This window comes from Nelumbo lutea, chromosome 4 (genome assembly GCF_056320005.1).
Source record: "Nelumbo lutea isolate HS-2025 chromosome 4, American lotus-T2T, whole genome shotgun sequence".
Classification (NCBI taxonomy): domain Eukaryota; kingdom Viridiplantae; phylum Streptophyta; class Magnoliopsida; order Proteales; family Nelumbonaceae; genus Nelumbo; species Nelumbo lutea.
The window spans coordinates 78,400,030-78,472,118 of record NC_142687.1 but is presented as its reverse complement, the minus strand read 5'-3'; the positions used below and the strand labels follow the sequence as shown (position 1 = coordinate 78,472,118).

General features: G+C 42.5%; 1 protein-coding gene, 1 non-coding gene and 1 pseudogene across 3 annotated transcripts; 1 reads left to right on the top strand and 2 right to left on the bottom strand.

Annotated features, from left to right (window-relative positions):
* The first annotated feature begins 41,989 nt into the window (after window positions 1–41,989).
* LOC148861206 (uncharacterized) lies at window positions 41,990–47,446 on the top strand. 2 transcript variants are annotated; one of them, XM_088941233.1, is made up of 2 exons: window positions 41,990–42,114; window positions 45,758–47,446. In XM_088941233.1, the coding sequence occupies exon 2, from the start codon at window positions 45,855–45,857 to the stop codon at window positions 47,043–47,045; it is 1,191 nt and encodes a 396-aa protein (XP_088797359.1). In that variant the 5' UTR covers window positions 41,990–42,114; window positions 45,758–45,854; the 3' UTR covers window positions 47,046–47,446. The 2 variants fall into 2 exon arrangements, with proteins under 2 accessions (XP_088797359.1, XP_088797358.1); XM_088941232.1 differs by having other exon boundaries at window positions 44,989–47,446.
* On the bottom strand, window positions 46,233–46,339 carry LOC148861207 (small nucleolar RNA R71). Its single transcript, XR_016095315.1, has one exon. It is a non-coding gene; the product is annotated as a small nucleolar RNA R71 (small nucleolar RNA).
* Window positions 47,447–54,595: 7,149 nt separating the features above from the next.
* On the bottom strand, window positions 54,596–63,780 carry LOC148861205 (gibberellin 20 oxidase 1-like; annotated as a pseudogene).
* Between the last annotated feature and the right edge of the window lie 8,309 nt (window positions 63,781–72,089).

Sequence of the window (72,089 nt, the reverse complement as noted above, 5' to 3'; positions counted from 1 at the left end):
GGGCTGTGATCGTCACGAGGGGCTCGACTTCTACCCACTTGGTAAAATAGTTCACTGCCACTACTAAGAACTTTCTTCCACCTGTTGCTGGCGGGAATGGCCTGAGTAGATCGATGCCCCACTGCGCAAAGGGCCATGGGCTGGTGAGATACTTGAGGTCGACAGCAGGTTGGTGGTGAATATTGGCATGTCTCTAACATTTGTCACATTTTTTTATGAGTTCAATGGCGCCTGCCTTCATTGTTGGCCAATAATACCCTTGCCAAAGCGCTTTTTGGGCAAGGGCTCTGCCCCCCAAGTGTCCGCCGCACAGACCCTCATGGATGTCGCAGAGTACGAGCTTGGCTTCGGTGGGTCGCAAGCAACATAGATAGGGGACCGTGTAGGATCTCCTGTACAGCTGCTCGTCTATTACGATGTATTTGGCTGCCTGGCGCTGCACCCTTCTGGCTGCATTGCGATCTGTAGGGAGGTTCCCGTATAGCAAGAAGCTCGCGAGCGGGTCAATCTAGCTCGGCTCTGCTTGAACAATGGAAGCGACCTCCTCTGCCCCGTTGAGAATGCTAGGCCAAGGCAAGTCCTCTATGTACACAGTTCTCATGGTGATGTCGCTGGTGCTGGCTAGCCTGGACAGGGCGTCGACCTCGGCGTTCTCTGATCTAGGGATTTGTCTGATGAAGTGTGATTGGAAGTTGAGCAGGACCTCTCTAACTTTGGCCAAGTAGGTGATCATGGTTGGCTCGCAAGCTTCGTACTCGCCGGTGACTTGGTTGACCACAAGCCGGGAGTCGCCAACGATGTGCTTGGCTTTGACTTCTCTGGCTAGAGCTAGTCCAACTATCAACGCCTCGTATTTTGCTTCATTGTTGGATGCCTCGAACTTGAAGCATAGCGCGTACTCCAGTTTTATGCCGCTTGGGTCGTGCAGAACTATTCTAGCACCACTGCCGTGTTGGTTCGAGGAGCCATTTATGTGAAGGATCCAGGGCTCCTCATCCCAGCTCGTGGTTGGCCAAGCTAGGAGAGGTGCCACACTAGCTACTACTTCACGGGGCTCGGACTCGACCGATTCGGGAGCTCCGGGCTCACCTGAGGTGGGAGCCTTGCGCTCAACCGGACTGGGAACGTCAGAGCTGAATGTGCATTCGGCTATGAAATCTGCTAAGGCTTGGGCCTTAACGGCAGTTCGCGGCTTGTACTGGAGGTCATACTCGCTGAGCTCAATGGCCCACTTCGTCAATCAGCTAGAGACTTTGGGTTTAAGCAAGACTTGCCTCAGAGGTTTGTCAGTAAGGACGATAACAGTATGAGCTTAGAAGTATGGGCGGAGCTTCCGAGCTACAATTATCAATGCGTATGCTAGCTTCTCCATCTCCGGGTATCTCGTTTCTGTTCCCTACAATACTTTACTAACATAATAGATGGGTCATTGGACCCGATCTACTTCCTTTATTAGTACTGAACTGACCACTTTGTCACTCGCTGAGAGGTACAGTTCTAAAACGTCGCCCTCCTTGGGCCGGGTTAAGATTGGCACGCTAGCAAGGTAATTCTTGAGCTTGTCAAACGCGAGCTAACAGTCTCGGGTTCACTCGAACCCTTTGCTCTTGATTGCCTTAAAGAATGGCAGACAGTGGTCCGCTGATTTGGACATGAAGCGGCTCAGGGTGGCTATGCAGCCATTCAACCTCTGAACCTCCTTCAACTTACGGAGTGGTCTCATGTCTAAGATGGCCTTAACCTTATCCGGGTTGGCTTCAATGTCACACCGGTTAATGATGTATCCTAGGATTTTACCTGAGGTCACGCTGAATACACACTTGTTCGGATTTAATCTCATGTTAAACTTACGCAAAATTTCAAAATTAGAATGCAAGTCTTGTATTAATTCATATGAGAATTGAGTTTTGACGACCATGTCGTCTACATAGCATTCTACTTTTCTACCGATTAACGGCACAAACAATTTATTTACAAGTCTCTGAATGGTTGCCCCTGCGTTTTTCAACCCGAAGGGCATAACATTGTAAGAGTAGAGGCCGAACTCTATGATGAAGGCAATGTTTTCTTCGTTTGCCGGGTCCATCTTGATCTGGTTATAGCCCGAATAGGCATCCAAGAAACTGAGCAACTCATGCCCTAAGGTCACGTCCACCAGACGGTTGATTCGGGGGAGTGGGAAGCAGTCTTTTGGGCAAGCCTGGTTCAGGTCGGTGTAGTCGACGCACATGCACCACTTGCCATTGGCCTTCTTTACCAGGACGGCGATGGCTACCAAACTCGGGTATTGGACCTCTTATGAAGTCCGTTGCGAGGAGCTTTTCAACTTCCTCGTCGACCGCTTTCCACCACTCCGGGGCTAGGTTGCGTTTCTTCTATCTAACGGGCCTAACTACAGGATCAGTGTTCAGCTTGTGAGTTATGAGTCTGGGGTCTATACCGGGCATTTCTGCCATGGACCATGCAAAAATATCTAAATTTTGAAGTAAGAAACTTAACAGTTTGGATCATAGGGGCTCTTGGATGGAAGCACCGATCTGGAGTGTCCGAGCTGGGTTTGCTATCGAGGTCGGAACCATGACTATTTCTTCAGTGGGCACGGCTCGCTCTTGCCCTTGCTCTGTGGGTCATTCCAGTTCGAGGTCATCGGTCACCTTGGTTTTCCCCTTTAGGGTGGCAACGTAGCACTTGCGGGACTTGAGCTGGTCGCCCGACGCTACTCCCACACCGAAATCCATTGGGAACTTCATAGCCAGGTGGTAAGTGGAGACTACCGCCCGTAGGACATGGGTGATCAGTCGACCTATTATGGCATTGTAGGGAGAGGGGGTCGCTACCACCAGGAAGTTGTGTTCAAATCTGACCACACAAGGCCATGTGTCGATCTCTACAGGTACTGTTATCTTCCCAAGGGGTGGACTTCCTCTCCGCTGAGGCCCACTAAAGGGGTGTTCGTAGGCCTCAGATTGCTTCTCTGCAACTGAAGTTGGTCGAATGCACCTTTAAAGAGGATATCGGCCGAGTTGCCTGAGTCCACGAGTACGCTCCTGACCTCGAAGTCATTGATCCTTAGCTTTATCACGAGTACGTCATCATGGGGGTAGTGGACCCCTCGTGCATCGTCTTCTATGACAAAAATTGGATCTCCCATCTTCGGTCGCTTTGGGGGGTTCTGCTCTTCCCGGGTGGCCTCTCAAACTAACGTCCGAGCTGCTGCTGAGGTGCAACCTGCAACAATCGAACCTCCCACTATCATGTGGATGGTTCCTCGAACTGGCCTCTCCTCCGGAGGCTGCCTCTATGGTTGTTCGGCCGACCTGCTACTGGACTCCGGAGCATCTCTACTGTGCTCCCCTTGCCGACCTACTCTATTACTATTATTATTATTATTATTTTGTACAAAGTTTCTCAAATATCCACAATGGATGAGCTCCTCTATCTCGTTGTGGAGGTTTTTATAGCTTTTGGTACTGTGACCGTGGTCTTTGTGAAAACTATAATACAAACTCTTATTTCTTTCATTGGGATTTCCCCTCAGACGGGGTGGCCACTTCATATACGGGGCACCCTTGATTGCCATCACGATTTCGGCCCGCTTCGCGTTCAGTGGGGTGTAATCAGCTCGGTCTGGAGTAGGAGCTCAGAACAATTGACCCGGCTTTGCACTTTGAACTATTTCCCTTTTTCTTTGGGTGTCTACTTGACTGGAAGACTCTTCTCTTTTTCTTTTTTCTGGTGCGCCCTCCCCCTTCTGGTTGATCTCCTCTTCGGTGGCTATGAACTTATCTACAAGTTTTAGAAACTCGGTTATGGTCGCGGGTTGGTTGACGACCATGTGCCACTTGAACTCTTTGTGCTTCACACCCTTCTTGGCCGCTGCAAGGCGTACGGCAGGATCCAGGCGCGGTATCTGCATACAAGCATCATTGAACCGCATGATATAGCTCTAGATGGACTCTCCATCTCTTTGTGCTACGTTGAAGATGCTTTCTTCAGTTTGGGGGCAGCGTTTGCTGGTAATGAAGTAGGACGTGAAAGCTTGCGTGAACTGAGCCCAACTTTTTATTGACCTAGTCACCAAGTTTTGGTACCACGTGCGGTTTGCTCCCCTAAAAGTAGTGGAGAAGGCCACGCACATGCACGACTCACTGGCTCGTGCTAGGTGCATCTGTGACTGAAAGGCATCTACATGATCATTCAGGTCGAACGACCCGTCATACTTATCAAGAGGGGGGAGCTTGAAATCCTTGGGCATCGGGACTGCCAGGAGTTCGGAAGATAGGGGGAATGGAACTAAGAGAAGGGGAGCTTTGGCTTCGACCGAGCTTACCTCTTCTTTGCCTATGAGCTCGGGCAAATCACAAGTGGCAGATCGGCAAGCTCGGTGTCGGCGATCGGCAAGCTTGGCATTTGTGCTGCTCACTTCTGCGCTATCAAAGACAATTTGCGATGGGGGTAGCCTGGTCCATTGGTGATGGCTACGGACAGAAGGATCTTGCTTGGAATCAGTTGCCAAGATCTCGAACCGGTTTTCAAGGATCGGGGTTCCAAACTTTAACTGTCGAGGCGACGTGGACCTGCCAAGCCGGGGTCCTCCCAACCTATCCGACCGTGGCGAGATCAGGGTATCCAGTCTCTCCCGTCTGCCATGGGGGGAGGCCTGGTTTTTTGGGAGGTTTTGGGGGGCCTCTACTTGGCAAGAGCGCTTGTTCTGGTGTCGAGATTTGGCTTGCTGCAAAGCTAGTTGCTGAGGCTGCTGAAGCTAAGGTTGGGGCAGCTGGGGGAATTGCTACTAATATTGATATTGGGAGACCTGATGCAGTACGTGCTGTTGATAGAGTTGAAGTTGTTGGAACTGTTGCATTTGAGACTGCATGGCCCTCATGCACTGCACCGAGTCCTCCAACTGGTTTGGGCTAGCCGCTGGGTGCATGATTGAAGGTTTGGTGAATGTTGTTCCAACTGTAGCAGTAAGTGGGGCGATGACAGGTGCCATTGTGAGAGGCACGCTTAAGCTGGGGATTCCGTCCGTTGAGAGGGGGATGGTGAACTATCCGATATAGACAGTAGGAAGCTGGGGGTGTTCCCTGGAGTTATCTATCTCCATGCTTCGTCCGATGTTGCTTGAGGAGGCCATGAGCGTTGGATTGTTTCAAGGAAGAAGGAAGGACTGAAAAAGTTTAGAGAGAAAGGCTTTTTGAAGTGATTCCCACAGACGGCGCCAAATGATGTAGCGCAATCCGGGCACTCCTAGTTGACTGCTGACTGGCTCCTTGCTGGCAACAAACGGGACCTGAGAAGATGAAAGGAAGGATTCCTGGGGGTTTACCCAATGGGAATACTCCGATGCTTAAGTTAGTACTGTGTATGGGAAATGAAAGGAAGAACAAAGGCTAAGAGTGGAGGTCACACAGTTTTCCTATATTCAAGAGATTTTTTGGTCCTCTTTTCCAGAAGAAGTTTCTCCTCTACCCTGAGGGCTTTTATAGGGCCGCTCCTTGGAAGATCGGACATAACCGCCATTGGGCCCCTTGCTATAGCTTTTACCTGCCAGGGCTGCGTAGGTGGCCGTTGTGAAGTACTCCTTACCCGGGCAAGTGACACGTCTCCAAAGTGACAGGCACGCCTCCACCTATTGAGAGACGTGGGTGCAGACTGCCGAAAGGATAGGGACTATGTCGTCAGTAGGGGATATGGTGCAGTCTGATTGGTACGACCTGTCAGATAGAAGCTTCCTGCGGAATGCTCGTTCGACCCATTCGCGAGCTACTTTGTAGCGAGCTAGGAATACTTTAGGAGTACCCTTAGTAGAATCAGTCTTCGGGATGACTTGTCTGCTTGGGAGTTTAGGCGAGCTGGTTTTCTTATCTTGCGAGCTGAAGTTGCCTCAGAATATCCCTTTGGGGGTAGCTCGGGGAACCCAGAGCTTGCATCGTGGTGAGCTGCTTTAGGGGCCCGTTACTTCGCTGTACCAGGCTACAATGCTGAGTTGTCACTTACGTCAGGTTAGTGTCAACGTGTCGCTGTTTCATAGATCGGGTCAAATCACCCTTCATCAAATTACATTTTGAAAAGTGACCCCTCCTAGGTATCAGAAACCCTATAGAATCAGGGTGCATTTGTTGTAAAGGAAAGCATAAAAAATAAGTAAAATACAAATTTGAAAGCAATTCAAGAACATAATACTTAAGCTTATCGCAAGTCACAATCACAAAACAAACACACATATTCTTCAAAAAACATTTTAAGAGCCTTAGGAAAACATGTTGAAAACTTGACAGAGGTCCTGTGCTTGATATAGCACAACTGCTCTTTGGTCAAACGAGATGCATCATTCCAACCAAGAGCAATCGATGCTTAAAATTTTGGCCAAACACTCGATAAATCTAATGATGGTGCAAAGTGTTGTGCTTTCAAGTGTGCGCCAGTATTCATCAAGATAATAATGCATGATTAATATGATTCCTCAAATTAGTAATTTCACTTACGCTCCTTCGGGGATGATGGGGAATCTACAAAATTTGGACATGCTACCACATTCCTTGAGAAAGGTGGTGAACTTGTTATCAAGCTTCTATTATCATCATCTCCTATCTCAAAGTGACCCCTCCTAGGTATCTGAATCTTTATAGAGTCGGGGTATTAGAAAATGGCTTTTTTTTTGGAAAATGATCCCTAGTAGGTAAAAAACTTATGAAATTAGGGTAAATTGGTGAAAACTACCATTTTTTGGGAAAACGACCCCTACTAGGTAGAAACCTTATGAAATTAGGGTAAATTAGTGAAAACTACCATTCTTTTGGGAAAATGACCCCTCCTAGGTCAAAACCATAAGGAATTAAGGCTTATTGGTGAAAACAACAATTTTTTGGGAAAATGATTCACCCTCTTGGGTAATAACCTTATAGAATCAGGGTAAATTGATGAAAACTACCATTTTTTTTCAAAAAAGACCACTTATAGGTAAAAACCTTAAAGACTTAGGATTCATTTGTGAAAATGACTATGTTTTGGGAAAATGACCCCTCCTGGGTAAAAACCTTACAGAATCAGGATACATTTGTGAAAACTACTATTCTTTGGGAAAACAACCCCTCTTGGGTGAAAACATTATGAAATTAGGGTTCATTGGTGAAAACTACTAATTTTTGGGTAAACGACCCCTCCTAGGTAAAAACCTTATGGAATTAGGGTACACTTGCCATAAAGAAAAGTCATAAAGAACTTTAATGCAGTAATGGACTTTGATGCCACAAGGGACTTTAATGCCATGAGGGTCTTTACTATCATGACAGTCTTTTAACAAATATGGTTATCATGAAGGGATGAGAGATCCATCGTATGGATGCCCAAAACTTGTGGAATAAGGTGGGCGAATTTCAAACAAAAATTTCTCTCCGTTCAATTGGGAATCGCATTCCCTATTTTAGAAAATCATATTTTCAAGGATCAATCTTGAACCATAAACAGGACCAGATTTAAATAAAAGTAGTAGGAGAGGATTACATCTGATATGGAGAAATAATATCTCCCAATGAAGGTGTTCACGCCCAAGGAAGGATCCAAAAACTGCTCCCACTGAAGATGGCGTAGTGTAGGATGGAGTAGAATCAGTAGTGTTCTCTCCAAGAACCTAATCCTTCGCAAGAAATAGCAGGATGGCACATGAGCATAGCTTCCTATCAGTCCCTTCACAAGGAACTGATGTCAAGATCGAATCTTGATTTCTCCCACTGAACTGGAAGTCAAACTGGCAGGTGAGGTGGCAGTAGGAATGGGGCGGCAAGAAAGAATTTCGCAGGGATGCTTAATTTTTCCTTCTGTGATTTCAACTCTGAAGAGGATGTGAATATGTGTCTTCTAAAGACTGTCACCCTCTCCTTTTGTAACCTTAAAAGGATCAGCTCCTAATCCCACTAGGAGTTGCTGATCCAAATCATATTTGGATCAGATATCTCTTTAGGTGATAAGGGTAAACCCTTATCTTATCTGTAAATCAGATCAGCCTTCTTCTAATCTCATTAGGAGGTTTCCAAATCTGAATCACATTCAGATCTGGAATCTCTGAATGGATAGGGTTAAGACCCTATCCGATTTGCTAATCCATTCCTAGAATTTGCCCCTTATATAACTACTTAAATTAGCCCAGTTCGAAATGGGCTTTAGGCACATTAAGGTTATGTGCTCACTTAGCCTTCCTAATTGTTGCCTAGTTAGGCTTCCTTGTATGGAGTGGGACCCAAACACTGATCAACACATCAGCCACATGGGTTCGGTCTGACCTTTGTTACAAGGTCTGGCTCATAATGATCAAACACTGCCCGACAAGAGAGGACCTCTCCCTCGACTGCAAGGAACAGTGTTGCACTCTCTGCTTCTATGGATTCCGGGAATTAAAACATTTTGCAAACATTTTGGAAACCATAATATGTATGTAGTTTTATATCTCATATAAAATAAATTTTGCAAAACAAATCTCAACGATTGAAATCGACTGCTGGTAGTCTTGGTTTCCATCAGAGATAGTGCATCTCCGATAATTACCTTTGTCCAACAAAAGGGTTGATCCTGTCACTATGATCACCCACTCAAATGAATTCTCAGACTGTCCCAACATACCCAGGTTTTGACCCCCACTAAGGATCTCATTGATTGGTACATCAAAGACAACCCAATCCGACACCTAGTGCAGTATCATAATCGAGTCTAGGGGTCGGGTGTAACTTTCTAGTTTTGCCCATCAATCTCCAAGGTCCAGGGCAATACTAGAAATCTGGTCTAGTTCAAATATGAATAAAAGTGCATATTTGATTCATGTTCCCTTGGTATGTTTTTGTATAATACCCTTAAACTGGACACTTAATGAGACTCGTGTTAGTTTAGAATGTTCACAGCCAATGGGTTGGTCTGGGGAGACCTATTCTGATAAGGCTGACATTGTGGTTCCACTAAGTCGGTTGGGGTGGCCTGTCTCAGCTGCTAGGGTGAGACCCTAGGCAAATATAGTGCAGGATTAATTGAATCTTTGAACTAGACCAGATTTCCAGTATTGCCCTGGACCTTGGAGATTGATGGGCAAAACTGGAAAGTTACACCCGACCCCTAGACTCGATTATGATACTGCACTAGGTGTCGGATTAGGCTGTCTTTGATATACCAATCAGTGAGATCCTTAGCAGGGGTCAAAACCTGGGTATGTTGGGACAGTCTGAGAATTCATCTGAGTGGGTGATCATAGTGACAAGATCGGCCCCTTTGTCGGACAAAGGTAATGATCGGGGATGCACTCTCACTGATGGAAACCAAGGCTGTCGGCAGTCGATTTCAATTATTGAGATTTGTTTTGCAAAATATATTTTATATGAGATATAAAAGTATTTATATTATGGTTTCTAAATGATTTGTAAAAGGTTTTAATTCCCAGGATCCATGTAAGCAGAGAGTGCAACACTGTTCCTTGCAACCGAGGGAGAGGTCCTCCCTTGTCGGGTAGTGTATGATCATTATGGGCTGAGAGGTTAAGTGTAAGACCATTGAGGATAATACCTGATGGGCTAATCTTGCATCTGCCTACAGTCCCTAGGTGTTACAAGGTGGCTGGGCCTAAGGACCACTTAGGGTAAGTGCTGGACCCAAGGACCACTTAGGGTAAGTGTTGGGCCCATAGAGCCCATAAGATGGGTTTCTGGGGGTGCATTGTCCTTGACAGTGTATTCAGCTAGGTCTTGTGACATAAGTGAGGCTAAACTCACGTGGCTGATGTGTAGATCAATGTTTAGGTCCCACACCATACAAGGAAGCCCAACTGGGCAGCAGTTTGGAAGGCTAAGTGAATACATAACCTTAAATGGGCCTTAAGCCCATTTTGAATTAGGCTAATTTGATTAGTCACTTAAAGGGGCAAATTCTGAGATGGATCAGCTGATAGGATTGGGCCCATACCCTATCCACTTAGAGAGTCCAAGATCTAAATAAGATTTAGATCTAGAAGCCTCCTAATTAGATTAGGAGATGGCTGATCTGATCTGCAGATAAGATAAGGGTTATCCCTTATCACTTAAAGGGACTTTTTATTCAAATATGATTTGGATTAGCAACTCCTAATGGGATTAGGAGCTGATCCCTTTAAGATTATAAAAGGAGGAGGGGGCGACAGCCTTTAGATATGCAACCAACACACTCTTGTCTTCAGAGCTGAGATCATAAGAAGAGAGAATTGTGCACCCTGCGAATACTCTCTTGCCACCTCCTTCCTGCAGCCGCCACCTCCAACAGCTCAATCTCCAGTTCTTGGGAGAAATCAAGATTCGATCTTGATACCAATCTTTTGATTGGTTGGAGCTGTATTCACAAGCCATCCAGTTGATTCTTGCGAAGGGTCAAATTCTTTTGGAAGAACACTGTTGATTCTGCTCCACCCTGCACTGCGCCATCTTTAGTGGGAGTAGATTTTGGATCCTTCCTTGGGTGTGAACACCTCCTTAGGGAGATACTATTTGTCCGTATCAAGTATAATCCCTCCCTACTCCTTTTGGTTCAGATCTGGTTAAATTTATGGTTCAAGAATGATCCTTGAAAATATGATTTTCTAAATAGGGAATTCGATTCCCAATTGAAGGGAGAGAAAAATTTTTGAAATTTGCCCCCTTATTCCGCAATCTTTGGGTGTCCATGTGATAGATATTCCATCCCTTTAGTGGTATCAAAGCCATGTTCAAATCTTGAACCAATTTACTTCAGATCTGAACCTGTGCAAATGGGCAGAAGGTGTTCTACCCGATTTGCGCAGATATGGGTTTCGGGAATTTCGTTCCCAAAATTAATGGGCAAATAATTTAAAATTAATTTTATATAATTCTGATTATTGTTTAGAATAGTTCTTGATGATTTTCATGATTTATGGGCTATTCATACAAGAGGAGATCGAGTTCTTGGTTTGCACAGGAAAAACTGCAAGATTTGCAGTTTCTTGATTTATTTATTACATTTGGTCTGTAAATAATTTTTTATTTTTATTTTTTTTAGACTGAATGTGTAGGTATTCGATCCGATGTAATCATTAATAGAAATAGGATTGCTATTTTTTTAATTTTGGATCGAAGATGGCGGCATAGAAAAGGAGTTTTCGCAGAGAAGAAGATTTCGCAGATGGGAGAACTACAATTTGTGATTTGCAGTTTATGAAACTACAAACTGTGATCTAACCTCTGTTTTGTAGGATGGATTGTGCGAACAGCCCTGATTAACTGATTCATGATTTTCTTTTATCAATTCTTTAATTTCATATTATTTTCTTGAATTAAAGATTGAATTAAAGATCAAACCCTAGACCCATTCGAACCAAGATTGGTTCAAAATGTTTGGACCAAATCTAGGGTTTAATCAAGGCTGAAAGTCAGCCCTAATTTTCCCATTAATGGGCCTAAGGATTGATATTTAATTAAATGGTTAATTTGGCCCAACTTGTAAAGGCCCAGTTTTAAATAGTTAAAACTGCTAAAAGCCCACTTCAAAGGATAAAACTATATGGGCCGAACTGGGTAACCCCACTTCAGCCCAAATACCAAGATAATATTAATGGTTAATACAATGGATCTTTAACGGGCTTCCAATGGGCCTTATAGATAATTAATTGATTGGATCAATTTATCCCTGCATGAGATGTATGGTTGTGTGATGTGCTGCATACATGGGCCATAAGTGCTTGGCTCATGCTCAATCGATAGTGGCTCTTGTGCACACCATGGCTGAATGCACATCATTGCCATGGTGTCCCTTTTTGGTCATTGAATGGCCTCTCTCACTGGTGGTCCCCACACCTTATCAAGAGGTTACATGCGGAACCCTAGCCGATTAAGGCCCACTGAAATCTAACTTTATGAAAGTCAGTGGCAGCCACTTTGGTTTGACCTAAATCAAACTAGGGCGTAATAACTATTCCCTCCAGCTATTATGAGTGCAAGTGATAGGGAGATTCATACGATGAACTCTCTAAAGGCCTTCCATCATTAGCATGGATGAGTCCTTCAGTAATGAGGAAACACACTAGAAAATGGGCAATCCATTTGCTGTTGGGCTTGTCTGAGTGTTTCATAAGATGATAGGGGCATCATAGACCGATGTGGGAGGGGCTTCACCAGAAAATGGGAACTCTCTCACGATATCTTGGCATTCACGAACATGTGGGGTAAGCACTCACTGGACAGAAAGGTTTACCTAAAAACGGCTCTGAACCTTGTCTGACAGAGGCCAAAGGGAAAACTCATATGATGAGTGGATATGACCCTTCACAGAAATGTGGTGGGGTTATGCAGCTGAAACAGTTGACTCCATGCACCCTATGTGATTTCCCACATTTCCAAAGACAACCCATAGTCTCTGTCACTGAGAAAGGAGGGAAATCTCAGAGATGAATAAATGGAAATGGATCATAAATTAAAATCCATATCTATGAAATGAACATGAATCAAATTAGGTTGTGGACTGATGTTTTCTCTTTTATCAAAAAATGGCAAACGGATCTTTCGCAAAGCTTCTTGACGGCAACAAGCTTAAGGGCCCAAACTATGCCGACTGGTACAGGAACCTTATGTTGGTCTTAACCTCTAAAAAGTTAGATAAGGTAGCCAAGAATCCTATCCCGGATCGTCCGAGAGATAGGGCTTCTGAGGCCCATAGAAGAGAATACCAAGAATGGGAGGAGAAAAACTCTCTTGCCTGCTACTATATCATTGCCTCCTTGGACAATCCAATTCAGAGGCAGTTCGATCAGATCAAACTTGCCAAGGACATATTGGATAGTCTCAAGACAATGTATGAAGAGCATAATCGTTCTACTTGGCAGAAGGTCTTGAAACAGTTCATGACTGCACAGATGTCCAAGAGCCAACAAGTTCACGACCATTGTCTCTGGATGATGGGTTATATCAACGAATTGGAGGCTCTTGGATCCGGGCTAGATCTGGTAACACAGATCGATGCTATTCTCAACTCTCTGCCTCCATCCTTTAATCCATTCATCATGAACTGCAACATGAACAAGCTGAACGTCAGCTTGCAAGAACTCAGCAATAAGTTGCAGAGGGCCAAAAATTTGATTAAAAAGGATGAGCCCATTGCCATGCTTGTTGAAACTGGCAAATCGGGCAAGAAAAGAAAGGCAAAGAGAAAGCCCCAGAAGAAGGCTACCAAACCTAAGAAGCAGAAGAAAGACAAAGCATCGGATGCCTATCTCTTTGGCAAGAAGATCGGCCACTGGAAAAGGAACTATCCTGCCTACCTGGAATCCAAGAAAGGTATTTTCAAAACTTGTGTTATAGAAACCAATTTATTGGTAGCTTCTGCATCGTGGTGTATTGATTCCGGGGCTTCAACTCATGCGTGTAACTCACTGCAGGGGTTCAAGGTAAGCAGAAGGCTGAGTGAAGGAGAAGTCACACTCTACTTGGGGACTACTACAACTATTGTAGCCGCGGCCATAGGAACCGTGGAGTTAATTTGTAGAGAATGAACAATTGTACTAAAAGATTGTCTTTATGTACAAAATTTAAGGAGAAATTTGATTTCTGTTTCATAACCGTGTGCAAATGTTTATTTTGTCTTCTTTAGTAATACGATTATTATTAAAAGAAATAACAGATTCATCGCAAACGGGGAACTGGAGAACGGTATCTATGTTCTACATCCTTCTCTAAAAACTAACATAACTGAAACTACGTAACAATCCTAGTCATAACCATAATGGACTGGTGGCTTGGATACCTGTGTGGATCTTTTAGGTTGGTCACTACCAGGAAATTGTGGGACATCTCTCACTGATTCTAAGCTCTCTTCATCAAGAACTACTTTCTGACGATGGGTGTCCAGGATGTAATCGGTTTCCAAAAATTGTGCATTTCGGCTGCAGAACACCTTCTGCTCACTTGGGTAATAGAATTGGTAACCCATAGAGCCTTTTGGGTAGCCTACAAATAGGCAACGGTTGGTCTTGGATTCCAACTTGTCTGCACTTGTTCTTTTGACATGTGCTGGACAACCCCAAATCTTCAAGTGTCTAACACATGGTTTTTTTCCGGTCCAAAGTTCATATGGAGTGTTCAGAACCAATTTGGTTGGGAACCGATTCAGCACGTAAATCGCAATCTCTGATGTGTAACCCCAAAAGGATGTGGGTAACTCTGAGTGTATGAGAAGTGACCGGACCATATCCAATAAGGTCCTATTCCTGCTCTATGAAACACTGTTAAGTTGTGGTGTAGCAGGAGGAGTCCATTGTGATGCTATCCTATTGTCCTTTAAGTAGTCATTGAATTCGTCAAAGAGATACTCGCCACCTCGATCTGATCGAAGGGCTTTAATTTCTCTCCCTAACTGTTTCTCGACCTCTTGTCTGAACTCTTTGAACTTTTCAAAGGATTCAGATTTGTGTCTCATTAGGTACACGTAACCATATCATGAGAAATCATCGGTAAAGGTGATAAAATACACGTGTTGATTCCATGTCCTAACACTCAGGGGACCACATGCATCACTATGTATAAGGTCAAGTGCACTTGTACATCTTTCAGGCTTACCGTTAAATGGCCATTTCATCATCTTACCTTATAGGCAAGGCTCACAAGTGGGAAGATCTTCTATAGTTAGAAAATCCAAAGGACCATCCTTTACCAACCTTGTAGTTCGGTCAACACCAATATGGCCAAGTTGGTAATGGCACAGGCACGTGGGATTAACTGTATCATAGACTCTTTTCTTGGGGATTTCAGCCATTCTCTAGTTCCCCGTATGCGATGAATCTGTTGTTTCTTTTAATAGTAATCGTATTACTAAAGAAGACAAAATAACCATCTACACACAGTTTTGAAACAGAAATCAAATTTCTTCTTAAATTTTGTACATAAAGACAATCTTTCAGTACAGTAGTTCATTCTCTAAAAATTAACTCCATTGTTCCTATGGCCGCGGCTGCAACATTTGCAGAAGTCCATAAGTAGAGCATATCTTCTCCTTCACTCAGCCTTCTGCTTACCTTGAACCCGTGCAGTGAGTTACACGCATGAGTTGAAGCCCTAGACCAGGACGCAGAAGCTACCAATAAATTGGTTTCTATAACACAAGTTTCAAAATTACCTTTCTTGGATTCTAGGTAGGCAGGACAGTTCCTTTTCCAATGGCCGGTCTTCTTGCAGATGTAATAGGCATCTGATGCTTTTTCTTTCTTCTACTTCTTACCCTTAGTGGCATTCTTCTGAGGCTTCTTTGCCTTCCTCTTTCTCTTGCCTGTTTTGCAAGCTTCAACAAGCATAGCTACAGGCTCATCCTTTTTAATCAGTTCTTCTACTCGTTGCAACATATTACTAAGCTCTTGTAAGCTGACATTCAGCTTGTTCATATTATAGTTCATGATGAATGGATTAAAGGAAGGAGGCAAAGAATTAAAGATAGCGTCTATCTAGGTCACAACGTCCAGCCCGGATCCAAGAACTTCAAGCTCATTAATGTAACCCATCATCCAAAGACAATGGTCATGAACTTGTTGCCCTTTGGAAATTTGTGCGGTCATGAACTGTTTCAAGACCTTTTGTCTAGTTGAACGATTATGCTCTTCATACATCATCTTGAGACTGTTCAATATATCCTTGGCAAGTTTGAACTGATCGAATTGCCTCTGTATTGGATTATCCAAGGTGGCAATGATGTAACAACAGGCAAGGGAGTTTTTCTCCTCCCAATCTTGATAGTCTCTCCTCTGGGCCTTAGAAGCCCTATCACTCAGACACTCCGGGGTAGGATTTCTAGCTACTTTGTCTAACTTTTCAGAAGTTAGGACCAGTATAAGGTTCCTATACCAGTTGGCATAGTTTGGGCCCTTCAGTTTGTTGTCATCAAGAAGCTTTGCAAATTGTTCGTTTGCCATTTTCTAATAAAAGAACAAACATTAGTCCACAACCTAATTTGATTCATGTTCATTACATAGATATGGATTTTAATCTATGTTCCATTCCCATTTATTTATCTCTAAGATTTCCCTCCCATCTCAGTGATGGAGACTATGATATGTCTCTAGACATGTGGGAAATCACATAGGGTGCATGGAGCCAACTGTTTCAGCTACATAACCCCACCACCTTTCTGTAAAGGATCATATCCACTCATCATATGAGTTTTCCCTTTGGCCTCTCTCAGACAAGGTTTAGAGTTGTTTTTAAGTAAACATTTTTGTCTAGTGAGTGCTTACTCATCATATTCGTGAATGCCAAGGTACCGTGAGAGAGTTCCCATTTTTTGGTGAAGCCCCTCCCACATCGGTCTATAATGCCCCTATGATCTTATGAAACACTCAGACAAGCCCAACAGCAAATGGATAGCCCATTTTCTGGTGCGTTTCCTCATTACTGAAGGACCCATCCTCATGCTAATGATGGAAGGCCTTTAGAGAGTTCATCATATGAATCTCCCTGTTACATGCACTCATATTAGCTGGAGGGAATAATAAATTATGCCCTAGTTTGGTCTAGGTCAAACCAAAGTGGCTCCCACTAACCTCTCCATGAGGTGTGGGGGCCACCACTGAGGGAGGTCATCCAATGACCGAAAGGGACACCATGGAAATGATGTGCATTCAGCCATGGTGTGCGCAAGAGCCACTATCGATTCAGCATGGGCCAAGCACTTATGGCCCATGTACGTAGCACATCACACATCCATACATCACATGTAAGGATAAGAAGAAGGGAAGGGGGAGGTGAGTTGATACAATAGTCTAGGGAAGGGGGAGGTGAGTTGATACAATAGTCTAGGGAAGGGGAAGAAGAAGAAAGAGCTTCATGTGGAAGCTAATCTAACGCCTGGTTAGCTTCTTTGAAAATATGCTGGTATCGATGACCACCCTCGAATAAACCTCTCCTCTTCAAGCAGCAAGAGATGATGCCTTTCAAATTCCAAGGAACATCTGCCTTTTTTTAAGGCACGAGATAACCAATAATGAATCACCCTTGATTATAAGAGGATGCTCCCTATGGATATTCAAAGATAGAGTTCCATCGGGATTTTTTTTCCAGACTTGAATAAGAGATAAAACCAACCACTTCATTCTTGGAAAATAATGATCAATATATTTCAAATCTCAAAGACATAAACATTATATATGCAATGATCGTCGATCAAAGATCCACTTCACGAAACACCCATCGAAAGGGGGTTTTCCCCAATTTGAATCAATTAAGAAGGATTACTCATGAAACACCCATTGCGCTTTTAACAGGAAGATTCTCTCTTTCTTTACCATTTTTCCCCTAGCTTTAGAGAACAATCAGGCTTGATTTCTTCTTTCCATTTTTTTCTCTTTTTTTTCCAACCCATTCAGATCTATCTAGTGTCATTTACCAACTTTTCAATGATCGGGGAGGACTTTTGACTAGGACAAAATGTGGCATAGGACAAGGGATAAAAGGTTCAAGAAACTTAAACTATAATGGATATCGGATGATTGAATCCATATTTAGAGATTTATTCAAAATTATGTTCTTATACTCTTGTTTTTCCTCAATCAAACACTCTCGCAATCATAAATTACACAAAGTGCTCTTCATGTCTTTCAATACTATGGATTATGCTCTCGGGTGATCAAGGAGGACTTTATTAAAGGAAAAAATGGAAATAAGTGAAACTAAAATAAAAAACTAAGAACAGAAGTCACTGTTGGATCCTATCAATCAAGTCTGCCCCAGTTGTTCTCACTTGTTCTTTTCTTCTTCTTCTCACAACAGTTGGTTGCTCCAGTCTATCTTTGCAACCTCCCTTCTTTTTACCTCTTTTCTTTTCTTTTTCTTTCTTTTTCTTTAATTTGCACATTTGCCCCAATTTTTATATTCATTTCTTTCTTTCTGTTTTTTTCTCAATTGATTGAGGTTCATATGCAGAATTGAACATCCGACATCTGCCTCTTGGGAGGGTTTATTTGAAGGAATGATTTCTACAAAGTCTCAAAGGGATAACTAGTGAAATGAATAATAAAGAGGGTTTAACGAAAAGGGATAAAGCAATCAGCCAAAAGAGGGCCTCCCATCATTTCTCCATTAAATGTATAACATGTATGGGAGAAATACATGTTGAGTACAAATTCCGGGTTCAACTAACTTAAGGGTATTTATGTCATTTGATAACTTTAAGACTTGAATGTTCTAAGATTACTCAAATGAGAGTATTTTTTTCTTTTTTCTTCTTTCTTTTTTTTCTCTTTTCTTTTCTTTTTCTATTTCCCCTTTTCTCCTTTTTTTTCTAACTTCTTTTAGTCCCTTGGAAAGAAGCATATTAGGAATTTTATTGGTTTAAACAAAGAAGAGGATCTAACAAATCAGCTCAATGGGCTAAGTAGCGGTATTGACAGTGGCAAGGGATTTAGGGGAATAAAAACGACTGATAAGAGCCTCCAGTCCTTTCCATGATTAATAAGCAAAGTACTAGGTTGTAATGACACAATCATTCTATGTTGGCTCATGAAACGGACCCAAAGGAGTGCATATCTCATCATAGTGGTTTCAACATCATGCTTACCCCAGTTTGAGCTATCAATGGTGGGCTTATCTGTAGACATGCTTGGGAATGGATATCACTACTTTGGATTGATGGGATTACCCCTCCCTAGGGTGCTTCTAGCCATGACCCTTCGATCAACAATCATTATTTCACACAGTTATGCCTTGCTTATCCTAAGCTTGCTATCCAAGACAGTCATGCTTGCACAATCCTTCTAAGGGAAATAGTAACTTTATCTCTTTGTGAATTTAGGAAGTCCCCTTGTTACTGAAACTTATTAGTTTATCGAAAGCACAGAAGGCAGAACAATAAAATGAAATGACTAACTAAAAACATTGATTAACACAAAAGATGATGTGTTTGATGATTATGAAGCAAAATGGAATAAAAGAGTCATAATTAATGCAACAAAACAAAAACTGATGAGATCTTCTAATGGATCAACTTGTTGGGCATTGGTGGCATCATGTCTGGAACTTTCCTGGTGGAATCGAATACACCCTCATCAATGAGATCTTGAATAGCAAACTTTAGCTGCCAGCAATAACTGGTTGTGCACCCTGGTCTATGATGAAAGTCACAATGAACATTTTCATCATAATTCCTAGGCTTGGGTAGCATTTGATCATGAGAGCATGGTAAATAGGTGAGGATCCTTTTCTCCTTCTAGGTTGGTTGGCCATTTTAAGTCATTTGGGCTTGAGCGGAGGCTAATATTGAAGGGATAGGAAATCCATCACATGGATGCCCAAAGATTGCAGAATAAGGGGGCGAATTCCAAAAATTTTTTCTCCCTTCAACTGGGAATTGAACTTCCTATTTAGAAAATCATATTTTCAAGGATCATTCTTGAATCATAAACTGAACCAGATCTGAACCAAAAGGAGTAGGGAGGGATAATACCTAATACAGAGAAATGTATCTCCCAATGGAGGTGTTCACGCCCAATAAAGGATCCAAAATCTGCTCCCACTGAAGATGACGTAGTGGAGGGTGGAGCAGAATCAATAGTGTTCTTCCAAAAGAACTTGACCCTTCGCAAGAATCAACTAGATGGTTTGTGAATACAACTCCAACCAATATTTTCTCCAAAAGATTGGTATCAAGATCAAATCATGATTTCTCCCAAGAACTGGAGATCGAACCACTGGAGGCGGCGGCTGCAGGAAGGAGGTGGCAAGAGAGTATTTGCAGGGTGCAAAATTCTCTCTTCTAGTAATCTCAGCTCAAAAGATAAGGATTGTGGATTGTATTGCATGTCTGAAGGCTACCACCCCCTCCTCCTTTTACAATCTCAAAGGGATCAACTCCTAATCCCATTATCTTATCTGCAGATTAGATCAGCCATCTCCTAATCTAATTAGGAGGCTTCCAGATCTAAATCTTATTTAGATCTTGGACTCTCTAAGTGGATAGGGTCTGGGCCCAATCCTATCAGCTGATCCATCTCAGAATTCGCCCCTTAATTGACTAATCAAATTAGCCCAGTTCGAAATGGGCTTAAGGCCCATTTAAGGTTATGTATTTATTTAGCCTTCCAAACTGCTACCTAGTTGGGCTTCTTTGTAAGGCGTGAGACCCTAACATTGATCTACACATCAGCCACATGGGTTCGGCCCAACCTTTGTGACAAGGCCAGGCTGAATACACTGTTATGGACAGTGCACCACCTGAAAACCATCTCATGGTCTCTGTGGGCAGAAGCAAGATTAGCCCATCAGGTATTATCCTCAATGGTCTTACACTTAACCTCTCAGCCCATAATGATCATACACTGCCCGACAAGAGAGGACCTCACTCTCAATTGCAAGGAACAATGTTGCACTCTCTACTTATATGGATCTTGGGAATTAAAACCTTTTGCAAACCTTTTCGAAACCATAATATATATACTTTCATATCTCATATAAAATATATTTTTCAAAACAAATCTCAATGATTGAAATCGGTTGCTGGCAGTCTTATTTTCCATCAGTGAGAGTGCATCCCCGATCATTACCTTTGTCCGGCAAAGGGGCTGATCCTGTCACTATGATCACCCACTCAGATGAATTCTCAGACTGTCCCAACATACCCAGGTTTTGACCCCCGTTAAGGATCTCACTAATTGGTATATCAAAGACAGCCAAATCCGACACCTAGTGCAGCATCATAATCAAGTCTAGGGGTCGGGTGTAACTTTCCAGTTTTGCCCATCAATCTCCAAGGTCTAGGACAATATTGAAAATCTTGTCTAGTTCAAAGATTCAATTAATCCTACACTGTATGTGCCTAGGGTCTCACCCTGGCAGCTGAGACAGGCCACCCCAACCAACTTGGTGGCACCATAGTGTCAGCCTTGTCAGGATAAGTCTCCCAGACCGACCCACTGGCTGTGAACATTCTAAACTAACATGAGTCTTATTAAGTGTCCAGTTTAAGGGTATTACACGGAAACATACCAAGGGAACATGATTCAAATATGCACTTTTATTCATTTACAATAAACTCATAAAGTACATCATCTTGATTAAAGCTAAGGGCATGCAAAATTGTCTAACAGCTCCCACTTGCACTTAGGTCCAATCAGGTACTAGCCGGAGTCTCATGCTTTCCACGTGTTTCTCAAACACTTTCTGTGATAGTGGCTTTGTCAATGGGTCTGCTACACTTTCCATTGATGCTACCTTCTGAATCTGGACATCCCCTCTACCAACAATCTCCCGCAGTACGTGGTACTTCCTCTCGATGTGCTTCGACTTCAAGTGGGCTCATGGCTCTTTATCCTGAGCAATAGCTCCATTGTTGTCACACAACAATGGGATGGGTGATGTGCTGGACAGAACTACTCCCAACTCGTGAATGAACTTCTTCATCCACACAGCTTCTTTGGCAGCCTCACTTGCGGAAATATACTCGGCCTCGGTTGTGGAGTCTGTAATGGACCCCTGTTTGCTGCTTTTCTAGCAAACAGCACACGATCCTATCGTGAAAACATATCCAGATGTAGACTTTCTATCGTCTGGATCCGACTGGAAAATGGCATCTGTATACTCTTGGATCTGTAGTGAGCTACCATCGAATACTAGGCAAAACTCTTTTGTCCTTTGAAGGTACTTAACTATGTTTTTCACAGTAGTCCAGTGCTCCTGCCCTGGGTTGAATTGAAATCTGTTTACTACACTCACTGGCTGAGCAATGTCAGGACGAGTGCATAGCATGGCATACATGATGCTCCCTACGACAAAGGCATAGGGAACATCTTTCATGCCATCAATCTCCTCAGAAGTCTTGGGAGACATCTTCTTGGAGAGAGCGACTTCGTGCCTGAAAGGAACATTTCCTTTCTTGGAGTTTTCCATGCTGTATCTTTTGACTATTGTGTCAATGTAGGCAGATTGGGATAATCCTATCATCCACATCGATCTATCTTTATAGAGTCGAAGACCCAGTATATAGGAGGCTTCTCCAAGATCTATCATGGAGAATTGTTGTGAAAGCCATACTTTCACCGTAGTTAACATTCCTACATCATTCCCAATGAGCAGAATGTCATCTACATATAGAACCAAGAAGGTAACCTTATCTACACTGTACTTTCTGTAAACACAGGGTTAATCTGAATTTTGCTTGAAGTCAAATGATTTGAGAGCAGAGTCAAAATGGAGGTTCCAACTTCTAGAAACTTGCTTAAGTCCATAAATGGATCTATTAAGTTTACATACCATGTTTTCTGACCTGCAGCAATAAAGCCTTGCGACTGCTGCATATAGATATCTTCAGTAAAATCTCCATTCAGGAAAACAGTTTTGACATCCATTTGCCAAATATCATAATCATGGTATGCTGCTATAGCTAGTAGGATCTTAATGGATTTAAGCATGGCCACAGGCAAAAGGTTTCCTCATAATCGATGCCCTCTTTCTGAGTGTACCCGTTCGCCACCAGACGAGCTTTGAAGGTCTTAACCCTACCATCGGGGCTCTTCTTCCTCTTGTAAATCCATTTGCAATTGATTGCTTTTACCCCAGAGGGTGAATCTACTAGAGTCCAGACTCCATTGGTCTCCATTGAGTCCATCTCTGCTCTGATGGCCTCCACCCACTTCTGGGAATCTATGTCCAACATAGATTCCGCGTAAGTCACGAGATCCTCCTCACTAGTCAAGGTTTCCACCAGGTAACTATCCTAGTCATAACCATAACGGACTGGTGGCCTGGATACCCGAGTGGATCTTCTAGGTTGGTCACTACCTAGAACTTGTGGGACATCTCCCACTGCTCCTGAGCTCTCCTCATCAAGAACAATTTTCTGACAATTGGTGTCCAAGATGTAATCGGTCTCCAAGAATTGGGCATTTCGACTGCAAAACACTTTCTGCTCACTTGGTTCATAGAATAGGTAACCTATAGAGCCTTTTGGGTAGCCTACAAATAGGCAATGACTGGTTTTGGATTCCAACTTGTCTGCACTCATTATTTTAATGTGTGCTGGACAACCCTAAATCTTCAAGTGTCTGACACTTGGTTTTCTTTCCGGTCCAAAATTCATATGGAGTGTTCAGAACCGATTTGGTTGGAATCCGATTCATTACGTAAATCGCAGTCTCTAAAGCGTAACCCCAAAAGGATGTGGGTAACTCTGAGTGTATGAGAAGCGACTGGACCATATCCAATAAGGTCCTATTCCTCCTCTCTGAAACACCATTAAGTTGTGGTGTAGCAGGAGGAGCTAATTGTGATACTATTCCATTGTCTTTTAAGTAGTCCCTGAATTCGTTAGAGGGATACTCGCCACCTCGATCTGATTGAAGGGCCTTAATTTCTCTCCCTAACTGTTTCTCGACCTCTTGTCTAAACTCTTTGAACTTTTCAAAAGATTCAAACTTGTGTCTCATTAGGTACACGTAACCATGTCGTGAGAAATCATCTGTGAAGGTGATGAAATACACGTGTTGATTTCATGTCCTAACACTTAGGGGACCACATACATCAGTATGTATTAGGTCAAATGTGCCTGTGCCTATAAATCTTTCAAGCTTACTGTTAAATGGCCGTTTCATCATCTTGCCTTATAGGCAAGGCTCACAGGTGGGAAGATCTTCTATAGTTAGAAAATCCAAAGGACCATCCTTTACCAACCTTGTGATTCGGTCAACACCGATGTGGCCAAGTCGGTAATGCCACAGACATGTGGGATTAACTGTATCACGGACTCTCTTCTTGAGGATTTCAGCCGATGTAGTTTCAGTTATGTTAGTTTCTAGAGAAGGATGTAGAACATAGAGACCATTCTCCAGTTCCCCGTATGTGATGAATCTATTATTTTCTTTTAATAGTAATCGTATTACTAAAGAAGACTGAATAACCATCTACACATAGTTTTGAGACAGAAATTAAAATTCTCCTTAAATTTTGTACATAAAGACATCTTTCAGTACAATTATTTCTTCTCTAAAAATTAACTCCACTGTTCCTATGGCCGTGGCTACAACAGTTGTAGTAATCCCCATGTAGAGTGTAACTTCTCCTTCACTCAGCCTTCTGCTTACTTGAACCCCAGTAGTGAGTTACATGCATGAATTGAAGCCCTAGAGTCAATACACAGGACGCAGAAGCTACCAAAAAATTGGTTTCTATAACACAAGTTTCAAAATTACCTTTCTTGGATTCCAGGTAGGCAGGACAGTTCCTTTTCCAGTGGCCGGTCTTCTTGCAGAAGTGACAGGCATCCGATGCTTTGTCTTTCTTCTGCTTCTTACCTTTAGTGGCTTTCTTTTGAGGCTTCTTTGCCTTCCTCTTTCTCTTGCTTGACTTGCTAGCTTCAACAAGTGTAGTTACATGCTCATCCTTTCCAATCAGTTCTTCGGCTCTTTGCAACATATTGTTGAGCTCTTGCAAACTGACATTCAGCTTATTCATGTTATAGTTCATGATGAACGGATTAAAGGAAGGAGGCAAAGAATTAAGGATAGCATCTATCTGGGTCGCAAGTTCCATCCCGGATCCAAGAGCCTCCAGTTCATTGATGTAACCCATCATCCGAAGACAATGGTTGTGAACTTGTTGGCCCATGGACATTTGTGCGGTCATGAACTGTTTCAAGACCTTTTATCGAGTAGAACGATTCTGCTCTTCATACATCATCTTAAGACTTTTCAATATGTCCTTGGCAAGTTCAATTTGATCGAACTGACTTTATATCGGGTTGTCCAAGGAGGCAATGATGTAACATCGGGCAAGGGAGTTTCTCTCCTCCCATTCCTGATATTCTCTCCTTCGGGCCTCAGAAGCCCTGTCGCCCGAACGCTCTGGGGCAGGATTCTTTGCCACCTTGTCCAACTTTTCAGAAGCTAGGACCAGCATAAAGTTCCTGTACCAGTCGGCATCATTTGGGCCCTTAAGCTTGTTGTCGTCAAGAAGCTTTGCAAAAGATCCGTTTGCCATTTTCTGATGAAAGAGCAAACATCAATCCACAAACTAATTTGATTCATGTTCAATTCATAGATATGGATTTTAATCTACGATCCATTTCCATTTATACATCTCTGTGATTTCCCTCCTTTCTTAGTGACGGAGACTACGGGTTGCCTTTGGAAATGTGGAAAATCACATAGGGAGCATGGAGCCAATTGTTTCAGTTATATAACCCCACCACCTTTCTGTGAAGGATCATATCCACTCATCATATGAGTTTTCCATTTGACCTCTGTCAGACAAGGTTTAGAGCCATTTTTAGGTAAACCTTTCTGTCCAGTGAGTGTTTACCCATCATATTCGTTAACGCCAAGGTACCGTGAGAGAGTTCCCATTTTCTAGTGAAGCCCCTCCCACATTGGTCTATGACGCCCCTATCATCTTATGAAACACTCAGACAATCCCAACAGCAAATGGATAGCCCATTTTCTGGTGGGTTTCCTCATTACTGAAGGACCCATCCTCAGGCTAATGATGGAAGGCCTTTAGAGAGTTCATCATATGAATCTCCCTATCACATGCACTCATATTAGCTGGAGGGAACAGTTATTACGCCCTAGTTTGATTTAGGTCAAACCAAAGTGGCTCCCACTGGCTTTCATAAAGTCAGATTTTTGTGGGCCTTTAATCGGCTAGGGTTCCGCATGTAACCTCTTGATGAGGTGTGGGGCCCACCACTGAGGGAGGTCATCCAATGACCAAAAGGGACACCATGGCAATGATGTGCATTCAGCCATGGCGTGCGCAAGAGCCACTGTCGAATGAGCATGGGCCAAGCACTTATGGCCCATGTACGTAGCACATCACACATCCAAACATCTCATGTAGGGATAAATTGATCCAATCAATTGATAATCTGTTAAGGCCCATTAGAAGCCCATTATAAATCCATAATATTAACCATTAATATTATCTATATATATGGGCTGAATTAGGGATACTCAGTTCGGCCCATATTGCTTTATCCTTTGACGTGGGCTTTTAGCAGTTTTAACTATTTCAAACTGGGCCTTTACAGGTTGGGCCGGATTAACCAATTAATTAAATATCAACCCTCAGGGCCATTAGTGGGAAAAATAGGGCTGACTTTTTGAAAGAATGGTAGGATCCATCTAATGGACGCCATGAAGAATGCGGAATGGGTGGGCGAATTTCAAAAATTTTCCTCCCTTCTTCCAATTGGGAATCATATTCCATAAATCTAGGATACAATATTCAAGGATTCTACTTGAACCATAATCAAACCAGATCTGAACCAAAAGGAAACAGGAAAGATTATACCTGATCCGGACAAACAATATCTTCCAAAGTTGGTGTTCACACCCAAAGAAGAAACCAAGATCCGCTCCTGCCGAAGATGACACAGCTGTGGATGGAGCAGAACCAGCAGGGTGCGTCCTACACACTGGATTCTTCGCAAGAATCCTCTGGTAACCTTGAACACCGAATCTTTTGGTCTTTCTTGCAAGACTATTGTCAAGAACTGATTTCTTGACTTCCTAATGCTGCAAAGATCCAATCTTGCAATAGGGAATGGCAGCGGCTGGAGGAGAAGAAATCAAACGACGAAGAGGGCTGAACTGTGTCTCTTCTCTCTGGAGTCTATGAGAGATCAAATCTCAATTCGTAGGAGGTATCTCTTGCCTACAAACCCTTGTTCGAAATCTGGTATGTCTGATAGGGTTTTCTACTATTTCTTCTTGATTAAGAAACCTCCCATTTTTTTTTGGGAGTTATCCCAATCCAAATCAGTGTTTGGATAGGGGATAATCTTAATCCTATCTGCAGATTAAGTTAGCTGACTCCTGATCTTATCAGGAGGTTACCAGATTCAAATCTAATTTGAATTTGGTCTCTTAGAGTGGATAAGGTTAAAGACCCAATCCTTTTACTAACGTTAATCTCAGATTTGCCCCATGAATAGGTGATCATATCAGCCCAGTTCGAAATGGGCTTTTGGCCCATCAAGTGTTCAGTGTTCAGTTAGTTTCCAATCTGGTGTCCAGTTGGGCTTCTTTGTATGGCGTGGGACCCAAACATTGATCTACACACCAGCCACGTGGGTTCAGCCCAGCCTTTATTACAAGGCCCAGCCAAATTCACTAAAAGACTCAATGACCCCCTTGAGCCCATCACATGGACTCTATGGGCCCAACACTTACATTAAGTGGTCCCTAGGCCAAGCCATCTTATAAAAACCCAGGGATTGTGGGCAGGTGCAAGATTAGCCCATCAGGTATTATCCTAAATGGTCTTACACTTAACCTCTCCGCCCTTAATGATCAAGCACTGCCCGACAAGAGAAGACCTCTCTCTCGGCTGTAAGGAACAGTGCCGCACTCTCTACTCCAATGGATCTTGGGAATTAAAACCTTTTGCAAATCTTTTGAAACCGTACATATACATATATATATATATATATATATATATATATATTAATTTTGCAAAACAAAATTCCAACGATTGAAATCAACTGCCGACAGTTTGGTTTCCATCAGAGAGAGTGCATTCCCGATCATTACCATTGTCCGAAAAAGGGGCTGATCATGTCACTATGATCACTCACTCAGATGAATTCTCAGACTGCCCCAACAAGTCCAGGTTTTGACCCCCACTAAGGATCTCACTGATTGACACATCAAAGATAGCCCGATCCGACACCTAGTGATGTGTCATAATCGAGTCTAGGGGTCAGGTGTAACTTTCCAGTTTTGCCCATCTGTCTCCAAGGTCTAGGGTAATAATGGAAATCTGGTTCGGTTCAAGGGTTCATGCAATCCCATACTGCATGTGCCTTGGGTCTTACCCTGATGGCCGAAACAAGCCATCCCAACACTTGGTGGCACATCAGTATCAGCCTTGACAGGATAAATCTCCTCAGACTTATCCAATGGCTGTGAACATTTAAAACTAGCACAAGTTTTTATAAGTGTCCAGTTTTAGGGTTTTACACAAAATTATACCAAACAACATGAATCAAACATGTACTTTATTTATTTACACTAAATGTCAAAAGTACATCAAAACGATTGAAGCTAAGGGCATACAAAACTGTCTAACAGCTCCCACTTGCACTTAGGTCCAATCTAGTACAAGCCGGAGTCCCATGCTTTCCACGTGTTTCTCAAACACCTTCTGTGTCAGTGGCTTAGTCATTGGGTCTGCCATATTGTTCGCTGATGCTACCTTCTGAATTAGGACATCCCCTCTACCAATGATCTCCCGCAGTACATGGTACTTCCTCTCGATGTACTTTGACTTCGAGTGAGCCCGAGGCTCTTTAGCCTGGGCGATTGCTCCATTGTTGTCACACAACAACGAGATGGGTGATGTGCTGGATGGAATCACTCCCAATTCGTGTATGAATTTCTTCATCCACACGGCTTCCTTGGCAGCTTCACTTACGGCAATGTACTCAGCCTCAGTTGTGGAGTCTGCAGTGGACCCCTGTTTGCTGCTTCTCCAGCAAACAACACACGATCCTATCATGAAAACATACCCAGATGTTGACTTTCTATCATCTAGATTCGACTGGAAATCAGCATTGGTATACCCTAAAACTTGTAGTGAACCACCGTCAAATACCAGATGAAACTCTTTTGTCCTTCGAAGGTATTTAAGTATGTTCTTCACAGCAGTCCAATGCTCTTGGCCTGGGTTGGCCTGGAATCTGCTTACCACACTCACCGCCTGAGCTATGTCCGAGCGAGTGCACAGCATGGCATACATGATGCTCCTTACGGCTAAGGCATAGGGAACGTCTCTCATGCCCTTAATCTCCTCAGAAGTCTTAGGAGACATCTTCTTGGAGAGAGTGACTCCACGTCTGAAAGCAGCCTGGGATAATCCAATTATCCACTTCGATCTATCTCTATAGAGTCGAAGACCCAGTATATATGAAACTTCTCCAAGATCTTTCATGGAGAACTGCTGTGATAGCCATACCTTGACGGAAGTCAACATTTCTACATCATTCCCAATGAGTAGGATATCGTCCACGTACAATACCAAAAAGGTAATCTTATCCCCACTGGACTTTCTGTAAACACAAGGCTGATCCGGATTCTGCTCAAAGTCAAACGTTTTGACGGCAGAATCAATATGGATGTTCCAACTCCTAGAAGTCTGCTTAAGTCCATATATGGATCTATTGAGTTTACATACCATGTGTTCTTGACCAGCAACAATGAAGCCTTGCAGCTACTGCATGTAGATATCTTCATTAAGATCTCCATTTAGGAACGCGGTTTTGACATCCATTTGCCAAATCTCGTAGTTATGGAATGCTGCTACAGCTAGCAGGATCCTAATGGATTTAAGCATGGCCACGGGTGAAAAGGTTTCCTCATAATCAATGCCTTCTTTCTGAGTATACCCTTTCACCACCAAGAGAGCTTTGTAGGTCTCAATCTTGTCACCGGGGCCCTTCTTCCTCTTGTAGATCCATTTGCCACCAATTGCTTTTACCCCGGAGGGCGGATCTACTAGAGTCTAGACTCCATTGGTCTCCATCGAGTTCATGTCAGCTCTCATGGCCTCCACCCACTTCTGGGAATCTATGTCTAAGATAGCTTCCGCGTAAATCATGGGATCATCTTCACTAGTCAAGGCTTCCACCAGGTAACTATCCCGGTCATAACCATATCGGACTGGTGGTCTGGATACCTGGGTGGACCTTCTAGGTTGGTCACTACCAGGAACTTGTTGGACATCTCCCACTGTTCCTGAGCTCTCCTCATCAAGAACTATTTCCTCATGGTGAGTGTCTAGGATGTATCCAGATTCTAAGAATTTGGCGTTTCGCCTGCAGAACACTTTCTGCTCACTTGGGTCATAGAATAGATAACCCACTGAATCCTTTGGGTAGCCTATAAATAGGCAACGGCTGGTTTTGGATTCCAACATGTCCGCACTTGTTCTTTTAACGTGCATAGGACAACCCCAAATCTTCAAGTGTCTCACACTTGGCTTCCTTCCGGTATATAATTCATATGGAGTTTTCGGAACTGATTTGGTAGGAACCCGATTCAGCACGTAGATAGCAGTCTCTAATGCATATCCCCAAAAGGATGTGGGTAAATCTGAGCGTACGAGAAGTGACCAGACCATGTCCAACAAGGTCCTATTCCTCCTCTTTGAAACACCGTTGAGTTGAGGTGTAGCAGGAGGAGCTAGTTGTGACACTATCCCATTGTCCTTTAAGTAGTCCCTGAATTCGTCAAAGAGATACTCGCCACCTCGATCCGATCGAAGGGCCTTAACTTCTCTCCCTAACTGTTTCTCGACTTCCTATCTGAACTCTTTGAACTTTTCAAAGGATTCAGACTTGTGTCTCATTAGGTACACGAAACCATATCGTGAAAAATCATTTGTAAAGGTGATGAAATACACGTGTTGATTTCGTGTCCTAACATTTAGGATACCACATACATCAGTATGTATTAGGTCAAGTGTGCCTCCACATCTTTCAGGCTTACCGTCAAATGGCCGCTTAGTCATCTTATCTTGAAGGCAAGGCTAACAAGTGGGAAGATTTTCTACGGTTTGAAAATCCAAAGGACCATCCTTTACCAGTCTTGTGATTCGGTCAACACCGATATGGCCAAGTCGGTAATGCTAGAGGCACGTGGGATTTACTGTATCACGATTCCTTTTCTTGGGATTTTTGTCCGATTTAGTTTCGGTTAGGTTAGTTTCCAGAGAAGGATGTAGAACATAGAGATCATTCTCCAGTTCCTTGCATGCGATGAATTTGTTATTCCGTTTAACAGAAATCATATTACTAAAATAAACAGTCTATCCATCTACACAGTTTTGAGACAGAAATTAAATTTCTTCTCAAATTCTGTACATAAAGACAATCTTTAAGTACAAGGACTCCTTCTCTAAAAACTAATTCTACGGTTCCTATTGCCGCAGTTGCAACACTTGCAGTCGTTCCCAAAAATAGTGTCACTTCGCCATCACTCAATCCTCTGCTAACTTTGAACCCCTGCAGTGAGTTACACGCATGAGAAGCCCCGGAGTCAACACACCAGGACACAGAAGTAACTAACATATTAGTTTTTATAACACAAGTTTCAATGTTACCTTTCTTAGATTCCAAGTAGGCAGGACAGTTCTTCTTCCAATGGCCAGTCTGTTTGCAGAAGTGACAGACACCAGATGCCTTGTTCATCTTCTGCTTCTTGGGTTTGGCAGCTTTCTTCTGGGCTTCTTTGACTTTCTCTTTTTTTGCCCGATTTGTTAGGTTCAACAAGCATAACCACAGGCTCATCCTTCTTGAGTAGATCCTCGGCCCTCTACAACATATTGCTGAGTTCTTGGACGCTGACATTCAGCTTATTCATATTGTAGTTCATTGTGAACGCATTGAAGGAAGAGGGCAAAGAATTCAAGATGGCATCCACTTGTGTTCCAAGATCTAGCCTGGAACCAAGAGCTTCGAGTTCGTTAATGTACCCCATCATCCGAAGACAATGGTCATGAACTTTCTGCCCTTTGGTCTGTTAGACAGTTTTGTATGACCTTAGCTTCAATCAAAATTGATGTACTTTATGAGTTTATTGTAAATGAATAAAAGTGCATATTTGATTCATGTTCCCTTGGTATGTTTCTGTGTAATACCCTTAAACTGTACACTTATTGAGACTCATGTTAGTTTAGAATGTTCATAGCCAGTGGGTTGGTCTGGGGAGACCTATCCTGACAAGGCTGACACTATGGTGACACCAAGTCGGTTGGGGTGGCTTGTCTCAGCTACCGGGGTGAGACCCTAGGCACATACAGTGTGGGATTAATTGAATCTTTGAACTGGACCAGATTTCCAGTATTGCCCTGGACCTTGGAGATTGATTAGCAAAACTGGAAAGTTACACCTGACCCCTAGAAGGAGGGGGCGGCAGCCTTTAGAAGAGATACATCAGATCCTCTTTAGTGCTGAAATCAAGAAGAGAGAATTTTGCACCCTACGAATACTCTCTTGCTGCCTCCCTGTTCCTGTCGCCCTGTTTGCCAGTTCGATCTCCAGTTGTGGGAGATGTCAAGATTGGATCTTGACATCAGTTCTTTGAGAAAGGATTGAAAAGGAAGCTGTGCTCACGTACCATTCTACTGATTCTTGTGAAGGACAGAGTTCTTGGGGAAGAACACTGTTGATTCTGCTCCATCCTGCACTACGCCATCTTCAGTGGGAGTAGTCTTTGGATCCTTCCTTGGGCGTGAACACCTTCGTTGGGAGATATTACTTCTCCGTATCAGGTATTATTCTCTCCCATTCCTTTTGGTTCAGATCTGGTTCAGTTTAAGGTTCAAGATTGATCATTGAAAATAAGATTTTCTAAATAGGGAATGTGATTCCCAGTTGAAGGGAGAGAAAAATTTTTGAAATTTGCCCCTTATTCCGTAATCTTTGGGCGTCCATGGGATGGATCTCTCATCCCCTTCATGGTCATCTGTGCGGTCATGAACAATTTCAGGACCTTCTGTCGAGTAGAACGGTTTTGCTCTTCATACATTGTTCTTAGACTGTCCAATATGTCCTTGGCTAGTTTGATCTGATCGAACTACCTCTGTATTGAGTTGTCTAATGAGGCAATGACAAAGCAGCGGGCTAGGGAGTTCTTATCCTCCCAATCTTGGTAGTCCCTCCTACGGGCCATAGAAGCCCTATCACCCGGACATTTCAGGGCAGAATTTTTCACCACTTTATCTAACTTTTTAGAAGTTAGAACCAGCATAAGATTTCTGTACCAGTCAGCATAGTTTGGGCCCTTAATCTTATTATCATCTAGAAGCTTTGCAAATTGTCTGTTTGCCATTTTCTGATAAAACAGCAAAGACGTTAGTCCACAACCTTAGTTTGATTCATGTTACCTACATAGATATGGTTTTTAATCTATGTTCCATTCCCATTTGTTCATCTCTGAGATTTCCCTATTTTCTCAGTGACAGAGACGATGAAGTGTCCTTGGAAATGTGGGAAATCAGGTGTGTGAAGCCAACTATTTCAGCTGCAAAACCCCCCCACATTTTTGTGACGAATCATATCCACTCATCAAATGAGTATCCCTTTGGCCTCTGTCAGACAAGGTTCAGAGCCGTTTTCAGGTAAACCTTTCTGTCCAGTGAGTGCACACCCATCATATTCAGGTTACGCCAAGGTACCATGAGAAAGTTCCGATTTTCTAGTGAAGCCCCTCCCACATCGGTCTATTACGCCCCAATCATCTTATGAAACACTCTAACAGATCCAACAGCAAATGGATAGCCCAATTTTATGGTGTGTTTCCTCATTACTGATGGACCCATCATTGTGCTAATAACGGAAGGCCTTTAGAGAGTCTATCATATGGATCTCCCTATCACATGCATTCATATTTGCTGGATGGAACAAAATTACGCCCTAGTTCTAATTTAGGTCAAACCAAAGTGGCTCCCACTGACTTTCATAAAGTCAGATTTCCGGTGGGCCTTAATCGGCTAGGGGTTCCGTACGCATCCCTTTTCAGGGTTGTGGGGCCCACCAAGCAAAGAGGGGTCATCCGATGACCTTAAGGGACACCAAGGCAATGATGTGCATTCAGCCATGGTGTGCGCAAGAGCCACTAACAATTCAACATGGGCCAAGTGCTTATGGCCCACGGTCGCAGCACATCAAACATCCAAACATCACATGTAAATGAGGAATTCATCCAATCAATTAACTGCTGTAAAGCCCATCGAATAGCCCATTTAAAACCCCAAAGCATTAACAATTAATGTCTACTAGGTGTATGGGCTGAATTGTAGTTAGCAGTTCGGCCCATACAGCTTTTCTCACAATAATGGGCTTTTGCAGTTTTAACCCTTTAAAACTGGGCTTTACAGGTGGGCTGAATTAATCCCTATAATTGAACATCAGATTTGGATCAACAAGTGTGAGAAATAAGGACTGAAAAATAGCCCCTTCCGAACCCCATATTTGGTCCAAACAGTTTTGGTCCAATCTAGTCCGAAATGGTCCAAAACTGATTTTCAATTCAAGAATTAATCCATGAAAGATCTGAAATTAATAATCTTGATTTTAAACAAACACAAATCAATTATGGACTGTTCGCACCACCTGCAAAATAGAGGTTAGTCACAAATGTTATAGTTTCATAAACTATAAATCGCAGGAAGCGATTTCTCCATCTGCAAATCTCCAGCGCTGCCATCTTCTTCCTTCTTCTTTAATCAAGAAAATAAATAACAGAAATCCTATTTCTATTAATTAATTACATTCTTGATCAAATCCTATACATTCAGCCTAGAAAAATAAAAAAAAATTATTTACAAACCGAATTGAATAAAATAAAAAAGAAAAAGGGTGCACAGACCATCTGCACCAAAACTGCACTGCGATCTCCAGGTTCGAGTAGTCCATTAAATAAAAAATAAATAAAGAACAATTCTAAATAAATTTTGGATTTAACAAAAATTAATTTCAGATCAATCGCCCTTAACAAGAAACCATTTCTTAAATAAAAAAGAAAGCAATCTGCGCAGATCTTGGCAGAACATCTTCTCTCCATTTGCGTAGGGTCAGATCTGATTTTCTTTTGGTTCAAGATTTGAACTTGTGGCTCTGATACCACTGAAAAAATGGTAGGATCCATCTAATGGACACCATGAAGGGTGCGGAATGGGTGGGCGAATTTCAAAAATTTTCCTACCTTCTTCCAAATGGGAATCATATTCCTTAAATTTAGAATACAATATTCAAGGATTCTACTTGAACCATAATCAAACCAAATCTGAACCAAAAGGAAACAGGAAAGATTATACCTGATCCGGAGAAACAATATCTCCCAAAGTTGGTGTTCACGCCCAAAGAAGAAACCAAGATCCGCTCCTACTGAAAATGACACAGCTGCGGCTGGAGCGGAACCAGCAGGGTGCATCCTACACACTGGATTCTTCGCAAGAATCCTCTCGAAACCTTGAACACCAAATCTTTTGGTCTTTCTTGCAAGACTATTGTCAAGAACTGATTTCTTGACTTCCTAATGCTGCAAAGATCCAATCTTGCAATAGGGAATGGCGGCGGCTAGAGGAGAAGAAATCCAGGGACGAAGAGGGCTGAACTGTGTCTCTTCTCTCTGGAGTTTGTGAGAGATAAAATCTCAATTCGCAGGAGGTATCTCTTGCCTACAAACCCTAGTTCGAAATCTGGTATGTCTGGTAGGGTGTTCTCCTCTTTATTCTTGATTAAGAAACCTCCCAATTTTTTTTTTGGAGTTATCCCAATCCAAATCAGTATTTGGATAGGGGATAATCTTAATCCTATCTGCAGATTAAGTTAGCTGACTCCTTATCTTATTAGAAGGTTACCAGATTCAAATCTAATTTGAATTTGGTCTCTTAGAGTGGATAAGGTTAAAGACTCAATCCTTTTACTAACATTAATCTCAAATTTGCTCCATGAATAGGTGAACATATCAGCCCAGTTCAAAATGGGCTTTTGGCCCATCAAGTGTTCAGTGTTCAGTTAGTTTCAATCTGCTGTCCAGTTGGGCTTCTTTGTATGGCGTGGGACCCAAGCATTGATATACACACCAGCCACATGGGTTCAGCCCAGCCTTTATTACAAGGCCCAGCCGAATTCACTGAAAGACTCAGTGACCCCCTTGAGCCCATCACATGGACTCTATGGGCCCAACACTTACATTAAGTGGTCCCTGGGCCAAGCCATCTTATAAAAACCTTGGGACTATGGGCAGGTGCAAGATTATCCCATCAAGTATTATCCTAAATGGTCTTACACTTAACATCTCAGCCCTTAATGATCAAGCACTGCCCAACAAGAGAAGACCTCTCCCTTAGTTGCAAGGAACAGTGCCGCACTTTCTACTCACATGGATCCCGGGAATTAAAGCCTTTTGCAAATCTTTTGAAACCATATATATACATATATATATATATATATATATTAATTTTGCAAAACAAAATTCCAACGATTGAAACCAACTACCAGTAGTTTGGTTTCCATCAGAGAGAGTGCATTCGCGATCATTACCATTGTCCGACAAAGGGGCTAATCCTGTCACTATGATCACTCACTCAGAGGAATTCTCAGACTGCCCCAACATGTCCAGGTTTTGACCCCCACTAAGGATCTCACTAATTGACACATTAAAGACAGCCCGATCCAACACCTAGTGATGTGTCATAATCGAGTCTAGGGGTCAGGTGTAACTTTCCAGTTTTGCCCATCTGTCTCCAAGGTCTAGGGCAATACTGGAAATCTGGTCCGGTTCAAGGGTTCAAGCAATCCCATACTGCATGTGCCTTGGGTCTTACCCTGATGGTCGAAACAAGCCATCCCAACACTTAGTGGCACATCAGTATCAGCCTTGGTAGGATAAATCTCCCCAGACTTATCCAATGGCTGTGAACATTTAAAACTAACACAAGTTTCTATAAGTGTCCAGTTTTAGGGTTTTACACAGAATTTTACCAAACAACATGAATCAAACATGCACATTATTTATTTACACTAAATATCAAAAGTACATCAAGTCAGATTGAAGCTAAGGGCATACAAATCTATCTAAAAACATTACTAGGTAATCCTGTCATCGCTTCTGCCATTGTTTCTTTTTCTTCTTCCTTCACGTTTTTAAATTCCATCACCTTGTCCTTTGTTGCTGTTGGGATTTGAGGAGAGGGAAAGTTGATGGAGTCGGTGACGAAGTTCCACCGAATCGGCTCCTATAGGCTCTGTACTCTTACCCAATTCTGTTGTAGATTTTCCTTCTATGTTGTAATCATCTTTTGCATGTTCTTGCTATAAAATTGCTAGTTATTTATTTACACTAAATGTCAAAAGTACATCAAAATGGATTGAAGCTAAGGGCATACAAAAGAGTCTAACACTTTCAGCCTTGATTAAACCCTAGATTTGGTCCAAACAGTTTGAACCAATCTTGGTTCGAATGGGTCAAGGGTTTGATCTTTAATTAAATCCTTAATTCAAGAAAACAATCTGAAATTAAATAACTGATAAAAGAAAATCAAGAATCAGTTAAACCTGGCTGTTCGCACAGTCCATCTTATGAAACAGTGGTTAGATCACAATTTTGCAGTTTCACAAACTGCAAATCATAGATAGCGAATGTCCCATCTGCGAAATCTCCTTCTCTGCAAAATCTCCCATTCTGCGCCACCATCTTTGATCCAAAAATAAATAGAAATCCTATTTCTACTAATAATTACATCAGATCGAATGCCTATACATTGAGCCTAAAAATAAAATAAAAAAAAATTATTTACAGACCAAATGTAATAAATAAATCAAGAAACTGCAGACCTTGCAGTTCTCCCTACGCAAACCAAGAATTCGATCTCCTCTTGTACGAATAGCCCATAAATCAAGAAAATCATAAAGAACTATTCTAAACAATAATCAGATTTATATAAAATTAATTTCAGATTATTTGCCCATCAATTTTGGGAACAAATTTCCCAAAACCCATATCTACGCAAATTGGGTAGAATGCCTTCTGCCCAATTGCGCAAGTTCAGATCTAAAACAGAATGGATCAAGATTTGAACCATAGCTCTATACCACTGAAGGGATAGGAAATCCATCACATGGACACCCAAAGATTGCGGAATAAGGGGGTGAATTTCAAAAATTTTTTCTCTCCCTTCAATTGGGAGTCGAATTCCCTATTTAAAAAATCATATTTTCAAGGATCATTTTTGAACCATAAACTGAACCAAATCTGAACCAATAGGAGTAGGGAGGGATAATACCTGATGCGGAGAAGTAGTATCTCCCAATGGAGGTGTCCACGCCCAAGGAAGGATCCAAAATCCGCTCCCACTGAAGATGGCACAGTGCAAGGAACTTGACCCTTCACAAGAATCAACTGGATGGCTTGTGAATACAACTCCAATCAATCTTTTCTCCAAAAGATTGGTATCAAGATCAAATCTTGATTTCTCTCAATAACTGAAGATCAAACTACTGGAGGCGGCGGCTGCAGGAAGGAGGCGGCAAGAGAGTATTTGCAGGGTGCAGAATTCTCTCTTCTAGTAATATCAGCTCTGAAGACAAGGATCTGTGGATTGTATTGCATGTCTAAAGGCTGCCGCCCCCTCCTCCTTTTATAATCTCAAAGGGATCAGCTCCTAATCCCATTAGGAGTTGTCAACCCAAATCATATTTGGATTTGAAGTACCTTTAAGTGATAAGGGATAACCCTTATCTTATCTACAGATTAGATCAGCCATCTCCTAATCTAATTATGAGGCTTTCAGATCTAAATCTTATTTAGATCTTGGACTCTCTAAGTGGAAAGGGTTTGGGCCCAATCCTATCAGCCGATCCATCTTAGAATTCACCCCTTAAGTGACTAATCAAATTAGCCCAGTTCGAGATGGGCTTAAGGCCCATTTAAGTTATGCATTCATTTAGCCTTCCAAACTGCTGCCCAGTTGGGCTTCCTTGTATGGTGTGGGACCCTAACATTGATCTACACATCAACAACATGGGTTCGGCCCAGCCTTTGTTACAAGGCCTAGCCGAATACACTGTTATGGATAGTGCACCCCCTAAAAACCATCTCATGGTCTCTATGGGCCCAACACTTACCCTAAGTGGTCCCTGGGCCAAACCACCTTGTAACACCCAGGGACCATGGGCATATGCAAGATTAGCCCATCAAGTATTATCCTCAATGGTCTTACACTTAACATCTCAACCCATACTGATCATACACTGCCCGACAAAAGAGGACCTCTCCCTCGGCTGCAAGGAACAATGTTGCACTCTCTGCTTATATGGATCCTGGGAATTAAAACCTTTTTCAAAACCATAATATATATACTTTCATATCTCATATAAAATATATTTTGCAAAACAAATCTCAATGATTGAAATCGGTTGCCGGCAGTCTTGGTTTCCATCAGTGAGAGTGCATCCCCGATCATTACCTTTGTCCGGTAAAGGGGCTGATCCTATCACTATGATCACCCACTCAGATGAATTCTCAGACTATCCCAACATACCCAGGTTTTGACCCCGCTAAGGATCTCACTGATTGGTATATCAAAGACAACCCAATCTGACACCTAGTGCAGCATCATAATCGAGTCTAGGGGTCGGGTGTAACTTTTCAGTTTTGCCCATCAATCTCCAAGGTCCAGGACAATACTGGAAATCTGGTCCAGTTCAAAGATTCAATTAATCATACATTGTATGTGCCTATGGTCTCACCCTGGCAGCTAAGACAGGCCACCCCAACCGACTTGGTGGCAGCACAGTGTCAGCCTTGTCAGGATAGGTCTCCCCAGACCGACCCACTAGCTGTGAACATTCTAAACTAACACAAGTCTTATTAAGTGTCCAGTTTAAGGGTATTACACAGAAACATACCAAGGGAACATGAATCAAATATGCACTTTTATTCGTTTACAATAAACTCATAAAGTACATCATCTTGATTGAAGCTAAGGGCATACAAAACTGTCTAACAAATATGTGTGATGTCGGCTTGGAAGATGATGCATAGTGTGGAGTTGTTTAGGGTGGGGCCGAAATGACAAGAGAGTTCTTGGTCATTACAAGTGCACCAGATGAACATCTATGAACTGATGGTTGATGGAACGGGGATACTGGTTGAGGTGGTGGTCTATTGACTATGGAAGTGGATGCAAATGTTGCCAGGGCTGATAGGGACAAAGTACTTCTGATGGGGGTGTGTGAAGTGGGTTTTCCATGATTTGAGATATCAACCAATCCACATTGGAACCTAAGACAATCATTATTTGCTTAAGCTCATTAAACTCTTGGTGGATTACGAACCAGTGAAAAGAAGCTGAACTTATTATGCAAAATGCAAAAAGGATGGAAAGAAGAGATGGTGAAAAGAAGATTTCTTAATGAAGCTTTCATTAAACATAACTGTGTAGTTCGCTTCTATTATCGTTAGAGAGCATTGGTAACATGTCCAGAGCTTTCAGGTTAATGTCATCTTGTTCTATCTTTTCTCCTATTCTTTTCCATCTTAAAGTAGCATTGATCCTCAAACAACGAATAACATATGCATGAAACATCACAAAGGGAAAACTTGTGCATGAATCCATCCATATATTTATTCTACATTAATTTCACTTTCACCTGCAAAGGTGATTATTTACTAGAGTAGAAGTAGAGAGTAACACTTCAGGTAGCAAGGTGGATCCCTTCAGCGACTGAACCTTTGAAAGGATGAAACCTGATGCCGAAGTACAAGTGGGTTTAGGGTAGTAGGGTCAATCAATGAAGTTAGGCCCAGATTTATCCATGCAAAAGATAACTTGGTAGAGTTGATAGTTGTTCGACTTGTCAAGAGTGCAGTCAATTGCAGGAGTTACTCCAGTTGCTTCTTTATGCTATGTTTGGTTTGAAGGAAAATGTAAGGAAAGGAAGGGAAAGGTAGGGAAACTTAGACAAAATTAGTGAAGATTTTGAAGGGAAAGGAAATCGATCACGTGGACGCCCAAAGATTGCGGAATAAGGGGGCGAATTTCAAATTTTTTTTTCTCCATTCAACTGGGAAATGAATTCCCCATTTAGAAAATCACATTTTCAATGATCATTCTTGAACCATAAACTGAACCAGATCTGAACCAAAAGGAGAAGGGAGAGATAATACCTAATACAGAGAAGTAGTATCTCCCAATGGAGGTGTTCAAGCCCAAGGAAGAATCCAAAATCTGCTCCCACTGAAGATGGCGCAGTGTAGGGTGGAGCAGAATCAGCAGTGTTCTTCCAAAAGAACTTGATCCTTCTCAACAATCACCTGAACGGCTTGTGAATACAACTCCCACCAATCTTTTCTCCAAAAGATTGGAATCAAGATCCAATCTTGATTTCTCCCAAGAACTGGAGATCGAACTGCTGTAGGTGGCGGCTGTAGGAAGGAGGCGGCAAGAGAGTATTTGCAGGGTGCAGATTCTTTCTTCTGTGATTTCAGCTCTGAAGACAATGATGTGTATTGCCTGTTTGTGATGTCTAAAGGTTGCGGCCCCCCTCTTCCTTTTATAGACTTAAAGGGATCAACAACTAATCCCATTAGGAGTTGCTAACCCAAATCATATCTGGATTAGAAGTCCCTTTAAGATAAGGGATAACCCTTATCTTATCTATAGATTAAATCAGCCATCTCCTAATCTAATTAGGAAGTTTTATTTAGATCTTGGACTCTCTAAGTGGATAGGGTGTGGGCCCAATCCTATCAGCTTATCCATCTCAGAATTCGCCCCTTAAGTGACTAATCAAATTAGCCTAGTTCAAATGGGCTTAAGGCCCATTTAAGGTTATGTATTCATTTACCCTTTCAAACTGCTGCCCAGTTGGGCTTCCTTGTATGGCATGGGACCAAAACATTGATCTACACATCATCCGCATGGGTTTAGCCCAGCCTTTGTGATGAACTTACAATTTATCTATAATTTTTGAGGACTTTAGCATGGATTTTTATGCCGGTTTTATTAATTTTTGCCTTAATTTAGCTTAATGCTAAGAATAGGTTCAGGGATAATCAATCCAAGAGAAGGAAGGAAAAAGGCAAGAAAAGAAGGTTCAAAAAGACCAATTTCAGTCCAGCCCGGTCGTGGAAGCAAGAGAGAGCACTTCGGCCCAAAAAGAGCAAGTGAATTCCTTGAGAAAACCCCAGAAAATAAAGCCTAGCTATGAGGAGAATTCAGCCCAGCAAGGAAGGCCCATTTTTAGCCCAAATAACAGCCTATAGTGTAGCCCACATGAGCTCAAAAGCAAGCTAAGTTGTAGCCCAAATAGCAGCCCAAAGGGAGCTAGGGGCGGCAACTTCTAGGAGTTTCTTGAAGAGAAGGAGGGAGCACTCTAGAAGGTTCATGAGGGGTGTAATACACCCCATTCTAGAGGCTTCAAGAAGGGGCAAGAGCCCCCTTGAAAAACTATATAAGGAGGCCTCTAGGAGGGGAGAAAGTTGTTCAATTGCTTGAGAGAAAGGCTCTCCCACTCTTAGAGGTTCAGCCACCTTGAGAGAAGAGAAGAGAAGAAGGCTAGGCGCAAGGAAGAAGAAGAAGAAGGGCTGAAGGAAGTTCAAGACAAGCAAGCTAGAAGAAGAAGGTGAGTTCGAATTGAGGGATTGTGATTCAAAGATTTTTTGTAATAAATCATTTGTAGTTTCATTCTCTTTTGATTTGAATTCAGTTTCTTAGTTATATGTTCTTTCTTCTTTCTCCTTGTTTCCATTCTTCCTTGATGTATTTCAGCTTGTAAAATTTCAGTTCAGCAATCTAATTCTTTTTTCATTCAAATGATCATGCATTGTACTTGAAGTTTCTTGAATAAGGGTGTGATTGCAGATCAATTCGGCCAACTAACCTTCAAATCTCAGATCTGAATTCTCAGATCTGAGATTGCAAGATCTGAATTGCTTGAAAGAGAATTCAGATCTGCAAATTTCAGATTGGGCGAATTAATCTACAGCTTGGAATTCCTAGAGTGCTTGAGAGAGACTCTAGGAATTCAGATCTACTATTCAAGAACTGAATTGAGTGCAAGGTTAGAGATAACTTGCACAATTCAGTTGGTGATCAATTCAGATTTGAATTGATGCCTTAGAAGTGTTTGAAGAAATGCATGCATGGGGATTAGATTCTTGCTAGAGATAGAAGAACCGTCACTCATGCATAGGATGAACATGCGCTTGAGAGAGGCTGTTCATGACCTTGGGGTTTCATCAAACCAAGGCTCAATCATGATTCATTCGAATGATCCAAATTGATAGATTGCTGAATTCTGAGATTGACATTTACTGCTTACTCTTCTAACCTGAATTGAAGGCAATTGGACCAATGATTTAGATAGATTTTAATTTAGGATTTCTTAGCTTTCATTAGAGTTTTGATTTATTTGTTGATCAGATAAGAAATGTTCAATTTAGTATTGGTAATTGTTTCCTAAATCCTCGTGGGAACGATACTTCACTCACTACTTTATTACTTGAACGGCTAGTGCACTTGCTAGTGTCACAATGAGCCACACATCAAGTTTTTGGCACCGTTGCCGGGGATTTAGAGAAGCAATATTAGGAAACATTGAGCATTCTTAATCTGATCTCATTCAGCATTGCATTCATAGTTGGGTTAATTTGCTAACTTTTTTATTTCAGCTTGGACTGCAACTGCTGTACTCATGTAGTTATGTTTCTTCTTTCTTAAGTAGATTACTCTCTTTTTCTGGTTTCAGTTTCATTTTAATAAAGGCATATTTGATTTCTATTCAATCTTGATGTTGTTCCCTTCAAAAAGAAAAAAAAAAGAAAAAAAATTTCACAAAAAACATGAGTGTTGCAGATCTGAGTTGCATTCGGCACTCAGATCAGCAGATTTCAGATCTGCAGCACTCAGCTGAAAAGAATTGCTTGTGTTTCAGAATTTTATTTCTTTTTCCATTACAAAAAAAAAATATATATATATATATATAAAATGAAAAGAAAAAAAAGGGAGATCTTTTGAACAACCAGAGGAGCAATTGAGAATTCGGATCAGAACTCAGATCTGAGTTCAGATCTGAATTCTGCTATTGCAGATCTGCAACAGTTCAGATCTGAGTTCCTCTGAACTCAGACCTGAACTGATGAAATTTTGAGGGGAATTAGGTGTCATCACCACCCCAATTCACCCTAGGGCACTTCTGCTATTCCCCAAAAATAAAAAAAACAATTTGGTAGCAATAACTGAAGGTAAGGCAATTGAGATTTCAGATCCGAACTCAGACTTGAGTTCAGACCTGAACTCTGCTATAGCAGAACTGCAATACTCAAAAAAAAAAAAAAAATCTGTTCTCAGCCCTTTATTATTCTTTTCTTTCGTTGCAAAAAGAAAAAAAATATATATTTAGATAGTGAAAAAAAAAAGAGAGAGAGAAAGAACCATGGAAACCAAGGATTCGGATCAGAACTCAGATCTGAGTTCAGATCTGAGTTCTGCTGTAGCAGATCTGCAACAGTTCAGATCTGAGTTCTCTTGAACTCAGACCTGAACTGATGTAAATTTAAAGGATAATTGGGGGTTATCGTCACCCCAATACACCCTACAAAAAATCTGCTATCTCCCAAAAACAATTGGATAGTCATGGTTGAAGAAATTCGGATCTGCAACCACCTAGATCTGAACTGGGGTTGTGAACAGAGCAGGATACAGGGCATACTTTGCTGTATTAAATAACTTGTACTCCGATCTATCTAAGCTGATTTGGTTGAAGAAAAGTATATTTAATCTGAGAATTTTTTTATGCCTCAAGAGATTTCATGAAAAGTGGCACTTCCACACCATTTTTCTATTAGAGTTCAGACCTATAGCAGGGCTACTATAGCAGACCTGCTACAGCAAGACTGAACCAGGGCAGGTTTTGAACAGGTTTGTATTACAATTAACATTACTAAATTGGCATTGTGAATTGTCCTAGGCAGATCTTTGAAATTTTTTTTTTCAAGATAGATAGCTCTGATTTCAGCTGTGCATGAATAGAAAGTCTAACAGATCTGAATGGGTGTGTGCAGCCGTGTGTACTACATTCCAATAAGTGTATACTCCATCAAGGGCTACATTGATGGAGCCATGTTTCTTCTCTTGATACTTGATTGTTCCATCCTTAGTTTCAGTTTTAATGTAGCTTATGCAAATCAAATTTCTCTTCTTCTTTTGGTTCTAAAAAAAAAAAATACAAATAAATAAATAAATAAATCTCAAAATGAGTTCAGATCTGAATTGCATTCATCAATCAGACCTGCACTCATCCAAAAAGATTTTGGTTGCATTGCTGTATTTTGTTTTAGTTTTCTTCCTTTAAAAAAAAAAAAAAAAAAAGAAGGAAAGAAAAGAAAAATAGAAAAAGAAAAGAAAAAGAAAATAAGATCCCAGCATCCACACCATGGTGAATACAGGTCTGATTTCAGATTATTTTTTTCTACTGATTGATTTCGGTTTTGTGCAGATCTGTATACAGCATGTTTCATTGCTAATATCAGTAGGTTATCCTACTGAATTGCTCAGTTTTAGTATGGCTACTCCATCTGGTGTTTGGTGATGCATAGCTCATCAAAACAGTGGGCTCAGATCTAATATTTAGTAGCCTTCCAATATGGAAATCAGACCTGAGCACAACTGTACTGTTATCAGCAGCTGCTATTATATTTATTGTTGTTCTTAGTGGCTTCTGAGATTTCAGAGCTGATCTCAATTTTGTGTAGAACTGATGTCTGAATTGCTATCAATCCTTTGTACATTGACTTCAGTTTAGTGTATTGACCTTCAGTAGCACAGAAGAGCCTTTTAATATGAAACTCAGACCTGAACACAATCACTGCTGATCCGCACTTGGCTGTCCTCAGTAGCTGCTAAGATTTCATAACTGTATATTACTGTTCTCAGTAGCTACTGAGATTTCAGCTCTCAGCAGTTTAGATCTGTGTAATTAAATCCCGTCCCTGATTTCAGCAATATAAAGAAGAGGAATTTGTAAACTGTTGTTCTACTCAGAGATTACTGAATTCAGACCTGTTTGTAAATTGCTACTGAATTCTGTATATTGAATAAAATGTTGATATGCTTTTAGTTAGCTGCATTTATTTATTTTAGGATGTAGGTTTGTATATTCCAATACTTCACTTTACATTTTCAGTTGTAATAGGATTAGTTATTTATTTTCTTTTGTGAATATTGGCCTTTTTATTGCTTTGACCTTTACAGTTTATGACAAGCAGACCTGAACTGGAAGAGATCCTTTACGACCCGGAGATTGAACGGACTCTCCGTGTCCGTTTGAGAGCTGCTAAGCAAGTCAGACAAGAAGCACAAGAAATGGCTGAACAAAGAACTATGATGGATTATGCCAAGCCTACCCTCACCGGGACTGTCTCCAGCATTATCAGGCCAACTATTGCTGCCAATAACTTCGAAATTAAACCGGCCATAATCCAAATGATACAAAATACGGTTCAGTTTTGTGGTATGGCCCATGAGGATCCGAATGCCCATATTGCTAACTTCTTGGAAATCTGTGACACCTTCAAACACAATGGGGTAAGTGATGATGCCATCCGGCTGAGGTTATTCCCATTTTCTTTGAAGGATAAAGCCAAAGCTTGGTTGAACTCATTACCGGCAGGATCTATAGCCACATGGGACGAAATGGCCAGCCGTTTTCTCTCTAAATATTTTCCCCCTTCTAAAACTGCTAAAATGAGGAATGACATCACTACTTTTTTCCAGCAAGAGGGGGAATCTCTCTATGAGTCCTGGGAACGTTACAAGGAGCTACTAAGGAGGGTTCCTCACCATGGCCTTCCGATTTGGCTGCAGGTGCAAACATTTTATAATGGTCTGACCGATTCAAACAAGACCATCTTAGATGCAGCAGCTGGGGGCTCCATAAACAATAAGACTCCCGAGGTTGCCCATGCACTCATCGAGGAGATGGCAGCCAATAACTACCAATGGCATTCAGAAAGGACACCAGTTAGAAAGCAGCATGGCCTTCATAATGTGGATACATACACAGCTCTCTCTGCACAAATAGGAGCACTTAGCAAAAAATTTGATGAGATGCAGATGGAAGCTATGCATATACAGTATGATAAGTGTGGGGGAGGCCATGATAGCACTGAATTCCAAGTTGGCAGTCAGACTTTTCAGTCCACAGAACAAGTAGACTTTGTTGGCAACTTTACAAGACAGCCAGGAAATCAGTACCATCATGCCCATAACCCCGGATGGAGAGGCCACCTGAATCAGCATGCACCTAAGCCTTTCCACCAAAACTTCTATCAGCCGGAACCAAAATCTAACTTGGAGGAGCTGATGACCAAGTTCATAGCTAGTGCGGAAAATAGATTTCAGAAAAACGAAACATCGATAAGGAACTTGGAAACTCAGGTTGGGCAGCTGGCACAGATGATTTCAGAAAGGGCTCCGGGTACCTTACCTAGTAACACCATGGTAAACCCAAGGGAACAAGAGGCTGTTGGGAGAATTCCCAATTCAGATACTTAGTCATAAACTGTCTTACTTGCTTTTTGTTTTTATTTTTCATAGCATTTAAGTTTAGTTAGTTTTTCTTAGAATTTAATTGAATAAAGATACTGATCTCCTCTTCTAGTTTGCAAGTGATTTCTAGCAGAAGAAGTTTTCCACCGACAACATATTGCAGAATTTAAGAATGATCTTCAGGGAAGTCCTCTAAATACCTCCTATTACTTGATGATGCTCTTGCTAGTTTTATTGTTACTGCCTAACACTACGAACATTGAGGACAATGTTCATCTTAAGTGTGGGGGAGTGAGCCCGAGGCTAGGGTATGGGGGCTGAAACCATGCACCCCAACACACATATGCAGGCAATGACATAACAAAAAAAAAAACAAAAAAAAAAAAAAAAAAAAAAAAAAAAAAGACTGGAACCCCTCAAGTTCATTACTATTTATTTGATGATTTTTTTAAGAAGGAATTCAATGAGTTGAGGGAGACTGATGTACTTGTTAAGTTTTTATTCTTGTAAATGACCCAATTTGATTTATGCAGGAGAAAAGGGGAGCTGAATATGCCTTTCAGCATGACTAGCCCTAACTTCCTTCATGTGTATGGAAGCCCTTGATTTCATTGTTAATGGTCAAGAGAGCTAGTGCACATCTGAAGTGCTAATTCTTGAGGTTCAATAATTGCAAAGAAGGACAAAAGCCCAAATTGACTCTGCTATTCTGAGCTGAATAGTAAAACTAGCAGCTTAGAACATGAGCCCTATTTACCTACCTCAAGCAAGTGACCAGTGTGAGATGGAGCATAAGATGCACTCACACCAAAAAAAAAAAAGAGAGAAAAGTGTGTGAGATGGAGCATAAAATGCACTCACACCGAAAAAAAAAAAAAAAAAAAAAAAAAAAAAAAAAAAAAGAAAAGGGTGAGATGGAGCATAAGATGCACTCACCCCTAGAATTAAGAAATTGTGGTGATAGCTAAGGTTCAAAGGGGCACTCTAAAGTTGAACTCTCATTGAGATTCAGTTACAAATGTGAAACTTAGTGAAATTTGATTATTAACCTTGACAATTAAGGAGCTGATTTATATATGAATTAGGAGTGAAGGCTAGACTATGATGAAATTCATATTCTCCTTTCCTTGGATCTGATACATATCTTAATTGGTAATTTACAAGAATAAGAGTTGAGCACTTACAAAAGTTCTCCGACTACTCAATGCATTTCTATCTTAAAAAGTTCACCAGGTAAATGGTGAGAATAGAAGGGGGGAATGTTAAGTTTATGGCTGATGTCTTTGCTTGAGGACAAGCAAAAGCTTAAGTGTGGGGGTATTTGATGAACTTACAATTTATCTATAATTTTTGAGGACTTTAGCATGGATTTTTATGCCGGTTTTATTAATTTTTGCCTTAATTTAGCTTAATGCTAAGAATAGGTTCAGGGATAATCAATCCAAGAGAAGGAAGGAAAAAGGCAAGAAAAGAAGGTTCAAAAAGACCAATTTCAGTCCAGCCCGGTCGTGGAAGCAAGAGAGAGCACTTCGGCCCAAAAAGAGCAAGTGAATTCCTTGAGAAAACCCCAGAAAATAAAGCCTAGCTATGAGGAGAATTCAGCCCAGCAAGGAAGGCCCATTTTTAGCCCAAATAACAGCCTATAGTGTAGCCCACATGAGCTCAAAAGCAAGCTAAGTTGTAGCCCAAATAGCAGCCCAAAGGGAGCTAGGGGCGGCAACTTCTAGGAGTTTCTTGAAGAGAAGGAGGGAGCACTCTAGAAGGTTCATGAGGGGTGTAATACACCCCATTCTAGAGGCTTCAAGAAGGGGCAAGAGCCCCCTTGAAAAACTATATAAGGAGGCCTCTAGGAGGGGAGAAAGTTGTTCAATTGCTTGAGAGAAAGGCTCTCCCACTCTTAGAGGTTCAGCCACCTTGAGAGAAGAGAAGAGAAGAAGGCTAGGCGCAAGGAAGAAGAAGAAGAAGGGCTGAAGGAAGTTCAAGACAAGCAAGCTAGAAGAAGAAGGTGAGTTCGAATTGAGGGATTGTGATTCAAAGATTTTTTGTAATAAATCATTTGTAGTTTCATTCTCTTTTGATTTGAATTCAGTTTCTTAGTTATATGTTCTTTCTTCTTTCTCCTTGTTTCCATTCTTCCTTGATGTATTTCAGCTTGTAAAATTTCAGTTCAGCAATCTAATTCTTTTTTCATTCAAATGATCATGCATTGTACTTGAAGTTTCTTGAATAAGGGTGTGATTGCAGATCAATTCGGCCAACTAACCTTCAAATCTCAGATCTGAATTCTCAGATCTGAGATTGCAAGATCTGAATTGCTTGAAAGAGAATTCAGATCTGCAAATTTCAGATTGGGCGAATTAATCTACAGCTTGGAATTCCTAGAGTGCTTGAGAGAGACTCTAGGAATTCAGATCTACTATTCAAGAACTGAATTGAGTGCAAGGTTAGAGATAACTTGCACAATTCAGTTGGTGATCAATTCAGATTTGAATTGATGCCTTAGAAGTGTTTGAAGAAATGCATGCATGGGGATTAGATTCTTGCTAGAGATAGAAGAACCGTCACTCATGCATAGGATGAACATGCGCTTGAGAGAGGCTGTTCATGACCTTGGGGTTTCATCAAACCAAGGCTCAATCATGATTCATTCGAATGATCCAAATTGATAGATTGCTGAATTCTGAGATTGACATTTACTGCTTACTCTTCTAACCTGAATTGAAGGCAATTGGACCAATGATTTAGATAGATTTTAATTTAGGATTTCTTAGCTTTCATTAGAGTTTTGATTTATTTGTTGATCAGATAAGAAATGTTCAATTTAGTATTGGTAATTGTTTCCTAAATCCTCGTGGGAACGATACTTCACTCACTACTTTATTACTTGAACGGCTAGTGCACTTGCTAGTGTCACAATGAGCCACACATCACTTTGTTACAAGGCCTGGCCGAATACACTGTTATGGACAGTGCACCTCCCGAAACCCATCAGATGGGATCTATGGGCCCAACACTTACCCTAAGTGGTCCTTGGGCCAAGCCACCTTGTAACACCCAGGGACCATGGGCAGATGCAAGATTAGCTCATCAGTTATTATCCTCAATGGTCTTACACTTAACCTCTCAGCCCATAATGATCATACACTGCCCGACAAAAGAGGACCTCTCCCTCGGCTACAAGGAACAGTGTTGCACTCTCTCTTATATGGATCCCGGGAATTAAAATCTTTTGCAAATCATTTCGAAACCATAAAATATATACTTTTATATCTCATATAAAATATATTTTTCAAAACAATTTTCAACGATTGAAATCGGCTGCTGGCAATCTTGGTTTCCATCAGTGAGAATGCATCCCCGATCATTACCTTTGTCTGACAAAGGGGCTAATCCTATCACTATGATCACCCACTCAGATGAATTCTCAGACTATCCCAACATACCCAGGTTTTGACCCCCGCTAAGGATCTCACTGATTAGTACATCAAAAACAGCCCAATCCGACACCTAGTGCTGTATCATAATCGAGTCTAGGGGTCGAGTGTAACTTTTTAGTTTTGCCCATCAATCTCCAAGGTCCAGGGCAATACTGGAAATCTGGTCCAGTTCAAAGATTCAATTAATCCTACAATTTATGTGCCTAGGGTCTCACCCCGATAGTTGAGACAAGCCACCCCAACCGACTTGGTGGCACCACAGTGTCAGCCTTGTCAGGATAGGTCTCCCTAGACCGACCCATTGACTATGAACATTCTAAACTAGCACGAGTCTCATTAAGTGTCCAGTTTAGGGGTATTACAGAGAAACATACCAAGGGAACATGAATCAAATATGCACTTTTATTCATTTACAATAAACTCACAAAGTACATCATTTTGATTAAAGCTAAGGGCATACAAAACTATCTAACAACTCCCATTTGCACTTAGGTCCAATTAGGTACTAGCCGGAGTCCTAGATTTTCCATGTGTTTCATAAACACTTTCTATGTTAGTTGCTTTGTCAATGGTTCTACCCCATTATCCGATGATGCTACCTCTTACTATCATCCTCCCATAGGTCCAGTGTTGTCATACAACAGTGGAATGGGTGATGTGCTGAATTCCAAATTCAGGAATGAACACCTTCTTCATAAGGCAGCCTCACTTACGGCAATGCGCTCGGCTTGGGTTGTGGACTATTAATTTGCTACTCAGGACCCTTGTTTGTTGAAATTCAGGAAACAACACATGAATCTATTGTGTAAACATATCCAAATGTATACTTTCTATCATCTGGATCCGACTGGATATCGGCATCTGTATACCCTTGGATCTGTAGTGAATTACCATCGAATACTACACAAAACTCTTTTGTCCTTCGAAGGTACTTTAGTATGTTTTTTTTTATAGCAGTCCAGTGCTCCTGCCCTGGGTTGGCGTGAAATCTGCTTACTACACTCACTGCCTGAGCAATGTCAGGACGAGTGCACTGCATGGCATACATGATGCTCCCTACGGCAGAGGCATAGAGAACATCTTTCATGCCATCAATCTCCTCAGAAGTCTTGGAAGACATCTTCTTGGAGAGAGTGACTCCGTGCCTGAAAGGAACATTTCCTTACTTGGAGTTTTCCATGCTGTATCTTTTGACTATTTTGTCAATGTAGGCAGATTGGGATAATCCTATTATCCACTTTGATCTATCTCTATAGAGTTGAAGACCCAGTATACAGGAGGTTTCTCCAAGATCTTTCATGGAGAATTGCTGTGAAAGCCATAGTTTCACCGTAGTCAACATTCCTACATCATTCCCAATGAGCAGAATGTCGTCTACATATAGAACCATGAAAGTAACCTTATCTCCACTGTACTTCCTGTAAACACAGGGTTCATCCAGATTTTGCTCGAAGTCAAACGATTTGATAGTAGAGTCAAAACGAATGTTCCAACTCTAGAAGCTTGCTTAAGTCCATAAATGGATCTATTGAGTTTACACACCATGTTTTCCTGACCCGCAGCTATGAAGCCTTGCGACTGCTGCATATAGATATCTTCAGTAAGATCTCCATTCAAGAATGCAGTTTTGACATCCATTTGTGAAATCTCATAATCATGGTATGCTGCTACAACTAGCAGGATCCTAATGGATTTAAGCATGGCAACAAGCGAAAATGTTTCCTCATAATCGATGCCCTCTTTCTGAGTGTACCCTTTCGCCACCAGACGAGCTTTGAAGGTCTCAACCCTACCATCGGGGCCCTTCTTCCTCTTGTAAATCAATTTGCAACCGATTGCTTTTACCCCAGAGGACGGATCTACTAGAGTCCAGACTCCATTGGTCTCCATTGAGTCCATCTCTGCACCCATGGCCTCCACCCACTTCTGGGAATCTATGTCCAACATAGCTTCCGCGTAAATCACGGGATCCTCCTCACTAGTCAAGGTTTCCACCAGGTAACTATCCTGGTCATAACCATAACGGACTGGTGGCCTAGATACCCAATGGATCTTCTAGGTTGGTCACTACCTAGAACTTGTGGGAGATCTCCCACTGCTCCTAAGCTCTCCTCATCAAGAACAATTTCCTGGCAATGGGTGTCCAGGATGTAATCGGTCTCCAAGAAATGGGCATTTCGACTACAGAACACTTTCTGCTCACTTGGGTCATAGAATAGGTAACCTACAGAGTATTTTGGGTAGCCTACAAATAGGAAATGGCTGGTCTTGGATTCTAACTTGTCTGCACTCGTTCATTTAACGTGTGCTGGACAATCCCAAATCTTCAAGTGTCTGACACTTGGTTTTTTCCGGTCCGAAGTTCATATGGAGTGTTCGGAACCGATTTGGTTGGAACCCGATTTAGCACATAAATTGCAGTATCTAATGCGTAACCACAAAAGGATGTGGGTAACTCTGAGTGTATGAGAAGTGACCTGACCATATCCAATAAGGTCATATTCCTCCTCTTTGAAACACAGTTAAGTTGTGGTGTAGCAGGAGGAGCTAATTGTGATACTATCTCATTGTCCTTTAAGTAGTCCCTGAATTCGTTAGAGAGATACTTGCCACCTTGATCTGATCGAAGGGCCTTAATTTCTCTCCCTAACTGTTTCTTGACCTCTTGTCTAAACTCTTTGAACTTTTCAAAGGGTTCAGACTTGTGTCTCATTAGGTACACATAACCATATCGTGAGAAATCATCTGTGAAGTTGATGAAATACACGTGTTGATTCCATGTCCTAACACTCAGGGGACCACATACATCAGTATGTATTAGGTCAAGTGTGCCTGTACATCTTTCAGGCTTACTGTTAAATGGCCGTTTCGTTATCTTGCCTTGTAGGCATGACTCATAGGTGGGAAGATCTTCTACAGTTAGAAAATCCAAAGGACCATCCTTTACCAACCTTGTGATTCGGTCTACACCGATGTGGCCAAGTCGGTAATGCCACAGACACGTGGGATTAACTGTATCACGGGCTCTCTTCTTGGGGATTTCATCCGACGTAGTTTCGGTTATGTTAGTTTCTAGAGAATGATGTAGAACATAGAGATCGTTCTCCAGTTCCCCGTATGCGATGAATCTGTTATTTCTTTTAATATAATCGTATTACTAGAGAAGGCAGAATAACCATCTACACACAGTTTTGAAACAAAAATCAAATTTCTTCTTAAATTTTGTACAAAAAGACAATCTTTGAGTGTAATTTTTCTTGTTCTAAAAATTAACTCCATGGTTCCTATTGCCGCAGCTGCAACAGTTGCTGTAGTCCCCAAGTAGAGAGTGACTTCTCCTTCACTCATCCTTCTGCTTTCCTTGAACCCCTGCAGTGAGTTACACGCATGAGTTGAAGCCCCAGAGTCAATACACCAAGACACAGAAGCTACCAATAAATTGGTTTCTATAACACAAGTTTCAAAATTACCTTTCTTGGATTCCAGGTAGGCAGGACAATTTCTTTTCCAGTGGCCGGTCTTCTTGCAGAAGTGACAGGCATTTCATGCTTTGTCTTTCTTCTGCTTCTTTCCCTTAGTGACCTTCTTTTGAGGCTTCTTTGCCTTCCTCTTTCTCTTTCCCGTCTTGCTAGCTTCAACAAGCATAACTACAGGATCATCCTTTCTAATCAGTTCTTCGACTCTTTGCAACATATTGTTGAGCTCTTGCAAGCTGACATTCAGCTTGTTCATGTTATAGTTCATGATGAACGGATTAAAGGAATGAGGCAAAGAATTAAGGATAGCATCTATCTGGGTTGCAAGGTCCAGCCCGGATCCAAGAGCCTCCAGTTCGTTGATGTATCCCATCATCCGAAGATAATGGTCATGAACTTGTTGGCCCTTGGACATTTGTGTGGTCATGAACTGTTTCAAGACCTTTTGTCGAGTAGAACGATTATGCTCTTCATACATCGTCCTCAGACTGTCCAATATGTCCTTGGCAAGTTCGATCTGATCAAGCTGCCTCTGTATTGGGTTGTCCATTGAGGCAATGATGTAACACCGAGCTAGGGAGTTTTTCTCCTCCCATTCCTGATAGTCTCTCCTTCGGGCCTCAGAAGCCCTGTCACCCAGACGCTATGGGGCAGGATTCTTTGCCACTTTGTCCAGCTTTTCAGAAGCTAGGACCAGCATAAGGTTCCTATACCAGTCGGTATAGTTTGGGACCTTAGGGTTGTTGTCATCAAGAACCTTTGCAAAAGATTTGTTTGCCATTTTCTGATAAAAGAGCAAACATCAGTCCACAACCTAATTTGATTCGTGTTCATTTCATAGATATGGATTTTAATCTACGATCCATTTTCATTTATTCATCTCTGAGATTTCCCTCTTTTCTCAGTGACGGAGACTTCGGGTTGCCTTTGGAAATGTGGGAAATCACATAGGATGCATGGAGCCAACTATTTCAGCTGCATAACCCCACCACCTTTCTGTGAAGGATCACATCCACTCATCTTATGAGTTTTCCCTTTGGCCTCTGTCAGACAAGGTTCAGAGCCATTTTTAGGTAAACCTTTTTGTCCAGTGAGTGTTTACCCATCATATTCGTGAACACCAAGGTACCATGAGAGAGTTTCCATTTTCTGGTGAAGCCCCTCCCACATCGGTCTATGACGCTCCTATCATCTTATGAAACACTCAGACAAGCCCAACAGCAAATGGATAGCCCATTTTTTTGTGTGTTTCCTCATTACTGAATGACCCATCCTCATGCTAATGATGGAAGGACTTTAGAGAGTTCATCATATGAATATCCCTATCACGTGCACTCATATTGCTGGAGGGAACAGTTAATTACACCCTAGTTTGATTTAGGTCAAACCAAAGTAGCTCCCATTGACTTTCAGAAAGTTAGATTTCGGTGGGCCTTAAATCGGCTAGAGTTCTACACGTAACCTCTCAATAAGGTGTGGGGCCCACCACTGAGGGAGGTCATCCAATGACCAAAAGGGACACCATGGCAATGATGTGCATTCAGCAATGGTGTGCGCAAGAGCCACTGTCGAATGTGCATGGGCCAAGCACTTATGGCCCATGTACGAAGCACATCACACATCCAAACATCTCATATAGGGATAAATTGATCCAATCAATTAATTATCTGTAAGGCCCATTGGAAGCCCGCTAAAATCCATTATATTAACCATTAATATTATCTAGGTATATGGGCTGAATTAGGCTTACCCAATTCGGCCCATATAGCTTTATCCTTTGAAATGGGCTTTTAGCAGTTTTAACTATTTAAAACTAGGCCTTTACAGGTTGGGCTGAATTAACCATTTAATTAAATATCAATCCTCAGGCCCATTAGTGGGAAAATTAGGGCTGACTTTCAGCCTTGATTAAACCCTAGATTTGGTCCAAACTGTTTGAACCAATCTTGGTTCGAATGGGTCTAGGGTTTGATCTTTAATTAAATCGTTAATTCAAGAAAATAATCTGAAATTAAATAACTGATAAAAGAAAAAAAAGAATTAGTTAATCAGGGCTGTTCGCACACTCCATCCTACAAAACAGAGGTTAGATCACAGATTGCAGTTTCACAAACTGCAAATCACAGATAGCGAATGTCCCATCTGTGAAATCTCCTTCTCTGCGCCGCCATCTTCGATCCAAAAAGAAAAGTAAATAGAAATCCTATTTCTATTAATTATTACATCAGATGGAATGCTTATACATTGAGTCTAAAAATAAAAAAAAATAAAAAAATTATTTACAGACCAAATGTAATAAATAAATTCAATAAACTGCAAATCTTGCAGTTCTCCCTACGCAAACCAAGAATTCGATCTCCTCTTGTACGAACAACCCATAAATCAAGAAAATCATATAGAACTATTCTAAATAATAATAAGATTTATATAAAATTAATTTTAGATTATTTGCCCATCAATTTTTGGAACAAATTTCCCAAAAGCCATATCTGCGTAAATTGGGTAGAACGCCTTCTCCCTACTTGCGCAGGTTCAGATCTGAAACAATATGGTTCAAGATTTAAACCATGGCTCTAATACCACTGAAGGGATAGGAAATCCATCACATGGACGCCCAAAAATTACGGAATAAGGGGGCGAATTTCAAAATTTTTTTCTCCCTTCAACTGGGAATCGAATTCCCCATTTAGAAAATCACATTTTCAATGATCATTTTTGAACCATAAACTAAACCAGATCTGAACCAAAAGGAGTAGAGAGAGATAATACCTAATACAGAGAAGTAGTATCTCCCAATGGAGGTGTTCACGCCCAAGGAAGAATCCAAAATCTGCTCCCACTGAAGATGGCGCAGTGCAGGGTGGAGCAGAATCAGCAGTGTTCTTTCAAAAGAACTTGATCCTTTTCAAGAATCACCTAGACGGCTTGTGAATACAACTCCCACCAATCTTTTCTCCAAAAGATTGGAATTAAGATCCAATCTTGATTTCTCCCAAGAACTAGAGATCGAACTGCTGTAGGCGGTAGCTGCAGGAAGGAGGTGGCAAGAGAGTATTTGCAGGGTGCAGATTCTCTCTTCTATGATTTCAGCTCTGAAGACAATGATGTGTATTGCCCATTTGTGATGTCTAAAGGCTGCCGCTCCTCTTCCTTTTATAGAATTAAAGGGATCAGCTCCTAATCCAATTAGGAGTTGCTAACCCAAATCATATCTGGATTACAAATCCCTTTAAGTTAAGGGATAACCCTTATCTTATCTGCAAATTAAATCAGCCATCTCCTAATCTAATTAGGAAGTTTTCAGATCTAAATCTTTTTTAGATCTTGGACTCTCTAAGTGGATAGGGTGTGAGCCCAATCCTATCAGCTGATCCATCTCAGAATTCGCCCCTTAAGTGACTAATCAAATTAGCCCAGTTCGAAATGGGCTTAAGGCCCATTTAAGGTTATGTATTCATTTATCCTTCCAAACTGCTGCCCAGTTGGGCTTCCTTGTATGGTGTGGGACTCAAACATTGGTCTACACATCAGCCACATGGGTTCAACCCAGCCTTTGTTATAAGGCCTAGCTGAATACACTATTATGGACAGTGCACCCCCTAAAACCCATCAGATGGGCTCTATGGGCCCAACATTTACCCTAAGTGGTCCCTGGGCCAAGCCACCTTGTAACACCCAAGGACTGTGGGCAGATGCAAGATTAGCCCATCAGGTATTATCCTCAATGGTCTTACACTTAGCCTCTCTACCCATAATGATCATACACTACCCGACAAGAGAGGACCTCTCCCTCGGGTGCAAGGAACAGTGTTGCACTCGCTCTTATATGGATCCTGGGAATTAAAATCTTTTGCAAATCATTTCGAAACCATAATATATATACTTTTATATCTCATATAAAATATATATTGCAAAACAAATCTCAACGACTGAAATCGACTGCCGGCAGTCTTGGTTTCCATCAGTGAAAGTGCATCCCCGATTATTACCTTTGTCCGACAAAGGGGCTGATCATGTCACTATGATCATCCACTCAAATGAATTCTCAGACTGTCCCAACAAACCCAGGTTTTGACCCCCACTAAGGATCTCACTGATTGGTACATCAAAGACAGCCCAATCCGACACCTAGTGCTGTATCATAATCGAGTCTAGGGGTTGGGTGTAACTTTTTAGTTTTGCCCATCAATCTCCAAGGTCTAGGGCAATACTAGAAATCTGGTGCAGTTCAAATATTCAATTAATCCTACACTGTATGTGCCTAGGGTCTCACCCCGGTAGCTGAGACAAGCCACCCCAACCGACTTGGTGGCACCACAGTGTCAGCCTTGTCAGGATAAGTCTCCTCAGACCGACCCACTGGCTGTGAACATTCTAAACTAACACGAGTCTCATTAAGTGTCCAGTTTAGGGGTATTACACAGAAACATACCAAGGGAACATGAATCAAATATGCACTTTTATTCATTTACAATAAACTCATAAAGTATATCATTTTGATTGAAGATAAGGGCGTATAAACTATCTAACAGATTTCCCTACCTTTCCTTTCTTCCCTATTTTTTCCTTGAAACCAAACACAGCCTTAATGACTCGTGTGAATCTCTCCGTGCTGTAAAACAACCCGGTGGGTTCGATTCCTGCATCGATCATTAATTATTGTCCACAACAATGGCGATCATATATACTGATAATTAATGAAGCTCCTCAAATTAAACACATATAAGGCCACAGATCAAGAAATTAGTGGGAGAAGAAGCTATATATCGTCATCTTCGTATTATAACACTACCTCCTTCTTTTGAGGATTTTCAGGATATCCATTCTATCCTTGAGGTCGAGGCCTGCTTTAAAGAAATCATAGACTCTCGAAGAGAGAGAGTGTGCAGGTGCCAAATACTTGGTCCACTCGAGAGACCAGAATTCGCTGTAATTGCTTGGGCATGAATACGAGGGCCAGTTGGTTAGCATTCTATCTACAGCCATGAAAATGATATAATTAATATCACAGGGAAGTAAACAAATTAATTAGTAGCTCCTGCCTCCTGACGATCTAGAAGAGGAAGATTAATCGAAGCAAAATTAAAACAGCTAGCTAGCGAGAGATCGAGCAAGAGAATAGAGAAAAGGTACGTACCTCGAACAACAGATCGAGAGAGTTGCTGGCGTCACAATTCCTCAGCTTTTTCCCATTACTGTCAAATGCAAAGATGCCATGCATGGTAAAACCCTCTGAAATCGTTACAATACTGGTTGGAAAGCAACAACCTTGTACAGACGCACAGAACGACCCTGGCCACTAAACAAAGCAAAAATAATGGTATGAACAGTTGGTAGAAAATGGTAGAGAATACACGATACAGCCATATACGTATACATATTATAGACACAGAGTATGTTAAGGCACATGGGTATTTCGTCTTGTCCTTTCTATCGTTGATTGATGAAAACCGGAGAATAATGTGGGTCATAGGGTGTTGGGCAGGTGGGAAGAGAGTAGACATGACATAAAATTATGATTCTGAGTTAACGGTGGTCCAGCCTCCAACGGACTAAGGACAGAAGAAGCAGCTAGAATTAGAAGACGTAGCGACTTTATTGAATTATGTGGAGACTGGAGAGTTGAGTTATATATATATATATATATAAATTATTTTAATATTTTAGGCCTTGTTTGTTTTATTTAATTAGTTAAAGTATATTTATTTGGGTAAGTATTTTTTAGCTAGGCAAAACTTGATAGGATATGTGAGGTTTAATGTTATTATAAATTACAAGTTATTCTGATTTACCCATCTTACAATAAAGAGATAGATATTTTTGGATACCCTCGACTATAGTAGAATCTAATATATATGAATATGGTAATTAATTTATTGATTAACCAACTTATGCCTCGTTAAAGACCTATTAAAATCATGCATCTATTTGTGTTTATTTGACGAACCATTACCTTCACACTGCCCAGAATGGAACTCCATAGATTCAATGACTGTTTATTATTACTACCTAACGGACAAAATATATAATAAAATTCTTTTAATACATAACCGACATAGAACATTTGACCATATATTATATTTCCTCCCTAAGTTGATATCCGCCATTCCTCCTCTATTACCACATCTCTTACGTCCTTGTCCATCTCCAGATATTATCAAATCAAAATATTAGATTGTAGCGATAAATTTTTGTCGTGAATCATCAATTTGATGCATGTAAAGAAGATCAGCACCCACCATTGACTGGTCTACATTTTTTAGGGCAATTTCCTTTAATTTATTGTAATAGTTACTTCCCCTGAATTTTAAAAAAATTAGACAAAAACCTCCATTCCGTCATTGACGCACACAGAAAACGTTATCTGATATATATATTTTTAAATACCGATTTTATCCTTCATTTTGAATGCTCTTTAACTTTAACTATTGATATTCATCTTGGATGCTCTAAAGGGTACACCACCTTATTTACCCTTGGACAGAGAAAGAAAGTCTGAGATTTCCTTGGTGTTTTATTGTTAACAACAGCTCTATGCAAGCAATTCTAGTACTGTCGACAACCGGAAACAAAAGAAATTAATCCTACAAAATATAAATGACTCATTCCATTCCTGCACATAAATATAACTATTGATCTTATTAATCATACAATGAACATATTACTGACGTTGACGACAAAAGCTTCAGGGTTGGGACTTATCATACAATGAACATATTACTGATGTGGTCTTGATGAAGGATGGTTAAAGAGGTTGGATCACAGTGAGGTCCCTATTCCAAGGGTGGGTTCTAGCTTCTGGTACTGCGGATAGTAGTTAAGCCTCATTATTGAATCATTTCCTTCAAAAAAATCTCAGAAATGGGTAGGACCTACTCCAAGGCTCATTCGTAAGAGCTCCATGATATATACCGAGAGAGAGAACTCATAGCTTCATTGGTACCCCCTCCTATGTGAACCGAACCAACGAAATAGAGGACAAACACGACAAGAAAACACGTACATCAATTAATTAAGCAACAAAGTTTGAGAAAATATTCAAGGAAAAATAGAGGAAATATTCACTCATGACGTTGAGGAAATATCCTTCCACGGTTTTGTGTGGTTGTTGGTGGGCTGAATAGCTGAAGGAAAGGGTCTTTCCAAGGTAGTTTGAAGAAGTATCTAGTAAACCTACCAGCATATCCACAGTTCTTGCTGGTCTTCCTCTAAGCCCAATGCTTTTCGTGGAGTGGCATGTCAAAGAACAAATCCATGTAGCAATGACCATCAACTATGAATCGAGCTTTTACTCCATGATTTAAAAGAAGAAAGAAGTCATGTTTCTTATATGCCTCCCCCACAAGCCTCAGTGCTTCCCAGGCTGCAATTGGGTCACTAGAAAGGAACCCACCTAATGCAGCACGATTTGGGCACTCTTAGCTGCCAGAGACTTGGCTCCTAGCTGTGACGAACGGGACCTGAGAGGAAGAGGAAGGTGATGGGTTCCCGGGGAGCTCTCCTGGCGGGAACACTCCAATGGCTAGTTAGAACTCGTGAGGAAACTCAAAGAAGACATAGAGAGTTAAGAGTGCTGAAAGTGCTAGCTTCAATACCTTAGCTTCGTGAGGGTTGGGGTCCTTTTATACCAAAGCTCGGTCACATCAGGCGTAACCGCCACTGCCCTAGCCGTTACCGCTAGGGCAGGGGTGGTAGGTGCAGGCTACTACTGCAAGGTACAGACTCGATAGGCGTGCCATGCTTTTCAGAGACGGCAGGCAGAACGCTGCCCAGCAAGGGATCCGATCATTGCCACTGGATCCGGTAGGTACGAGTGTCAGGCAAGCACAAATGTTAGGCAGATCTCCCTGCAGTCTACCGAGCTACCATACACCGAACCACCTAGGGCAGATTTACCTTGCACCGAGGTGCCGAGGTACACCGAGGTGCTCGCACTGGAGGCAAGCCTTAAGCAAGTTCGAACAGGAGTCTCGATGATGCTGCCCTGAGGTGTTTCTCCCTTGGGACACTTAGCCAAAAGCCGGGGTGCTCCCTTCTTAGGAAGGGAGAGCTCGGGGCCCCTTAGGAGGAGCTTGGGTCTCAAGAGGAGCTCGGGTCCCCTTGCATGGGGGAGCTTGGGGAGCTCCACCTTCAAGCTTGGGGCGAACTGGGCCTTGCTACTCAGCAGGTTGTCACACCTGCCAAGTCGTTTGGTCAGGCCTCGGCAAGCTTGTTACGTCGAGTTGCGGCCAGGCTGCCACGCTGACTAGTCGCTTATGCCAGGTCATATACACGTGTCCCCTTGTTATAGGGTCAGGCCGAATCACCGTACATCAATTGCCCCCCACTCCACGTGCTAGGGGTGTTGACCTAGCGCGGGGAGTCCGCAGTCTGCCGGGTGGATTCGACTCGGAGTCCAAACTTGCCTGCCAGCTCACAAGTTGGATCGGTTTTTTGCTCGGTTCTTCCAGGCACAGCTCGGGTCACGTGTGGTCTACGCACTGACGTCACGCGAGTTATAGACTCTGCCGACGTCAAAAAATGTGCTAAACTGATCTCACCTCGAAGGTCGCATAGCTAGTTTTCATGAGGACCGTCAGATCATTTCGATCTCAATCGTTGATGCCCGCATATAGTGGCTATAAATAGCGGGGGTCCTGGCCATTTTCCTTCACCACTAACCTTTAGCTGTAGTTTTGAGCTTGGGTCCAAAGCCTCCAACTCGGGTCAGTTCTCTTCCAGTCCGGTCTATTTCTCTCTGGTGAGTCACCCTATCTCTTCTCTAGTTTCAGTTATGTTTTCCTTTGATAGCCTATTAGACGAGCCCGAGGTGCTCGAGGTGGGTACCTCAGCTCAGGGTAACCCTACCGGAGTCCAGTCTCCCGAGGCACAAGAGGCCTTGGGTAACGAGCCGCGGGTGGCCTCGGGTAATTAGGAGTCCACCTCTCACTGCCAAATGGATATCAAAACTTCATTCTTGAATGGAGATCTTACTGAAGATATCTATATGCAGCAGCCGCAAGGCTTCATTGTTGCTGGTCAAGAACACATGGTATGTAAACTTAATAGATCAATTTATGAACTGAAGCAAGCTTCTAGGAGTTGGAACATCCGTTTTGACTCTGCTGTCAAATCGTTTGACTTCAAGCAGAATCCCGATGAGTCCTGTTTTTACAAGAAATCCAGTGGGGATAAGGTTACCATCTTGGTTCTGTATGTAAATGACATTCTACTCATTAGGAATGATGTAGGAATGTTAACTATGGTGAAAGTATGGCTTTCACAGTAATTCTCCATGAAAGATCTTGGAGAAGCCTCCTATATGGAGAACTCCAATCTGCTTACATTGACAAAATAGTCAAAAGATACAGCATGGAGAACTCCAAGAAAGGAAATATTCCTTTCAGGAATGGAGTCACTCTCTCCAAGAAGATGTCTCCCAAGACCTTTGAGGAGATTGAGGGCATGAAGGACGTTCCCTATGCCTCTGCCGTAGGGAGCATCATGTATGTCATGCTGTGCACTCGGCCCGACATTACTCAGGCAGTGAGTGTGGTAAGCAGATTCCAAGCCAACCCAAGGCAGGAGAACTGGACTGCTGTGAAAAACATACTTAAGTACCTTCGAAGGACAAAAGAGTTTTGTCTGGTATTCGATGGTAGCTCACTACAGATCCAGGGGAGCATGACCTTGATGAGGTCGTGATCCTCTGAGAGCAGTTCATAGCCGGGCTACACCTTCCCTTCCACCCACTCATAGTGGAGATCCTGAAACACTTCAACATTACGATAGACCAGCTTCACCCTAACTCAGTCCGTAACATGGTTGGGACCACCAAGAACCCGACATCATACTCGACAAGAAGACTAGGGAAGCATTCCAATCGTGGGTTGAGATCAGTTGTGATTTCAAAGATTATATCACCGAGGGTATGATCTTCCAGGCTGGCTTGAGCTCGGGTAGGTAGCTAGTACCTTAGTTGTTTGGCCTGCTCCTTTCTTTTACTCGAGTACTAGTGCCGAGCTCTGTTGCAGGTCCCATGGAGGCAGACAAGCACAAGGGAGATTGGCTCTTCAAGCATATGAAGGGGAGGAAGAATCGGGCTGCTAAGAGAGCCCCTATCGAGTCACCGCCAACCTCCACTCCCGAGCCCAAGCTTCCACCAGCTCCAACTTCCAAGCTTGAGCTCCCTGGGGCTCCTCCGTTCATTGACTTGGAGGAATCCATACCACCAAGGGAGCTCAAGACCTTAGTTGAGCTCGCTACGAGGGCAGCAGCTGAGGCCGAGGCGGCCACCGGGGCTACTGATGTAGTAGCTGAGGTCTCCGTCGAGCCCATCCATAGAGCCGAGATGGTGGTCTCCAGCTCGGGGATCCCAGATTAGGGCCGAAGTATCTTGGTACCCTAGTGCAGTCTTCGGAAGAGTAAGGGGGCCATTTACTCTAAGGAAATTTCAGTCTGGGCCAGAATGCTCAACCCTACTCAGCTTGGAGCCCGGGCTGCCACCCACACTATGGTGGTAAGTTCTCTTCTCTTCCCTTTTCTTTCATATACATGTTTCTTCGGTACTAACTAACTTCCTTTGTTAGAAGAACTCTACCGTGCACACCCTCGCTCTTCAGTCTGAGATGAACTTGAAGCGAGCTCTGACCATCGAGGAGTCTTCCCATGCCACTCATACCGACCTGAGAGTAGCACACCAACAGATCCACCGGTTGGAGAGCGGCACCATCGCCCAATGGGGCATCATTATGACACTGACGATGGAGAAGGACGAGCTAGCGCGCGAGAATGACATGCTGAGGGGCGAGATGGAGGCCCTCAAAGTGGAGCTGACGTGCGAGAAGGGTGTGTTGAGGGGCAAGCTGGACGCCCTCAGGGCAGAGGCGGATGGCCTTAAGGAGAATAAGGAGGCCCTCCTACATGAGGTGGAGTTCCTCAAGGCGGACATCAAAGAGAAGATCGAGATCTTCACTCAAGTGATAGAGGAGATGAATGTCAAGGCAGTCACGAAGTACATCCAATCTGATAAATTTGATGTCGTTCTAGGGGAGGCCTACCGCAAGGGGTTCAAGCTCAGTAGGTGGCTGATAAGGCACATGTACCCCGAGCTCGACGCAAGTGCCATCACCACCTCACAAATCACGAATGCGATAGCTCGGCAAGCCACAGAGGATCTGGATTCAGAGGAGTACGATGATGAGGAAGTAGATGCCCCCGACCAGCCTAAAGCCTCTGAAGAGGTCTCATGCAGAGATGAAGATCCCCCGAAGTGATTGCCTTTATATTCCGTGCCTGCGAGCTCAATCTTTGTAGTTGTTTTTTTTTTCTGTGAAGCTCGTTGTACAAGGCTTACTTGTTAATGAAATTGATCTTTTTCCAAGTGTTGTTTTATCCAAGCTATCATGGTTGTGTGTGCTAAGTGATTGACATAGTAGGGCATAGTAAGGCACATGCCCGAACTGTCTTGTGGCGTACACCAATGTGATTGACAGTAAGGCATAGTAAGGCATGTGCCCAAATTGTCTTTTGGCGTACATCGAGGTAAGTTAAGCATCGCGGAATCTACCGGTCTGCTTGCACCCTCAACACGTTGTGTATTGTGGTGCCGAGCTCTTTGGTCAACTCGGTGTTTTAACCCCTTATAATTCATCCGCGTCATAGAGGTGCCTAGGTTACTATGCCAGAGTCTGTTAGCTCGACATTTTTTCCCTTGAGTCCTGAGAGACATGTGATCCGCTCTTGGAGTTTGCCCATGGCATAGAAGCGACTGGGTCTTATTGCGCCAAGGTCTTTGTTAGCTCAATATTTTGGCCCTTAAGCCCTGAGAGTGACTCATCTATTCAGTTATTTATAGGTAATACTGCCTTAGGTTGACAATATTCCATGCCCGAGGTACTTGTTTCCCTTCTAGGGTTTCAAGCTCGTATGTTCCTTTTCCGAGTACTTGCTTTACTCGATAGGGTCCTTCCCAGTTTGGACCGAGCTTGCCAACGCCAGGCTTAGGCACCATAACCTTACGGAGAACCAGGTCGCCAATGCAGAGAGTCCACTTTTTGACCTTGGTGTTATAGTACCGAGCTACCTTTGCTGGTATGCCGTAGTCCCGATGTATGCGAGGTCCCGTACTTTGTCAAGAAGGTCGAGGTTGGTACATAGCTCATCGTCACTTGCCCTGCCATCATATGCTTCTGATCTCAGCAAAGAAACTTCAATCTTGGCTGGAATGACTGCTTCGGTGTCGTATGTGAGGTTAAAGGGGGTTTCTCCTATGGCAGTCTTTTTTGTGGTACGGTAGGCCCATAATACACTGGGCAGCTCATTCGTCCACAATCCCTTAGCTCGGTCCAGCCGCGCTTTTAGTCCTCAAAGGATTGCCCTGTTCGTGACTTTCGTTTAACCATTTGCCTGAGGGTGCACTATTGAGGTGAAGTTCTACTGAATTCCCATGTCTCGGCACAAATTTTGGAATTTGATGTCTTCGAACTGCTTACCATTGTCGAAGATCAGTACCCGAGGTAACCAGATCGCCCGAGTAGGTCAATCCCCCATTGTGCAAATGGCCATGGGCTAGTGAGGTATTTTAGGTTGGCAGCAGGCCGGTGGTGGATGTTGGCGTGCTTCGAACACTTGTTGCATTTTTTGACAAGCTCGGTCGCATCTGCCTTCATCGTTCACCAGTAATACCCCTGTCGTAGTGCTTTCTGAGTGAGGGCCCTGCCCCCCAAGTGTCCACTGCATAGGCCCTCATGAGTATCGCGGTGGACGAGCTCAACTTCAAAGGGTCGCAGGCAGCACAGGTAGGGGAGCGTGTAGGATCTTCGGTACAACCGTTCGTCTATCATGATGTATTTGGCTGCCTTACACTCTACCCTCCTAGCAGCATTACGATCTACGGGGAGGGTCTCGTGTAGCAAGAAGCTTGTGAGCGGATCAATCTAACTCGGCTCTGCTTGAAAGATGGGAGCGACCTCCTCTGCTCCCCTAAGAATGCTAGGCTTAGGCAAGTTCTCTATATACACGGTCCTCATGGTGTTATCGCCAGTGCTGGCTAAATAGGATAGGGCATCGACCTCAGCATTCTCTGATATCAGGATTTACTGGATGAAGTATGACCAGAAGTTGAGTAGAGCCCCTCTTACTTTGGCTAAGTATGCCACCAGGGTTGGCTCATGGGCTTCGTACTCACCCATAACCTAATTTACCACGAGCTGGGAATCGCTGCAGACGACAACGTGCTTGGCTTTCACATCCTTTGCCAGATTCAGCCCAGCTAGCTGTGCCTCGTACTCTGCTTCATTGTTGGATGTCGTGAACTCAAAGTGTAGTGTGTATTCCAGTTTCACACCGCTTGGCCCATACAAAATGATCCCAGCTCCATTGCCTTGCCAATTTGATGAGCCATCTACGTGAAGAATCCAGGGTTCTCCATCCCAGTTCAGGCTTGGCCTAACTAGGAGAGATGCCGCGCTGGTTGCTACTTTACGGCGCTTGAGTTCCACTGGCCTGGGGACTTCGAAGCTAAAGGTGCATTCTGCAACGAAATCTGCCAAGGCTTGGGCCTCATAGCAGTTCGCGGTTTATACCGGAGTTCGAACCTACTGAGCTCGATGGCCCACTTTGTTAACCTTCCCAAGACCTCGGGCTTCAGCAAAACTTGCCTCAGAGGTTTGTTGGTAAGGACAACGATGGTGTGAGCTTGGAAGTATGAGTGGAGCTTTCGGGCTGCTATAACTAGTGCATAGGCTAACTTTTCTATCTCTGGGTACCTTGTTTCTACTCCCTGCAACACTTTACTAACATAATAGATGGGTCGTTGGACTCGATCTACTTCTCTTATTATTACCAAGCTGACCACCTTGTCACATGCCGAGAGGTATAGCTCTAAAAATCACCCACTTCGGGTCCGATTAAGACTGGGATGCTAGCGAGGTACCTTTTGAGTTCGTCAAACATGAGCTGGCACACTTTGGTCTATTCAAAGCCTTTGCTTTTTATGGCCTTAAAGAAAGGTAGGCAGCGATCTGCTGACTTGGACAAAAAGCGACTCAAGGTAGCTAACCGGCCGTTCAGCTTCTGAACCTCCTTTAATTTTCAAGGTGGTCTCATTTCTAGGATGGCTTTGATTTTGTCTGGGTTGGCCTCAATGCCTCGCCGGTTAACGATGTACCCTAGGAATTTACCCGAGGTAACACCAAAGACACACTTGTTGGGGTTTAACTTCATATTAAATCTACGCAAAATTTTGAAAATTGAATGTAAATCTTGTATTAATTCATGTGAAAATTGGGTTTTGATGATCATATCGTCTACATAATACTCTACTTTTTTGTCAATTAGTGGCTCAAACAGTTTGTTTATAAGCCTTTGAAAAGTGGCCCCAACATTTTTCAACCCGAAGGGCATAACCTTGTAACAGTAGATGCCAAACTCAGTTATAAAAGCAGTTTTCTCTTCATCATCTAGGTCCATCCTGATCTGGTTGTGGCCAGAATAGGTGTCCAGGAAGCTCAAAAACTCGTGCCCTGAGGTCGCGTCCACTAGACGGTCGATCCTAGGAAGTGGGAAGCAGTCCTTCGGGCAAGCTCGGTTCAGGTTAGTGTAGTCGACGCATATGCGCCATTTACTGTTGGCCTTTTTCACCAGAACGGGGTTGGCCACCCAGCTCGGGTAATGAACCTCCTTAATAAAATCGGTTGGAAGGAGCTTCCCAACCTCCTCGTCAACTGCCCTCCATCGCTATGGGGCTAGGTTGCGCTTCTTCTGTCTAATGGGCCTAACTATAGGATTTGTGTTTTGACTATGAGTTAAAATGTTAGAGTCTATGCCGGGCATTTCTGCCGCTGACCAATAAAAAACATCTAAATTTTCAAGTAAGAAACTTACCAGTTGAGACCATAGGGGTTCCTCAATAGAAGAGCCAATCCGAAGTACCCGAGCTGGGTCCTCTAGGTATATTGGGACAATCTGAGAATTCTTTTGAGTGGGTAATCATAGTGACAGGATCAGCCCCTTTGTCGGACAAAGGTAATGATCGGGGATGCATTCTCTCTTATGGAAACCAAGACTGTCGGCAGCCGATTTCAATTGTTGAGATTTTGTTTTGCAAAATACATTTATATATATGCTATGGTTTCAAAATGATTTGCAAAAGGTTTTAATTCTCGGGTTCCATATAAGCAGAGAGTGCAACACTGATCCTTGTAGGCGAAGGAGAGGTCATCTCTTGTCGGGCATTGTATGATCATTATGGTCTGAGAGGTTAAGTGTAAGACCATTGAGGATAATACCTGATGGGCTAATCTTGCATCTGCCCACAGTCCTTGGGTGTTACAAGGTGGCTTGTTCCAAGGACCACTTAGGGTAAGTGCTGGGCCCATAGAGCCCATAAGATGGGTTTTAGGGGGTGCACTGTCCATAACAGTGTATTCGGCCAGGCCTTGTAACAAAGGCTGGGCTGAACCCATGTGGCTGATGTGTAGATCAATGTTTGGGTCCCATGTCATACAAGGAAGCCCAACTAGGCAGCAGTTTGGAAGGCTAAGTGAGTACATAACCTTAAATGGGCCTTAAGCCCATTTTGAACTTGGCTGATTTGATCAATCAATTAAAAAAGGGGCGAATTCTGAGATGGATCAGCTGATAGGATTGGGCCTAGATCCTATCTACTTAGAGAGTCCAAGATCTAAATGAGATTTAGATCTGGAAGCCTCCTAATTGGATTATGAGATAGCTGATCTAATCTACAGATAAGATAAGGGTTATCCCTAATCACTTAAAGGGACTTCTAATCCAAATATGATTTGGATCAGCAACTCCTAATGAGATTAGGAGCTGATCCCTTTAAGATTATGAAAGGAGAAAGGGGCAAAAAACTATTATTGATTGATGTTCAATTCTCTTTAGAGCTGAAATCATAAGAAGAGAGAATTCTACACCCTGCAAATACTCTCTTGCCGCCTCCTTCCTGCAGCCGCCACTTCCAGTAGTTCGATCTCCTACTCTCTATAGGTGTAATCAAGATTGGATCTTGATACCAATCTTTTGGGGAAAAGATTGATTGGAAGGGTCAAGTTCTTTTGGAAGAACATTGCTAATTTTGCTCCATCCTGCACTACGCCATCTTCAGTGGGTGCAGATTTTGGATCCTTCCTTGGGCATGAACACCTCCATTAGGAGATATTGTTTCTCCGTATCAGGTACATCCTCCCTCCTACTCCTTTTGTTTCAGATCTGGTTTGGTTAATGGTTCAAGATTGATCCTTGAAAAATATGTTTTTCTAAAATAGGGAATTCGATTCCCTGCAAAGATGGGAGAGATTTTTGAAATTCGCCCAGTCCATTCCACAAGATTTGGGCATCCATGTGATGGATATCCTATCCCCTCAAGGTGGAGACTACTGCTCATAAGGCGTGGGTGATGGGCCGACCTACTATTGCGTTGTATGGGGAGGGGGTCGCGACCACTAGGAACTCGTGGCTAAGCCTTACCACACTAGGCCAAGTGCCGACCTCCACGGGTACAGTGACTCTCCCTAAAGGTCTGACTTCCTCACCACTGAATCCCATGAGTGGAGTGTTTGCGGGCTTCAGGTCACTTTCCTGGAGCTGAATCTGATTGAAGGTTGCCTTGAAGAGAATATCTGCTGAGTTGCCCGAGTCGACTAGGATGTGCTTGACCTCGAAGTCATTGATCTTAATCTTTATGACGAACGCGTCATCATGGGGGTAATGGACTCCTCGTGCATCTTCTTCGGTGAAGAAGATTGGTTCCTCCATCCTTGGCCGCTTTGGGGGGTTAAGCTCTTCCCTGGCGGCCTCGCGGGCTGAAGATCGAGTTGCTGCCGAGGTGCAGCCTGCAATAATTGATCCTCCGACAATTACATGGATGGTCCCCCGGACTGGTCTCTCATCAGGAGGCTGCCTCTGCAGTTGTTCCGCTTGTCTACTGGACTCGGGATCTTCCTTACTCTGCTCCTTGTGCCGACCCGCTTTACTATTATTATTCTGTACAAAATTTCTCAGATATCCGCAACGGATAAGTTCTTCTATCTCATCGCGGAGATTCTTACAGTTTTTGGTACTGTGACTGTGATCTCTATGAAAACTACAATACAAGTTTTTATTCCTAACATTGGGGTTGGCCTTAAGCCAAGGTGGCCACTTCACATTTGGGGAATCCTTGATCGCCATGAGGATCTCGGCCCACTTTGTGTTGAGGGGTGTATAATCCCTTTTTGCTGGCGGAGCTCAGAAATGCTGAGTTGGCTTTGCCCCCTGAGCTTGGTCCTTCTTCTTCTTGCTGTCACTTGGAGCCAGGGGCTCCAGTTCCCCTTTTATTTTTTCAAGGGCCTACTCACCCTTTTGGTTAATCTCCTCCTTTGTCCCTATGAACCGATCTGCCAGTTCGAGGAACTCAGTCGCGGTCTTGGGTTGGTTGACAACCACGTGCCATCTGAACTCCTTGTGGGTGATGCCCTGCTTGGCCTTAGTGAGTCAAACTATAGGGTCTAGGTCGGGTATCTGCAGGCAAGCGTCATTAAACCGCTTGATGTAGTTTCGGATGGACTCTCCTTCCCTCTAGACTATGCTGAGGAGGCTTTCTTGGGTCCTTAGACACCTTTTACTTGGTAACGAAGTGAGATGTGAAGACCTGCACGAACTACGCCCAACTCCTTATTGAACCTAGCGTGAGGTTTTGGTACCAAGTGCGGGCTACTCCTTTGAAAGTGGTGGATGAGGCCACGCACATGCAAGACTCGCTCGCTCTGGCTAGATGCATCTGTGACTAAAAGGTGTCAACGTGGTCATTGGGATCGAAGGACCCATCGTACTTTTCCAGCGGGGGGAGTTTGAAGTCCCTTGGCATGGGGACAACAAGGAACTCTGGTGACAGGGGGGAGGGAACTTTAAGAAGCGGTGTAGTTGACGGGTTTGTCGAAGCCCTCAAAATTATTACTAGTCCCACAATAAAATATTTGCAGTAAAAGTGGTTCTAGGTCGAATCCCACAGGGAGCAAATCAGTAATCTCTTAGCCGAATGGGTAAAGTAATTGTGTGGGAAAATTAAATAACTAAAATTAAAAGAATAACAAACTAAACAAATAAGAGAAAATCAGTCTTACCGAATTCTGGTTCAAGGGTTCGGGTTGAATCGA

Excerpts from the sequence above, each read along its gene's own strand:
- LOC148861206 (XM_088941232.1), top strand. The coding sequence starts at position 45,747 with ATGACAAGCAGACCTGAACTGGAAGAGATCCTTTACGACCCGGAGATT.